The 72,089-nt window shown below is 41.3% G+C and overlaps 1 long non-coding RNA gene across 2 annotated transcripts; it reads right to left on the reverse strand.

Moving 5' to 3' along the window:
- Window positions 1–17,707: 17,707 nt before the first annotated feature.
- LOC134434054 (uncharacterized) lies at window positions 17,708–28,466 on the reverse strand. Of its 2 annotated transcripts, XR_010031796.1 has the most exons (6): window positions 28,417–28,466; window positions 20,878–21,043; window positions 20,517–20,693; window positions 19,993–20,077; window positions 18,682–18,733; window positions 17,708–18,385 (listed from the first exon to the last, which is right to left on the reverse strand). It is a non-coding gene; the product is annotated as an uncharacterized LOC134434054 (long non-coding RNA). The 2 variants fall into 2 exon arrangements; XR_010031795.1 differs by lacking the exon at window positions 28,417–28,466 and having other exon boundaries at window positions 20,878–21,784.
- Between the last annotated feature and the right edge of the window lie 43,623 nt (window positions 28,467–72,089).

A 72,089-nucleotide genomic window follows, 5' to 3' on the forward strand; every position in this document is an offset into this window, starting at 1 on the left:
AGAGGTCCCCAGCATCCTCCAGTTCCTGTTGATTTGTAAGCAACATGCAGCTTGAGATTTTGCTCATTCCTCAGCTGAAACTTTCAAAACTCGTGATTTCTCATGAGTCAGTGTTTTATGTAACCCCAGCTTGCATTTCTCCAAACCCCTCCCGAGCTGGGAGTGCTCCCACAGCCAATCTCAAATTCTTCATCTCTGCAGCTGACAACTTCAGCCCTCTGATAGTGGCACAACAGACCCCTCTGTGCTGCTCCTGGAGGGTTTTGAGGACTTAGTGGGGCTCTCCTGGTGCTGTGGGGACAGAGCCTGGGTTTGTTTAGCTGAATTTTTCTTTTCAATTGCCTTGAACAGCATCAGTTTCACAGAATCACAGAATCACAGAAATTCTAGGTTGGAAGAGACCTTTAAGATCATCATCTATGGCCGGCCAGAAGAAAAGTCAAAAGAAAAAATTTCTCATGTAAAAGTGGTAGGAAGAGAAGGCACTGATTTGGTGGACTCCACTTGCTGTTTGCTTTCTGCAGGCACCTTGGATGGTGACTTCAGTTCACTCCCTGGTACACTGCTTCACCCTGAAAGCAGCATGATGAAGTCAGGTGCCTAAACATGCTGGAGAGATGGCTTTTCACACCATAAGTATTTTTTTAATCATTATAAGTAGAGACACTGAAATATATAAAACCAAATTAAAAGAGTGGGAGATGGTGAAAAGCTAAATTACATTTTAATTCCTATTTTAAGCTGATTTTCCCTTAAGAGGTGGAAAATAGCAACATGTGATTCTTCTCCTGGCAGATTCCCATTTTTGGGGGGAATTCATTGCTGGTGGGATAAACCCTTCCCAACCTCAGTGTCAGCACAGCTGTCTCATCTCTCAGGGCAGACAGGAACCCTCCTGCTGCTCACAGGAAGAGGGATGCCTATTTTGGCTGGTCAGCCCACCCCACCAAGCCAGACAGGAGTCTGTGAAAAGCTTTTATGTTCCTCATTCACAAATTCTTCCTCCTCAGTCTTGGGGTGGGGGAGAGAGCACCAAATTCCATTTGGCCGACACCTACCTCCTCTACCCCTAAACGCAGCAGAAAGCACAAAATGGGGCTTTTTTCCTACAAAAACAAAGCCCCAGTTTATTGGAGTGCGGGCTTATGGACACTGTGCTGGAGCCACTGCTTTATTGGAAATGTTTGAGGATGTGGCAAAGTGTGAGGAAACCAGGCCACTCAATGCAGTACAGTGGGAAGCAGGTGGAAGGGCTGGAAAAGCCGTGGAGAGAGCTTGGGCTCCCCCCAGTATTTGAAGTGGAACCATTCATACCACAGCGTGTCTCTGCTTGCTGTTTGAAATGCACTCAGTGCATTCGAATCAATGAAACAAGGAAGAGAGAAGCACATTTTGGTGTACCTGCCCAGGTACTGCTGGCTTCTTTTTTGTGCAAATGATTGATTTGCATGTCATGTGGCAGGAGTACCTCAAATATAGGCCCTAGGAAAAAAAAATATATAAGAAAGGAAGAAGATTTTCTAAAAATCGAAGCAGAACAAAATAAACAGCAGCAAAAAAAATCCTGAAAATTTTCCTAAAATAAATGTTATTCTTTTGCCTTTCCATGTTTAAGCCTAGGACTATGTGTACAGATATTCACAGGCAAAAATACTACCTGGTGATAAAATAGTCCTACATAAGCAATTCTTTGCAATATTGAGAGAAACCATGGAGAAATGTGAAGATCAGGCGAGGGGGAACACGTGCCAGCTCGCTCCACTAACCTACTTAGATGCAACTTGGTAACAGCAGATTAGCCAGCCATCTGATGCTTTGGATGCTGTGACTGTGTGCTGGCACTGAGCAGACCTCAGGTATTGAAACCCTCTCTAGAAAAAAGAGGGGATATTTCTTATCCTTGTTATTGCAGAAATTTTAAATACATGTCTCTAGGGTCATGGCCAAGTTTTGCAGTTGCAGTGATTGTAGAGCATGAGGAACATGCGCCACGATATTGGGATTTGTCTCTTATTCGTTGTCAACCCCACAAACCAGCACCTTTCCAAAGATGAGAGCATTTTCACCTGCATTCCTCCAGGAAAGGGAAACATTTTAATGCAACTGTGTTAGTTTGCCTTATAAAGGTTGTATTGCCTCCATACATGTGTGTCTGGTCATACCAATAGGTTAACATTCCAGTGCTGGGGCCTACCTTGTGCTCAGGAAGGAGCTAACAGGATGGCCATAGGTTTTCCTGGAAAACTTTGATTAAATCCTTTTGCAGCTTTCCATGCCTATAGCCTGCTTTTTTTTTGCTTTTTTTTCCATTGCAGACCTTGAAAGCAATCCCCTTGGACATGGTTATATATATTTCACTGTAAGTGAATGAGAACAAAACAAATAAAAACACAATGAGGCTCTTTCTCCATGCTGGTACTTTCTTCAAACTTTCTGCTGAGGATTTCCAACAGCATTTGTCATCACATGGTAAGGGCTCTGAATGAAATTATTGATGGTAGCTGGGGGAAAAAAAAGGAAAAAAATGAATGAAATCCCTTGAGACAAAAGGTATGTCATGAACTTCCCCAAGTTATTTGTAAATATTTCTGCCAGTATCAATAAATCCCTCAAATTTCAAGATAGGCTACATTAATTACAGGATGGCATTATGCATTTAAAGGTTGCTGAAAGTTATATCTGTGATCAGTCATGCTTGAATTGCACGTTCACATGAAATATTTGTTTTTTAAATACATAGGCATGCAGGCTAGCAGCAATAGCCTCCACAATGTTTTAATAGGCTTTTATTAGTTTGTACTTTCCTTGTTATCTTGTTTTACAGTATGTGCATTCAATGTGTTTGTGTCTGTGCTCTTCATGCACACATCACAGGATGCCAAAACATCTTTCTGCTTCCTTGTTTCCAACCACTTAGTCAGGCACTTGAACGCCTTCCAAATCTTGTTAAAAACCAGCAATAGCACTATCACTTCTTCTTGTCAGAGTGCGCAGAAAGGGACTGATGGAGAAGGCAGTGGGAAGGTAAAGGAGGAAGCTGAAAGGTCGGGAACCCCAGTGGGGGGATCTTCATGTATAAGCCCAGTAAAGCCTCGGTGTCGTGATGCCCAGACCTGATTTAGGGCTTTCCAATGCCTCACTGTGGGGTTTTGGTTCACTTGCTGGATGCAAAAGCACTGCAAAAATGCTCCTTATTTCTAAATTTAAAAGTTTACAAAGTAAAAATTCCCTGACTGAAAATCACTGAGTATTTTTCTGTGCTGATAAAGATTAATTATATTTCTATATTAAACTGTCCCCTTTTTTCCCCAGGAAAAATTAATGTAATATTCAAATAGAAGTGGGCTTTCTTCTGGGTAAAACAGATTTAAAAGTCAACTTTATTTTATTCACCATTTTTTCTGAAACTAAACTAACTAGACAAGTCCAACCTAGATTCAATAAATGCTACAAATCTACACTTCTGGTGAGTTGAAAATTGCTCCTGAGAGTGTTCAAAATGTTTCAGTCAGGTGCAGCCTTGCTGGGTAACACTGGGATCATGCAATGCTGGTGGTCCTGGTATGACCATTAATGAACTCTAAACTCAGAAGTGGAGGGAGCAGGGAATGGTAGTTTCCCTTGGATCCCTCTTGCAGATGTGGATTCTCTGGTGTCTAAAGATAGTTGAGTTCATCCCATTGCCACTGGTTGCCTTGGTTGCCTGTCTCCATGAGGGGGGAATATCTGACCAGTCTGATTGCAGTCCCCCAATGAATTTAGGTGTGTGTTGATGCAGGTGTGTGCCCATGCACCCACACACTCACATGGATCGTGATGAGCGTCCAGCTCCAACAGCCTTCAGAAACCCAGATAAAAATGATGTCACCTTAGGAAACCTTGCTGTGCATGAGTGGGATAGCTGCAGGGCTCCCACTGCCTCCTGAGAGGGGCTGGGATTCCAGCTTCAACCAAGGAACTTGCCAAAAAGTTGTGACACAGCCATTGCAGGCCGTCTACACTGCAGCCCACAGTTGTTCATGGTCAGCAAAAAAGCTTGTCAAATAACATTTATCACAGTGCCTAATATTTATCACTTGGCCTATGCCCCACATTCTGAAAAACTTATTTTACAGGTTTGGGGTTTTTTTTTTCCCCCCAGACGACAGGCTAAATGCAGGGCTTACTGATATAATTCTCGAAAGCAGTCCTTTGTCAGGTTTTGGGAGAAAGTCTGAAGTCAAGTGCTAGGTTTCTCAGCAGAGTGTCTGTGGTCCCAACCAGCCATGTACTGCAGGAACACAAAACCATGTGCCAAAACACCTGCTCACACTATCACCTTGCAGACATGGGCTCCATCATGTCAGGGAAGAGATATCCAAAGGCTTGAGGTCATGTGTTGGATCTTCTTGCTCCTCCAAAAGGAAAGGACATGGGTGAGCTTCTCCTGTTAATCTACCTGTGCTTGGTGCAGCAAGGATGGAGGATTATTAATGTGGGCTTACATAAAAATGTATTTTTCAAATGAGTAATGGCTTCTTCAGAAGAATGGCAACCCTGATCACCTCAAGGCTGATGCACTCTTGGAAAGTGAAATATTTATGGTAATAGTGATGGCAGAGAGGAGGAAATATCTTTTGTAAGAAAACACAGTGCATAAACACACAACATAGGTCAGGCCACATCTTCATTTCACCCATAAGAAGTTTGTGCAAGTGCAGAAAAGTCCAGGTTTTTCTCCTGCCCTCCAAAGAAACATAATCCAGAGTTTATATCGGATGGTTTATGGGAGTTTATTGGAATATCCAACAGGGTTCATGTAATGTGTCATAAGGTAAAGCCTGTTCTTTGGTGATTTACAAGCAGTGTGTGCCGGTGTTACTGTAATTTATAGACCACAGATGGTCAGGGGTGCCCCTGCTGACTTGTAGCCAAATAAGAAGCTGAGCCCTGCATGTCATCTGCTGCAGGTACCTCCGGCTCACTTCCTCAGATTAGTGCTGATCAAGATCTGCCTTCAAACCCAGAGGGTCCCAAGACCTTTCCCTTGCAAGCTGGGGCTCTTTCAGGAGGGGAGAGGATACAAATAATTAAGGCTGGGGGGAAAAGCCCTAAGCCTATCAGAATGACACCAAAGCAAAATTGCTTTTTACAATAATAACTTCCCTTTTCAAGCTTGTTACTTCACTTGATGGCATATTGCCACCTGTTAAATGGAAAATGAAGAATGTCAGTCACCCCTTTCATGTACCAGTCTAAGACAAACATCTCCTCTGCAAAATTTTCTATATATTCATAAATCTCCCTTGTAATGAACCTTAGGATAGATCATATCTTCGTTCTCATCATTTTACCCTTTTAGGTAATTACTCTTCAACTATGTTTTCCTATGACTTTCTTTCAAGCTTACCTAAGTCTTTTTTTCTTTAAATCTTTTCAAATAACTATCTGTTTATTCTGGCACTTTTTTCTGATTCCCCAGGACTTTGCTCCCAGTGGGTGCATGAGGCAGAGAGAGGACAGGACTGGCTGCGCATTTCACCCAAGCCTTTGGGAAATTTACTTTTCTTGGCCAGGGGATTGGGCCCCTTTTCACTTTTAAATTCTCTGCTTGACAAAGTTCAGCACGTGACCTCATATTTCTCCCGGGTGTGTTTTTGTCCTTCTGCGTGTGGCCTGGTCCTGCCCGCAGGAACACCGTGGTGGTCTCTGTCGGGATGCAGCAGCCTTGGCAGGAACGTGCAGGATCCAGGGACGTGCAGGATGCAGGGACGTGCAGGATGCAGGGATGTGCAGGATGCAGGGACGTGCAGGATCCAGGGACGTGCAGGATCCAGGGACGTGCAGGATGCAGGGATGTGCAGGATCCAGGGACGCCTGGCGCTTGCCTTGCCCGCCGCAGCGAGGTCGCACATTTTAACAGCACCGCCGATCCCCTTTTTCAAGGGCATTGATTAGGTTTCGTTAAAATAGGCTTTGAACTCAGCTAACCCATTTGCCAGTAGGAGGTTTCACGGCTTTTTTTCTGCCTGGGCCACACTTGACACCTGTTGGCAAGCACAGCTGCTTAGAGAAACCTGCATCCAAGCCCAAAACTGAGTGGCTCAATTTTTTCCCGATAGTAAAGACAGAAGAGAATTTGGTGGCTTCTCTAGTTAATAAAGAGACAGGGAAAAAAAACCCCAAATTTATTTTTCTTTATCGAGATGAGGGGAAAACGCACCCTATAGACAAAAGAAGCAGAAGGAAAGCTGTAATGGAAAGAAAATTGACAGCCTCTCAAAACTCAGGTGGCACTTTCCTTTTCCAGTTAATTACAGTTTTAATTACATGGCTTCTTGTGACTCCTTGATACCTAATAAACTAGACTCTGTGGGGCGGCAAAGTTGAGTTTTGCTTGAACTGCAGGTGTAAGGCTCAGTATGAAACATAAATCAACTTCTTAAACATGTTCCCATGGTGTGTACAGGCTTTTTCTTCCTATTTGCATGTAAAAATCACATCTTTTCACCATTGTAGGGTAAAAAAAGAGAAAAATATTAAAGCTACAATGCAAAAAATATTACCTTTGTGTCTTTGGATATGAAATCCCCTTTTAGAAAGGATGAAAAAAAATCTTTTATTATTTTAACCCCAGATATAATAAATTTTAAAGGAGTTATGCATTACCTACATACTGCCTCTCTCATTAACCTTTTTTTTTCAGGGGATGTGGGTGCATAAGATAGAAAAGTTCTTTGGCAGAATAAAAGAAAGGGGAGATTGGTATGTGGAAGTAAAGAAATAATCAGCCCATAGGAGCTGCCTCTCCTGAAGGTTTGGAAAACAGAAAGTGCCTGTTTGTTCTTTGTGTATTATGCCATGGAAATGTGTTCTCCAGTCAGGTCCAAGTATGTGCCATATATTACCTCTGAGTGGGGTAACACACTGATGACCTGTAGCAGCAAAAAGCTGGAGACAAATATGGTCCAAAAGTTCACATTGGTTTCATTCCCATGGGATATGACAGGTCACGAGCCTGTTGCATGAAAATCTACTGTCAAGATGGTCAATGCAGATTTCAGTGGAAAATTGGCCATCTTTCCTCTGTCAAACCTTACAAAATTATTTTAAAGAAGCAGGGGAGGGGAAAAAGAGAGAGGAAAACAGACAGTAGAGCTTCACAAATAGCATTTAGATGGTGCAAAACATGAGCAGCAAGGTTCATGTGTGGCATGTGAGTGTATCAACAAGTCCTTCTTAATCTGTGAGACTGGGAGAGCTGTTTTTTTACTCTCATATTAGTTTTAACTTTAGCTTGTGATTTGACTTTTGCACTCATTGGTTTTAAATGAGTTATTTGTTATGAGTGAAGAAAGAGAGCTCTGGGAAATAAGTGCCTGGGTAGCACTTTTTCATACTCAGTAGTTGGAAGGAGGGGAAATCAAAATGCCCTGCTTGCCTTTCAACAAAAATATTTATTTCTGTCTTATTGTCCCATTACTGATTTTCTGAAGCAGCACTATCCATGGCTGGAGCAAGTGTGCTGAAGTCAGCAAAAGGTCTTGCTTGCTCCTCCAAGGCTTCATGCCCCTGATTCCCACCTGCCTTCCCCATGGCACATCCCAGCCTCAGACCCTGTTCCCTGAAAAGCACTGACACCCCACTGACACCCACAGTGTTCAGGGCCACCTGAGCCACAGTCAGAGGCAACTTCCTTTATAAAAATGGGATATGACTTGGACAAAGCAGGGAGATTTCAGCCTTAACTTCAATAGAAATCTTGCCTGAAAGACAGCCTTCCTGCAGACTAGACTTGTCTGGTGCCATTTCACCCTGATGTCCTGTTGATGAGTATTCTTGGTTGCTTCTTGTTGTTGTTGGTAAAGGTCATCATTATTTTTCCCCCCACAATCTGGCTATCTCCTCTTTTTTGCATATGGTGCTTACTTGAACAACTCCACCTGCAAATAACAGGTTTCTGTCAGATCAATATTGTGTTAAATCCCTTGGGCATAAATATCTTGTACTCCTGTGGTTTGTTTGTGGGCAGTGTTTGGGCAGTCCGAACCAAAAATGTGGGGAACTGGACCATGGTCTGCAATTTCTTTATGCTATGTAGTGTAAGTGAACTAAAAACCCAACCCAACAGCCAAGAGAGAACTTTCAAGAAGAATTCTTCCTACCCTTCTCCCAAATAAAGTGTTACATCATCTTTTTCAATTAGTCTTGGCTTTATTTTTGAAACCACACAAAGAGCCAAGTATACTGTTTCATATAGCTTCATATACAGTTTTTCAGAGTGGAAAAGGCAAGATAAAATTAAGGGAGATAGAGAAAAGGAAGGAGAGTGGGGAAGGAGAAGAACAGGAGTTTAAAAAATAAAGAAGTTTTAAAAAAACTAAACTCCAGAGGGCCTTTATTTAGAGCTGTGTCTCTCACTTCGTACTGGGATGGGTGAGTGAGGCATCAGAGCAGCAGCAGGGGATGCAGGATCATGTGGGGGAGAAAGCTCACATGCCTATGGCTCAGCAAGAGGATGGTGATGGAAGAAGCAGCAGCATCATGAGTATCTGTCATCCTAGCACTCCAAGTGGTGTGGAACATGAGAAGAAAGAGGAGAAAACATCAAATATGCTAAAAATCTTTTCAACAAATAAATAAAACTTTCCAGCTGAAGCAGAATAAGCAATTTATTTAGTTCTAAATGCTTCCACTGGAAGTTTTTGAGTGAGGAGGAAAAAACAAACATGCATGGGGTGGGGATGAGGCCATCTGCTTCTGTACATATTATGTTGGCTGTACCTGGCTGGTTGGGAGCATAAATTGTGTGAGTGACTGGAGAAAGTGCAGAAACATGTGAAGAACCATCCTAAAGTGAATTTATCCCTGCAGGAAGACTGGCCTCATCATGGAAGGGGCGGGTGGTGATGCAGGAACAGCAGTGTTGCGTGCATTAAACCATATGCCACCAATCCATATGGCAATGTGGTCTGAAGACTTTCAAGACAGTTCCAACTTGGAAAAGTCTTAAAAAGTTTTCAGATGGCATTTTTATGGTCTGCTGAAACACAAATGTCCATTTTTCTTTCCACAGAGAAAGTTTATCTGGAGGAAGACAGGTGGGAGGCAGCTACCCTCAGACCCAGCCACCCGGTCCCTGCTTCTGAGATGGGTGAAGGGAGCGTGGCAGAGTGGGGAGTGTATTTCTTCCCCAGTTTTTGGAAAGCTGTGCTTTAATAATTGCATAACACACAGTGTGTGAAAGGAATACTGGATGTAAAAACAGTCCCTTTGGGAAGGAAGCCTGGAAGAGGTTTTTCTGTCTAAACTTCGGAAAACAGTGCACATCTGTCCAAACCCACCTGAGGACAGAAGAGTCCAGGTGACAGAGATCTTAGCCTCGCTTGAGGCACCACCACTGAGGTGGGGTGGACATAGACAGGGAGGGCTTTTTTTTCAGAGCTGAGCACCCCACACCATACTGGGATGGGGTGCACGAGGCATCGGTGCAGTAGCAAGGGATGCAGGCTCATGCTGGGGAGAAATCCTGTACAGCCATGGCTTGGCATGGAGAGGGAAGTGATGGAGAAGCAGTGATGGAAGAAGCAGCAGCATCCTCATGGTGGCTGCAAGATCTGTTGATCATGCCTTAGCATGAACAGTGACCAGAACTCATTGTTCATGTCCTGGTGCTCCTACCCAGGATAAATATTCCAGATCCAGCACTTTAGGAGATCAATTATTTTCTGGTTAAACAAGTCTATCTATTGTTTTAACCATCTCAGCTTTTTTTTAGCTGGTCCCTCATAAATTCAGTCCAAGCTCAGCTGAAAAATCCTGGTTTTTAAGGAGGAACGTGACTTATGATTTACTAGATAGCTATGTTGAGCTTAACGTAGTAAAAGTCCAACCTATGTAATATGTATGGGCTACTGTATTATAAATATTTAATAACTTTTATGGAAAAAAAGAAAGTGTAGGGGTTACAGAAATCACATTAAAGCAACTAAGAAAATGTAAAGAAGGTTAAAGTGTCTAACTCTATACGGCATAAAGGCTAAAGCAAACCAGATCTGTTTTCTAGATACTTTTTCCACATACAGCTGTAACTGTAAATAAAGCAAGAAATAAAGCAAGTACTTAAAGACAGGCAAACTGAAAAAAAACATATCTAAAGCATTTGGTTGGCATTGATAGCAATCATTTCAAAAAGCCCTGGAACATTTAAAGAGAATTAGAAAGGATTTTGCTGGAATCAAAGGGAGAGCACTTTCCATGGCTGGATGTGTATTTGGGCATCTGCAAACTGATTAAATCAGAGTGAACAGAACAGCCTTGATCATCCAGGACTTTTAAAACAGAAGAAAGGGGTTTTCCTGTTTGGGCTCTTTTTTTCTCACTCACACATCTTAAGGTTTTCATTCTTCTGCCTACTTGATGGTAAAGTAACATTTATTTTGGCACAGAGACTCGCAGAGAGCTTTGAAAGGCCCTGCAGGTCAAGCAGCTACGGAGTGCACCAAACCCACGGGGTGAGCAAACCTGGAAATATTTAGGCTTAGGGGTTTTAGGTTTTTTTTTTTCCATCCTATCCTAAGTTTTGTTCTTAAAGACAAAGTGGATATCTTTACATTTCTCTGCAATGTCCATTAGGAAGCAGACAGGGCTCCTGCCTTGCCACCTCACCATGTACCATTCCTTTGGCAGTGCCAATTCCATAACCAGCTTTCCTGCTGCACGAGCCAGAAAACGCTTTCATGAGGACTTTGATGTTGCTGGTGATTCAACCTTTGTATCAGCCAAGTGTAGAGAGGGGGATCAAGCCTCCCTAAATCCCTGGCTTGCCTTTTCCTCCTTCACACCAGTGGTGTTGGAGGTCTTGGCTCTTTGTTCTGCCCCCTCCAGCCATCTGTGAGGGAGCTGGGATAGTGCCTTGCTTAATCAGCATGTGACAGGTAATTGTTTCTGTTTGTGGAAAGAGTAGTACATGGAGGAGTAAGGCAAAACATTAGAGTCAACCTTGACCCCTACTGATGCCAAAGAGTGCATCTTCTCCCCAACCTCCACCCTTTCCAGGTCCACCTTGGCTTGTGAAGTCTGCTGAAAAGAATTCTCTCTTTCTTTATTTTCCTTTGCTTTTTTTTTTTTAGCCTCCTCCTGGCCTAGGCAATGTACTTGGCCGGCAGGAGGAGGGAAGAGGGGACTGTGGCAAAGGGGATGGGAGGGAGATCCTCCCCTCGTCCAAGGGCTCACATTGGTGGGGCTGCTCCCATGTTCCCACCATCCCACTCCTCGCTCCTCCCACCCAGCCGTGCATAGAGGAGGGCAAGACAGGGATGGGGTGAAATCTGCAGAATGATGAGAACTGGGTGTGGGGAGAGTTGGGGGTGGCAAGGTTAGGTGTTTTCCCCTTTAAGTCCCAACATGTGTTTGATAGAAACTTTAAAGCTGCAAGTGTGGGATGGATGTAAATCCAATGCAAACAGACAAATGAAACAGGCAAAGTGAAAATGAAATTACATTCATGCCCTGCTTTCCTACCACCTCTGTGTAGTCAAATTCAGTACACAAGCATACAGGGTGACCCAGCTCCCAACATAGGTGGCAAGAGCCTTTCCATTTAATGGTTGTTTTTACATCAGGGAATGGATCTTCTTGTAATTTTCCCTAATGATGTTTAGAAGTCATGCACAGGATCTCCAACACCCAGGAACTGTTACATTTTTAAAGCCTTGCGTGGATTCCCACTGGAACCCATAGAAGAGGAAACAATCCTGCATGGATCCTGCATCACCTGGAGCAGCATTTCCCAGCCCCTGCCTGGGGTATCGAGGGCACTTGGCCACACAGCTTCTTCCATCAGTGTGACTCAACTCCAACCTGCCATCCAGCAGCCTGGTTTTATGGAAAATTAGGGGTAGGAAAACTCACTTCACATTGCTGGCAGAGAGCAAATAGCAGTGCAAAGAGGGCTGATTCATCTATTAAAATAGGCACCTTTTTCTTTGCAGATCACGCTTTTTTCTAATTTTTGCAGTATTTTCCCTGCTACAACTATAATCCTAACTAACACTAACCCACCTCCCTGCTACAAACTGAGAGCCTTTACAGTGCTATGGAGAACTATTTTGAAGGTTCAAATCATTTGACCTAAAGACTGTCCCTGGAATGTCAGTGCTGTGTGCTACATTTTAACTCTGCCAAACTCTTTATTTAGCGCATGCTAAAGAACATTTAACATTTAAAGATCCCCTCTGTACATCCTCTAAATGTCTCCATTCTTTGCTTGTAGATTAATATGTCTTCTGTGAAAATGAGATAATTGATTACAGACCTGTATTATTTACAAATGAAGTGTTGTTCATGTATTGACCTTTCATTTCTATAGCTCAATACTAGTCCTTGTATAGCATTTTTAATTAGTGAAGTGCTTACAAGAATTAGAAGAAAAGAGCTTCTGTAGATGCTTTTAATAAAAGGAAACTTTAAGATGGCCTGCACATTTGAAACTGCAAAACATAATATTTGATCAGGTTCAACATATCAAATCTCTGTTTGGAAAGAGAAAGAAACCTCCTGCTTCCAAAGGCACCACAAGTGTAATGCAGAGTGAGGGGGGTGATCAATAGAAACAAGTGAGTGTTTGCCCTTCACCCTGCTCTGGTAGTTCTTCTCCATCAGGGGATTCATTTCAGCCCTATCTTCTTGATGAGCAATGAGCAAAGCCCATCTGAGCACTTCAAGATTATAAAATCAGGGGATTTGGGCATATTCACAGAAGCAAAGCTTCCAAAATCAGTGGCTGTGGACCACCAGATGCTGTTGTCAAAGGTGTTAGAAATGCCAAAGAGGCAAGATGTAGTAAATTCACCCTCCTGAAGCAGGACAGGGCCTTCTGACCTGTAGAGTCAGGCTGGATTAAGTAATGGTGCACCTGGGGGATAGAGTAGGCAGCCCCATCCCTGGCCATGGTGTTGCACTCAATAGCTATGAGCTCAGGATATCTCAAACCCAGAAAGAGAGATAAAGGGAAGGAAGCAGCAAGAAATAATGTAATATGGCAAAAATACAGTCCACAGGAGTTTGAGGCTTAAAAAGAAATGTGTTCTGCTTGGGAAGGGGAGGACACCCTCTGAGGCACACCAACAGCCTTGGGGAAACTTTGATTTCAAGAATAACCAAGAGAAACCACTCCAGACGCGGGTTTGACTTATTCCTAGTATAAATGCTTTGGTCTGGTTTAGTTTGGTCTCTTAAATGAGTGCTGTTCCTAGTGAAAGCAGGGATTTGGATGGGGAAGAAGTGTGCTGCAGGCAGGCAGCTCCACAGTGTGCTAGCCAAGACACTCAAGGTGCTCATTTCAGGTGGCTCATCAAAGGAAGAGATGCATAAACCATTGCATAAACCATTACATATATTCCACAGGGAGCGTAAACCATTGCAATGCTTAATTTTCACTAATAGAGTCAGACAAACTACAACAAAAATTATCTAAATTTATCTGGAAAGTGTGCTTCTAATAAATCTCCAGACAGGCAGAGCTCAGGTTGATTCCTCCTTCCTTCTCCAGGAGGGTGAAGGAGGATTTTCCTCATGGAAAATATTCAATATATTCAGACTCATGAATAAAAATATATGAAACATAAAGCAAATCATTTAATTTCTCAGTAACAATGATGTTAGTTACAGCTATAAAACAAATCTTGTAACTACAGAAGAGGGATTTTTAAAATCTTTTTATTAATTCAACAGAAGCATATTAGAAATGTCTGTCATTACAAGTCTGGAGAAAAGTATTAGGTTCAGTAAGGTCATTGAGGACGGATAAAGGAAAGTAAAGGAGGGAAGGCTTAAGCACTTTTTCAGCATCCTGTGTATACAAACAGTACAAATCAGTCTTCAGAGTGTCTGTTTTGGGGAACCTTCACCCCAATACACATGGTCACATGTAACATCCACTGAATTGATGAGAAAAACCTCACATCGTCATCTTGCAGCGCTCTTTGGGAAATGTGAGCTGGCTGCTTTGACACCGGAATTGTTTGCAATATGTACTTCATCTAAGGCATCTCAGGTACCGATTTTTGTTGAGGGGCTGGTCATGTTCACCTCTAAGTATCATCATCTTCTGGCCTAGTGATGATTCCCTGTTCTTACTGAGCAGTCACTCCTATTCAAGAATATTACAAGAAACAAAATCAAGCGTACATTCAAAGCAGCTGAAACAATTCTGCTGTTTATGTTCGGGTCTACCACACAAGGTAAATCATACATCTATGACAAAAACCATGGTGTAATTTTGCAGAAGGTGGCAGCAGGTTTTGGGCAACCCCAGTTTGTGGCTGTCCCCACAACCCCAGTTTGTGGCTGTCTGTGCAGAAAAGTCCCTAAACAGGGCCCATCCACCTCACATGATCAAATTTTTAGCCTTCGTCACATCTGAAAATAGCAGGGTGGGGGTGTGCTGCTTCTTGAACACAATATATCCCATACATCCAGCTTTCTGGGCTAAGCAGGATGCAGGGACCTCTCAGATGTGGAGCCAGTAGGGAGCACTCTGGCTACCTGGGATTTTATAAATCTTTCAGCTATCAGTCTTTCAGAGCTCCAAATGCAAAATCCAGCAGCCTGGGATATCATGTGGATTTATGACTTGGGATTTATGAACTGGTCTGGATAAAATAAGAACTGCCTGACTTTTGCTTTTTCTTTTTTTTTAGTTTGAGGAAAAGAAATCATAAAAAATTAAGACCTGATTCTTTTTTCCCTTTTCAAAGCTTGTTGTTTATACAAATGTGGATGTCTTATATATATATTCAATTATTTTGATTTTTCTTCTTATCTGTGTGCTTTCTGGGGCTGGAAGAGAACAGAGAACAAGCAATGCTACTCTCACAAGGTTTCCTGCCTGACAGGAATATCCTGAAGAATCATGCTTTTGAGGCACTCCCAGCCCTTCTCCTAAAGTTAGGAAAGGTGCTGATAAATGTTTAAGAAGGTTTCTGGGTGTTTGCAAGCAGTGGGATAGCTCCTCACCATACTGCTGCCTCAGCACTCACCCACTTTCATCACTTTCTGCCCTAAATAATTTTGCAGCTCACTTTCAATTTCATTTTATGCATGCCGAGTTTTTGCTATAGATATATGTGCATGCCCACATATATGTGCACAATCACATGCCTTTTACAGCTGCATAAACATACACACATGTATGTTTATGAGAGAGTCTTATGGGTGATTTGTGTAAAGATTGGACTAGAAGGTCTTGGAGGTCTTTTCCAACCTTATGATTCTTTAATTCCATGATTCTATTAATTCTTTTTTTAAAAAACATTAAAGACTATCTGGTTTTTGTTACTAGTGAATTGTATATATTTTGCATGAGAACCCATCCCAAAGGAATTTCTAGTCTTTCCTCTAACTTGTGACCTTCCTTTAATATTTCTCATCTTACAAAAAAAAAAAAAAAAAAAAAAAAAAAAAAAAAAAAAGAGATGGTATTTACCTTGGTCAGGAAGAAAACATGTCAGATATATTTTGGTCCCCTTTTCTGATTGACCCTTTCATACCTCTGCTAGCAGTTTCTGAATAACTTTCTTCCTGCAATCCTTGAATTCTGCTCGTTTTTTTGAGGATCATGGTATCCCTTAGGAAAAAGCAACCTAATAAATAGCTCAGGTCTTTCAACCTCCCACCTTCCCCATCCCCACGGGCACGGTCTTCACATGCTAGCACTGCCAGACCATGCCAACACCTCCACCCCAGGCTGCTGAAACATTTGCACTCACTCTTCGTCTCCTCACACCTCACGCTGGCACCACAGAGATGCTGGTACTGCCGGGTTTAACCTCTGCATGAGACCTGTGCACACGGGTGTGTGAGCATCTCCTCAGCCTCTGACAGCCTCTCCAGAGGGAAGGGGCTGTGCAGGGAGGGCTCTCACCACTTCTGGTGGTGCCCCAGCCACAGAGGCAATGCCACACCAGTGATGGTGGACTGGGGATGATGCTTCTGGAGCAGCTTAGTTTAGCCCTACCTGTGAAGAACAAGCTTTTGCAGCAACTTTGGTGCCTGAATAGCCTAATGTGGGGGTATTTATCTCAGCAAGGAATTCAAGTCATCCAACCAAACCCTCCCCTGTCCCGGAAGCCACGGCATAGAAATGCAACAGACTCAGTCTAAGAAATGCCAGTAACTTACTCTTTGTGGATCTGAAGGAAAATGTGCTGGTTTGTTTCTGATTACTGTGAATTCAGAGTGGAGCTTTTTTCAGCATGACTTGCAGCCCAGGAATAATTTGATTTGGAGAATTTTTTTAATAAAATAAAGGAGCACAAATCATGTCTCAGAGGTAGATATAAATTGATGCTTAAAAAAAGAAATCCAAAATTTTATTGGTTTTTATTTATCCCATGTGAATTTTCCAATTGCCATCTCTTTTTAAGCTCAGAAGTTACATGGTGAGCAACAAGGTTTGGGATGGGGAGGCCAGGAGACTGCTCCCTGCCTTAGCATCTCCCTAACTTCAGCTTTAGTTAAGAAAGTTTGCTGAAAATTTCATGTGAATCAATGAAATTTTATGAGCAGTGGGGATGGTGGTGTTTGGAAATATGTCTTTCCAGTTTTCACCCCACTAAGCATCTGTATCCCTGGTGTCTTGGGTATCTGCTGCAGTTCCCATTCAGGCACTGGAGACATTTTGGGGGCAGAGTAGGGGGAACTTGGAAAATAATTTTTCTTCTCTGCTGGCTTTTTTTGTCTACTTTTCACATCACTGGAAGCTGGAGAAGAGGAGGTGGCTCTCATTGTGGCATCTGGGATGTGGTAGCCACACCAGAGCAGCTGCATGCAGGAGCTGGGGAGGACAGTGGAGCAGCAGTTGTCTCCTGGGAACATCCCAAGTCTCTCACCCCTCTCCCTACAGCACCCAACACCAAGAAAACCCACCAGACACTGACTGTGTGCCAAAAGCATCTTCATTTGGCTGCTTGGTCCTGGTACATGGCTCCTGCTCTCCCCCAGTCCCAGTACCATCTCTGGCATGGCCCATTAAAAATTATCTCTCCATCAGAGAGTGAGGGAGGGGGCTTGGGGCAGGCTCTGGTGCAAGGCACTAAGTGTCTGGACCCTGCTAAGTTCAAAGGCAGGCTCCTTCCCACCCCGAGGAGGGATGTAGCTGGCCGGAGGATGGCTGGAGGCCACACAGACGGGAAGGTATGTAACAATCCATTTATCACTTTGCAAATATTACTGCTGCTTGCATTTGCTGCAGCAATATTTCTTCTTGGAAATTGGTGAAGTGAGTAATAACAATGTTATTTATTCTAAGACCTTGGAACTGAGAAGCAATAACAGGGGGACTGTTCCCTTGAAAGCTTCAGAGGTGCAGGAAATAAAATGGGGGGGGCAGGCAGGGAGAGAAGGACAGGAAATAGACCAACAAAGATCTGGAGGAGAGAAAGCCATTGAAATCTTGTGTTTAATTTCTTTGCCCCAAACATAATAAAATTCTTTTTGTAATGATTTATATATAAACAGGCAGGGTGGGAAGAAGGGTGAATATTTCAGATTTGTCTCTGGCTGGAATGTCCTGCAAGGTAGCAGGGCATGCAGCTTGGATTCGGGGTCTGGCAAAGAACCTCGTTCACCACAGAATCTCCTCGTTCTTTTCTTTCTGCATTTTTTTTTGATTCCTGCATACCCCACCCCCCCAACCCACCCCTTCCCCTTACATCCCTTATCTGAATATATAAGGCTGCCCTTTGCTCAGATTTATGGGTTGGGGCAGCACTGTGTGTATTTACAGTCTCCTGACCTGCAGACCTACAGCTGAACAAGAGCAGGAGGAAACCAGGGCCTGTTCCATAAACAGAGACAGATACATGGGGGAGGCAGCAGGAATTGTGAGCAGCACTTAACATTTTTAACTATTTGGCCAAGCCAAGGAATTAGTGATTAGATTAGGGGCAAAGAAAAATGAGAAGCAGGGTTAAAGATTTAGGGAAGGTGGGGAAAAAGGACAGCAACAACCAACAGAGGCCCCAGGTTTGGCATGGGAAGAAAATAAAAGTTATTGGGATGTTATAAAATGTTTTCTGGAGCAAAAGGGAAGAAATGAAAGTGAACCTCCAAAGCATTTTAATCAAGTTGTGCTTTTCTTGGGTAGGACCAAACAGCGCTTTTCAAGTCTGATTATCTTTTGAGGTGGTAGATTACTTAGTCTGTGTTTATTCAGGAACTAATTGCCTCAGATTAAGTAAAAAAAAAAAAAAAAACCTTTATTCATTGATAATAAATATTTCTGAGGTCCGTATCTATCAGTTGCTTTGTCAGTAGAAATTCAGTGCAGATGAGAAAATATTTGAAAGGGGCCAGAGGATTTACTCAACTTCTCAGAGGCAAAGGCAGCAAAAGTGGCAACAACCTGGAAAATAAATATATGAAATGCAATGTATGTAAGGGTCACAATATAGCATAAGTATATCAACATGATGAACAGCTTTGATGAAAATGGTAAACAAAACCACCCTCTCTTCCTGTGGCTTGTTTTACATTGCAATAAACCACTGACTCTATAACCTATCAGAACATGCTGAGATTTTATGCATCATTTCCAACTACTATTTGAACATTTGGTTTAGAGTAGTCATGAACCATAATTAATGGGATTTTTTTGTGTGTGTGTCCTGATAAAAAGCAAGCTTTATTGTATTTTATTACCTGTTGGTCCAAAGCTCCATATAGATGATGTAAATTCATTGTAGGTTTTAGGCTGGGGAAATAGAGGAGATGGGGGTTTGCGCATGACTATGATGAATTAACATTTACAATTTCTAATCAAACCCAGAAATTTAGGTTGAGATGCCCTGTCTAAATTTTCTTTTCTCCTAAGAGTGAGTTGGTAGCAATGAGACACAGAGATTTTGGCCCAGCTCAGCCTACCAGGCGGAAAGGGGGAAAAAAAAAAGCCCCAACAACACAGGCACCACAAAGACCATGGAGATGAATGGCTCTATTTTATGAGCCATAAAAGTTTTATTCATCTTGACACCGAAACAGGTTTAGGCAGTGAGTTGACACGCCTTAAATAAATAAGTGGAATTAATTCCCCAGCCCTTGAAACAATAGCAGAGTGCCTGTAACGCTGAGAGCTGCTCCGTTGTTTCCCGTTGCTGCTTGATATTGATATTATTTGTGGGTTGTTTTTTTTTTCCTCTGGGGCCTGGTTGCTCCACTTCAGATTCTTCCCCTGTTTTATTAGAGGTTGAAAAAGGTTCAAGACCTGGTTGTACCACTGCTCCCACCGACAGCTAAAGAACCAGTTTGGCGTCTGGTTTGTCTGTTGTTTTACTGCTGACCTTCAAATCAACTTTCCCCCCTGACCCCAGGAGGCATCTATCATGACAAGAGGCTGTTTAACACAAATGGTGCCCATTTATAGGGGAAGAGAGTCAGAAGATTTCCTTGGTTGTTGGTTTTTTTGTTTTCCTTTTCTTTTTTTAAATGAAGAATTTGGTTTTTTCACCCCTCTTTTCTCAGTCACCACAGGTGAAATCCCTCCTAGCAGCTGGCTTATGAAATAATGTGAGGGGAGGCCTTAATGAGCTGAAAGCACCCTCAGCTGGAGATAAATATATGCAAATGAGATGCACAAACAAAGGAGCCCGGACAGAGAAATATCTGCAATTCCAGCAAAATGCTGCCTGCAGCTAGAAGATGAACAGCTTTGATAAAATGGTAACAAAAAGCACCTTTTTCTCCTCCAGCTTGTTTTACATTGCAATAGAGCATTGTTATTGTAACCCATTGGAGCATGCAGAGGTTTTCTGCTGCTTCAAAAAAAAAAAAGAAAACCTGTTTAAACATTTGTTTTTAAGGCATTCATGGGCTATGAGCAATGTGATAGCTCGGAGTTTTTTGGTGGCTTGGGGTGGGTTTTTTGGGGGTGTCAGTTTGGTCATGGTGGATGTTTTGGGTGTGTCTTTTTTTAAGCTATTTTTTTAATATATATATATTTAGTATATATATTACCTGTTGGTCTGTCTCTGACTTGGGTTGCTGGTGATTTTGGTCGTGGTATTTTGCAAGGGGGAAGGCAGGGTGGGGGTGGCTGTTGCTACTCAAAAAAGAAAAAAATAATAATCCAAGTTTTGCTTTCAAATTTGGAGGGAAAATCCAAGTTGACAAGTAGTAAGAAGCAGCCGGGGGGAATGTGGGAGAAGAGGGGAAAAAATCCAGGCTTGAACATTCACCAAGCAGCACCCAAACAGGCAGCTTTAATGAAAGCAATCAAGCCTCGGAGCTAATTCAAAGATAGACATCTAACACGCTGATTTTAATAAGCTTTTAAAAGGCAATCTCTAACTTTAAAAAGTTGCTCTTTTTAATTTAATTGGGGGGGGGGGTGGGTGTTGGTTTATATATTGCCAAAACAAACACAGTCACTAAAATATGTTTTCAATGTGTATAAGCAGCATATCTAGAAAATGCCTTAAACTAGCCCCGTATTTTGAGGGAAGGGGGAGAGGGTGGAGGAAGGAAAGAAAGACACTTACTTGGGATGAGTCAGACATTTTCCAGGGGCCATCATGTCAAAATAATACCTTTATGTTCCTGTCCTTGCCTTTATGAATCTTCCTGCGTGAGCATATGGATGCCTCTTTACCTATAGGCTTCTTCTTCAGAAAACAACCCTGACCGATCGTCCCTTGGAGATAGGCAAACCTGCCTTTCTAAAAGGCAGAGGAGAAAATAGAGAAAATACAGTGCTGTTTAACTTTTAACCTTATGATATCATTAAATAGGTAATTATGGAATTATAAATGGAGGGTAAACACTATAAAGTTTAGAGGGCCCTTTACTCCAGGCACTAACCACAATTTTTATATCGGGCAAGAAGAAGAAAAATAGACTTACCTTTAAGGAAAAAAAATCCCCCTCTTTCCTTGGCACTTAGAGATGTTAGAGCAGACAAGTGTCGGATTTCCCGATGTCAAGAAGATTTCCTAATTTTTCATAGCCTTCTCCTGTTGCATTTTTGGCCCGATATGGGAATCATCAATTTAATTTGTGGGGCTGCGCACTGGAAATCAAGATATACGTGTACGTGTGCTTTAATGAACCCTAAAACCTGACAGGCAGCTTGCAGTTGCCCCAAGCTCAGGATTTCAAGAGTTAATAAAAACTTGGTTCTATTAGGAAGGCTTTCTTTTTGCAGCCCAGGTTTGTAGCAGCATAATTATGTTCAACTGCTGCTGTTTGAAAAGGGCAAACAGCATCTTAGGCACAGAACAATGAAATTACAGCTGAGATTTAGGTTAGCAAAAGCCGTCTTCTGCAGGCTTTTATGATTCATTATTTCCCATTAAATACAGTATTAGAAGTGTACACCAGATAGCTCATGGTTGCTGCGCTCAGAGCACATTATCTATATTACACAGGTCTGGGGAGCAGAATTAGAAAACTTTGGGGGAATGAGCAATATGTGTTTGCTGATAGAAGTACCATATGGCTCATCTTCCTCAATTGCTTTCATTGCGACTCTGATGCTGGAGAAATTAAAGTTTTATTTGATGTGGCACAGCTTAATGAACTGTCTTCTGTTAGGAAAATTGAATATGTTTCCTGTTATTTGAGCACAGAGCCCTCATGGTTTTGGCTGATGAGGGATGCATTATGTATTGTTTATTTAGCATTTTGAAAACAAAAGCAGATATTGGAGGTAAAATTGATTACTGCAGGATGTGTTATATAATCACATTTTTCTCTCTTTAAATTATGGCCTTGCCTATTGTTTTTATGGAAGCATTTTTTGAGGAGGGGGGGAGGGTGTCCCCTAATAAAAAAAAGGAAAGGTTGTCAAGGCAAAGTATATAATCACTGCTTTGTTTAAAAGCAGCATTAGAGCTTTTTAAGTTTAGACAAGGACATGGAAAAAAAATAAATGCACTTACACATGCATTAACCTGCGGACCCAGTGGCTGCCATGCCATAGGTCTGGGGATGCTTGGGGACTGTGTGTGCACTGGGGCTGTGTCATTAGAAGAAGACTCATTTGTCCATCCTAAGTGGAGGACACAGAGAGGGGAACATCCAAAATTCAGGAACCAGATATCCTGGATTTCCCATTTCTTAGTATATCGGAAAGAGTTAATTGCAAACTGTTAATACCTGCCAGGATGGGGGTGAATATACTTGGGGAGGATACAGAAAATTGCAATGCCCGTGTTACCAGGCACTGCAATATCAGTCATATATTTGGGGCAAGAAATAAGATATTGATGGAAAGATGGCTCAGATTAAAGGCAATGTGTGGTTCTGGCTTTGTTTGTAGCGTAAACAGACATGCACACACCAAGGACTATATACACCCTACTATATACCCATGTAATTGGGGTAGCTGGCAGCAATAAGCCCAGTGACAGGCAAGGGCTGTGGGTGCTAACACTTCTTCTCTCCAAGGGAGCAGACAACTGTACTTCAGCTCTGAAACTTACAGGCAAAAAAATATTAATGCCTCTGGAGAATGTTATTCTTATTAATTCCACTTGTACTTGTTTGAAATCCTGCCCCATGACACCCTCTGACTTTTGCTGTTATTGATCTCCCAGGAAAAGAGAGGTGGGGATCAGGGAGCAGTGAGTGGAAGGCAAAAACTGCCTGTGATAGCTCAGTGCTTCTCTCCTGCCCTCATGCTGCTTTGACAAAAAGACAATTTGTCTTGTGTGCCCCACAATGTTTGAGGACTCTGGAAAACGTGCCTGTTAAACAAGCCCCACACAGAATCTAAATACCATCCATTAAAAGAGAGAGTCCCAATGTGTTTACAGCAGCGGGCCAAGGCGCTCAGCCCTCGCCCCGGAAAAACTCCCATTGACGTCAGCAGGGCTTGTGCTTATGCAAAGAGTGCAGGATGCTGCCCTGCACCTTTAGACAGAAAAAGGAAAAAAAAAAAAAAAAAAAAAAAAAAAAAAAAAAAAAAAAAAAAAAAAAAAAAGAGTGGTACTGAAATGAGGATGTTGCTCTTGAAAACGTCTTGGAGCAAAGTGGTTAAAGCAAAGCCTGTATAAACAGTGACTATAAATATTTTCCATTCTGTATCACTCTTCAAACAGCTCCCTGCCGTAATTTCAGGTGAGTACAAAAATAAATAAACTATAGCATGAGAGGAAGAAGAAGAAACAAGAAATGGAAAAAAAAAAAAGCTTAACTCCTTTTACACAAAAGCTTAACTCCTTTTATCCAGATCTATCTCCCAGAGAAGAAACTAGTGGGTTTTTATGAAAGGCTGCTCCATGACAGGAGCCTCCTTTGAGGAAGACCATTATGCATTGTTATCAGCATGGCGTAATTTGACTGTTGACAAAGTATCTGTGGCAGTGAGAATGAAAGCAGTTAGAAGTGTGTCGGGTTGTAATCAAGAAGATGCTTAGCTGTGCAACGCTGCATCTTGAGCAGATTTGAATCAACATTGCCTTGAGGGGACACACACAGACACAGGCACACACATACACACCCCCGAAGAAAAGTCCATTAATTTTTAGTGGGAAAATTAGAGTGGCACTTGATGAAGTGAAATTTGACATGCGTTAATTGCTCTGCAGCTCTCCTAATTAGAGATTTTCAAATTCTTTTACTGCTGTCAGCCTGATGCCACATTGTCTTGCTGGACAAATAGTAAAATTGCAAATTCGGTTGATAAAGAAGTTGGACTTGAAGATATTGGTATTTAGCTTGTTTGCTGCTGATCATCATTCTCGTAAGAGAGTTAGGGTGTTGTGGCCTATGAAGGGCATTTGGGGAGAGAAAAAGTGCAGTAAAATTCTTCTTCTTGATAAATAGAGAATCAATTATTTAACAGAGCTTGTTTAAAAAAGATTAAAGCATGCAAGAAGTGGACAATAAAGCAATGGCATTGTAAATAAACCTTTAATTTTTGTTAAATCTATGTCTTGCATGAGATTTCAAATATCATTCTCTTTTTAATAAAACCATTAAATTCAGTTTATTTTTTTGATGCACATCATTAAATTCAGTTTATTTTTTTGATGCACATCGTTCACAGTGTGGCAAATGGAGGCAAGGGGTGGGGTTCAGGTTCCTGCATGCCTTTTGCCCTAACCTGAAAAGCAGCATAGCAAGAACATGTTCTATATCAAAAACTAGTTATAAGGTTGTATGAACACATATTGGGGCTGGTTCTGAAAGCATGAGTTTGTATCCTTTGTTTTTGTTTTCTTCCTTCCCCTCATTCTGGATCATGCCTCCCCTCCCTTAGCCTTTGAACCCCTCTTAATTCATTAACATATTGAATTTTTTCAATTTTCCATTTTCTTGCAATAACAATATTAATGCCAGGGCCAAGGCCTGATTGGAGCTAAATTACTTGTTACCTGCTGGCATTTATTTATATGGCACTGAATTATAAAGCTTTGCTATTGTCATGCCTTGGGCGAATTGTTTATGACACCAGTAATAGGAGTAATTGTTATTGTTGAAATTACCTGTCAGCTACCCATAGCAGTGGCCCTTGTCCCACTGACAAATAGTGACAGGGGAGAGGGATCCTCCGCACGTCCTCCTGATGACTTCTCCTCTGATAATAAGGAGTGCAGGGCCTCTGATAATTTGCCTGTCACTGTTGAGTGCAGCTCAGAGAGAGTTGGCCAAATTGTTGTCATTCACTTTGACAAAGACAGCAAAACGCTGTGGAGCAGGAGGAGGATTATCAAAATAAATGAAAGCCCTCACACGTCCTTTGTTTTGGGTTTTTTTGGGGGTTGGGTTTTTTCCCTCCCCATTGCCACTCGCCTGCCTTTATGCCAGAGTTGTAAAAATGGGCATAGGTTCCTCAGCAGTGTAACTTAAGAGTCAGCACAGGGTAGCAGGGAAAGACACAAGGCCTTGTGCAATTTGTGTGGTGTTTGCCTGAAACATTTTGGTTTCTAAATATAAATTAAATTCTTTATGGATTTTGGAGGAGTTTGATTTTTTTTTTTTTTAGTCTAAGGCTGTCTGTGTTTTGGCAATTACCAACTGTCATTGCAAGAGAAAGGATGGTGTTTCTCTTGCATGGATTTGATTTTATTTGATTATTTATTCTCTTATTTTTCACAGTCAGCAGCATTTCTTTCAGCTCTCCTCTTGCTCTCGTGCCTGGCCCTCTGAAACATGCCCGATGCAGCAATCAATGTTGCCCTGTGCCCAGGGCTGCTGGAAACAGCTCTGCTCTGCAGCTTTTTGCCCCCCTGAGCTATTGCAATATCAGCTAAATTATCTTCACCAAAAATATTATTTCCTTTAGGAAAGGAGGTTCTGTCACTGATAAACCCAGCAGAGGTCTGTTAGCTGCTGCGAAGGAGCTTTGTGAAGAGGTGGTGTTATTTGTCACAGCCTATCTATTTATAAAAAAAAAAAATAAATTGCAAAAACTCCCCCTTCACGTCCTGTGACTGGTGCGCACGGGAGGACGCCCACGCTCGGTGCAGACTTGCTGCCAATCACACCCCGACACTGCTGGAAAAGGGAGATATTTTACACCATCACAGCAGCCAGGCTGCTTCAGGGATGCTCAAAGTGCAGGTTTGGGATGAGCACATTACACCTTCTCTGATCCAGAGTCGTCCACCCCGCATTCTTCACATCTCATCCTATAATAGCAATAATTTCCCCTCTACTGGTCTTTACACTCAGGTAATGACTACCTGGGGCACAAAGGACCTCAGGGGCTGCTTTAGGCCCTTTGCCCCCAGTAGCCAGTCCCTAATTGATCAGTAAAACCTCCCACCGAGTCACTGATGCATCACGTTATTTGCTGTAACAATGAGGCTTGGTCCACATAAATACCTGTGAGCACCACCTCACCCCTCGATTTGCTCCCTGAAGGAGGAGGTCTAAATTCCTGCTACCAAGGATTTTCATCAGCGGCAAATAAATCTGCTGAATTCAACTCTTTCATTTGTAACCATTGGGCTCAAACGCATAATTTAGCCAAATTATCAGCTGCCTCCATCTTCCCAGGGAACGAGTGCAAACAACGTTTTAGGAACAGACATCTAAATTTAGTAGGGTTTTGAATAATTGATAGGCTGGTGTGACAGAAGATAGAAACTTATGTTTCTAATCATCCCAAAGCATTTCTCCTTCCTCCCACCCCCCAAAAGGAAGTTGCTTTTTTTGCAGTTAAATATAGGGAAGATGTCCACTTAACAAGTATAAAATTGTGATAGCATTGAGAGGTTATCCGTGGTAATAAAAAGCATGGAACATGCCTGAGAATGTGATCTGTAAGGAAGATAATTTTTAAAGATGGAACTTGTCCTTGCTTTGTCTGGGGAGAGGCGTGTTAGTGATCCCAGAAGGGGAGGGTAAAAAATATAACACACATTTCTAACTGAAGATATTTAAAATGTATAATGTATTTCGGTATGTTACTGTAAGCTGCTGTTTGATGTTTTTTCCTATAAAGCTAAAATCAAGCATCCCAGATATGGTTGTGAATCTCCTGCTCCTAGCTGCATCAAAAAACAAAATACATTTTAAATGGCTGTATTACCAATATCCTGATAGTCTTTAACATACAAGCATAATCATCTTCCCTCTATTTTCTCTCTCCATTCCTAAATACAGCCCCAGCAACAAAAAGCCCACCTTTACATTTCAAGCTCATTTGAAATGTAAACTTTTAGCAAATAAGCGATGGCTTATGGAGCTGCATCGCCACTGTGGCTGGCAGCAAATTCCTTTTTCTCCCTCCCATCAGTGTAAGGGGTTTGAAATACCCATCAGTGTCAAAAGAAACTGCGCAGATCACTGCTGCTCTAAATAAGGCAGAGCAATGTTGAGAAAAAACTGCCCCCCCCCCAAAAAGAAAACAAAAAAAATCACTCAATGCATTAAAATGACATTTCTGTCCCATGTCAGTCCAAATGACAAAGTGTCATGTTTTGCATCATTTCAGAAAGATATTCTTCAAACAAACTCATCGTATAAACAGGCAACAGGCATTTGTTTGAAACATTTCAGATCAAAAGTTAAGGGAAGAACAATTAATATTGCCTATTAAATCCCTGTTATAGTTAGAGATACATTTTGTGGTTACTGACTATAAATAAAAGCAAAGGAACAGAGCCACGGTTTCTCACCACTACAGATAGATAAAGACAATTTCCAGCTTTTTCTGTTTTGTTTTTTTTTCCCTCAAAGTTGCTCTTAAATGTGTTTGCTGAATAAACAAGATTAACTGTATTTAAAACAAGAGATAAAGAACAGCTTTTTACTACACTGAACAGTCTGTAGGGTTTGCAGACTCCTCTGAATGCACTTCATGCCTGGAACATAATGTTCATATTTTACCTTTTTAATGACACCATATAGAAGAAGCAAAATATTTTTGTAATAATACAAATATGGGATCGATGGGGAATGGTAAAAAAAGAGCATTTTTACCATTTCTGCTTCTGGCCAAATGCCGGAGTGGTGGGTTTTGGTTTTTTTTACTTTCTTTCTTTTTGCTTTTGTCTTTGTTTTTGTTTTTGTTTGCAGTTTTGCAGCAGGATGAGAAAGCAGGGAGGAAAGAATTCCTGCTGCTGAAGGGGCTTTCCCTTTTCCTCTGGCTGCAAAAACTCACCGGGTGCTGTTAAAACAAAACTAATGGCGAGAGCGCGATCCGGAGAGCCAGCCTGCTATCAGCTGCATTTCAATGGAGGCTTTCTCAAAAAATAGGTACAAAGAAAAGAATTTAGACAAATTTGCCTCTTAACCTTTAAAGATTTCCTGCCTATTTCAGTATGTCCCTTATTACATTAATTTTTTATTTAAATTACACCATTAACTGGATATGAATTTATCAAGAATACATATATTGATTTATAAAACAGTATCATTAATTATTATAATAGCTAGATGTAGCTGATATTACAAAGCCATTTAAAGGTTTTTAATATAACTTGGACATACATAGATAGATAGACATTATGGACAAGACTACAATTTAAACTGGCTACCAGCAGTTAATGAAATCCTTGATTTATCTTCTCATTTAGAGATTGATTATGTTGTTGCTTTGTAAAACTATTTATTTTATGCCATTTTTCAAAGGATGTCTCAATAAAAGTAAAAGATAAATAAAACATCCAACCAAGTCTCAAAGCATGTTTGGTTTTATATTTTCTTTTTTAATGCTGCAGCTGTTAATGTATTACTAGTTTGGAGAGTTGTCACCTTTACAATGAATTGGCTTTCTTGATAATAGCTATCTTTGCACATGCACAATTTTCTATGTTTGGATTGAAAAAAAAAATAAGAAAAAGAAGTAAAAAAAAAAAAAAAAAAAAAAGAGGATGTCTTCCCCACAACATTATGCTTATTTCCTAAACCAAAACCCAGCTAAATGCCTTTCTGGCATAGATTTCTTAGGCATAGTTTTTGTTTAAGCTGTGGAAAAATGGGACTTACCCTAGTGCTGCAAAGCAGTCAGTCATGGAGAACATTTTGATTTAAAATGCAATCTGAAGAGAAGAAAAAAGAGAGGGGGGGAAAAAAAAAGAGAAGGAATGATATAAACAAACAGAACACCACTTTCAAGTTCCTCCTAAAATGTTCCTAGCTTAACTAATACATTGGAAGTTTAAATCTTTACACATTATTCTTGAGGGGCTATGTCTCTTGACTCTTTATTTATATCACTTATTCTTGTCTGGCAACATATGTTACCAATTTATTATAGAATTTTTTTACTGTTAGCCAGACAAATGTAAGGGCTAGCTGAGGAAGGGTAGTTGCATCTGATGAGTTTAACAATTGCAGGGCATCCTTTAGGGGTAGCCAATGGGCTCTTTTGAAGCTATAATACTCACCATTAACCATTTTCATGCTGACATATTTTTATTGTCAAAGTTAGGGCTTTCCCTCATATCAGCTTCTTTTGTATTCAGTGGCTTCACAGGCAAACCAAGCAGTGTGGCTGAGTTGATCTTCAAGCCAAGATGTCTCAAACGACCCTCTTACATCTTGGCATCTAAATCTGCATGGCATGTCCCCCACAACTGAACAAAGAAAAATACATGTAAAAAATAATACTTTAAAAAATCTTATTCTATCCATGACAAATAATAATATAATCCATGACAAATGCAAGCAAATCCTAAGCACAGGCAGTCAGAATTCTCAGGGCCATTACTGACACCAAAAGGTAGCAGAGAGGAAGACTTTTCCCACCAAAGCAATCTCCTCCAAATTTCCATTTTAAATGGATGCACCAACATCAGAGGGAGAAATTGCAAGGACAGGTGGTGAGGTGCATGTCAGTTTTGCACATGGTGTTTTTAGGTCACCTATTCTGGAGCAAGATCCTGAACTCTCCCCAGCTTTTCCTTCCTACGCATTCTCTGTCCTGTCTCCTTGTTCAGTGGCAACATCTTCCTCCAGCTCCTCTGAAAACCATACCCCTGTGTCTTGTTTCACTCTTAGAGCCCCATCTTGAGCTTCTGGCAGCCAAAAGGTTTGTACAAACTGTGGGGACATAATTCCTGATATCTCCACAATTTCCAGCCCTTTGGTACCAGATCAGACCATTACACCTGCCAGCAAATCCTACCGTGTATGAAACACCCAGCGTGGGATGCTCAAGAGCCCTCCTCCCCAAGGATCACTGAATAGATGGTAGGGCACACTCTGAAATTTCTGCTCCTTGGAATTCAGTCAGAATTTTAGAATTTTTTAGCTCCAAAAAGTCAAGTCCAATTTCTCTTGCATCTTCAGGGAATGTGGGAAGAGGCTGTAAGGTAATGTGAGACCACAGGAGTGATGATCCTGAGGACTGGTGATCTACGGGGAAAAAAGGTACAGCCAGCAACATTTTGGGTGGGAAATGAGGTGTTCCAGATAGAATAAATGCAGAAGTTGCAATTAAATTCGTTGGGCTCTCTTGACGGGAGAGATTGAAAGTGGATCAGCACGTCTCCTGATAGCACTAGGGGATCCTTGACAAATGCTACACAGAATAGTTTCAGCTGGGAGGAGAGCAAGTGCTCCTATGGGTTTTTTTATTTTGACTTATTGACAGTTCAGTTGTTGTGGGCTAATTTCTTTTACTTTTTAATTTTAATTTTTTAATAATCAAATTTCCCTCTACTTATTTTAGGGGATTTTGAGGACTTTCTAACTTGGATCTGAGTTCAGCAGTATGCACAAAACTTGCGTGGAAATAAAGACTTTCCTTTCTCATTTTTCTATCAAGAAGCTAGCATAACTTTTACTTCGGGTTGGGTTTTTTTTGAAATTGCAATTAAATTATACTTTTGATGCCCTCCTAAAACAATTTGCAACCCCCAAATGAACCTTTGGAGACAAGTCTCATCCTTCTTAATCCCAAGGACACAGTGAAAAAGGCTGCAGATTAAATGGTCACACCAGGACTCCAAGATTTAAGAATTTGAAGTCTTGGCTTTTCCTGTTTCTCCAGAAAGGTTTTACTTAGACAGATGTCATCATTGTCCTGGGCAAATATTTGGTGGCAATACCAAAGCTTGGAGCATACAGATTAATATTTATTTAATTTTGCATTTTAAGGACATTGACAGCAACTTCATAATTAGGCTAATAGCCTCCCTTAAATTTGTTTATTCCACTCAAACCCATATTTTGTTGGCTGGGGAGGGAGGAACTGGAAGCAGGACTTGGTCTCTCAATCACTCTTTCTGTTTTGTCCATCACCTTGGTTTCTTTCCCCTGTTTTTGACCTGCACTTTTTCTGGATCAGACACTGGCAGGTTGAGAGGTAATAAGAACCAGATGGACATAGTACAGAAATTGCCCAAATGGGTACGAGAATGTGGGGAGCTGTCAGGCATGGAGAGAAGCTGGAATTTTTCAGCAATAAAATGGGATTTATCGCCACTCTACCACAGTCATTGCCGACAACCGTTTACCTTGACAGAAACCCCATTCCAATAGGCCATACCGATGCAGATTTTTTTTTACTTTTTTTTTTTTTCCCCTAAGAGTGATGATTGGTATTTGTTCTAAGGCTCAAATGGCCTGCACTAAAGGTGAAGCATTAGGCCAAAGTCCTGTATTCCCTACTGAGGCAAATGAACCTGCTAAAATAAGTTCCTTCCACAATAGCTGTGTAATTGAAACCAGAAAGTGAGAGAATTTGATAAATTGCTTGACCCTGAAGGAATGTTAAGGTCATAAATTTTCATGGCATTTTTTTTACTTCTTTTTTAGGAAAAAAATCTCTTTTATATATTTACAGGTAGGTAGATATATTATGTTTAGTATTTGTCTCTGAATTCCAGCTAACTTCCAAATCATTAGTTGTTACTTTGCCATCCTCTCCCCATAGGAAACTACTAGAGGGTTCAGAGCATTCCTGCCTACAACTTCCTAGGAGGGCTGAAGGACACAAAACACTCACAAATGGCAGCGCTATTAAGGAGTCAGCCACATAAAGAATAAACAACCCAAAATTGTGAGGTTAGCAAGTGCAATCCCTTCAGAAAGACAAAATAAACAACATAAAAACACAAACATACTGTACTTGAAGAATGCTGGAGTAAAAAAATCTGTAAATATTTTACAGGCTATCAAACATTTATTGCTACTTTCAGCTTATTTTTTTTAACTTAAAAGTGGTATTACCATTTACTTGAAAAAGAATTATCAGAGTTTTCTTGAATAGTATGTACAGTATTGAATTATATGTCTACATTAAGATGTCCCTTCAAGCTCAGAAAGACACAAGCAAACCCCAGATCCCACGGTATCTTATTGTGGTAATACACATCTTGAGAATAAGTAAAAGAAAAGAAAATTTAAAAAAAAAATGAAAATTAAGGCAAATCAAAAGAAAGGATGAGAACAATTAGGAGAATAAACAGCAAGGTAAAACATCCAGACATGCTCCCTGTTCTGTGCTTGCACACGTCAATAAATACAGCCATATTAAAATAGCTTCTGAGAAGAAGCAGAGAGGAAATTCAGAAGTATTTTGGTTTTGTGTATGGTTGTTTGGGTTTTGTTTTTTTTCTTGCAGTAGCAAAATTTACTTCCATAACTGTAGTAGCTTCTGCTTCTCAGCTGCTTGAAATTTGCCATCATATAGTAACTGTTTTTTATAATCTGGCTGCTTTCCTCCCTGTGCTTTGAATATAACATTTCAGAGGCAAAATTGTCTCACTTCAATAAGGCACTGCACTTTACATAGCCATACACAATTAACCCTACATGAAGCAAGTTAAATAATCATTAGCACAGTAACCCATTGCTATCAAAAACTTATTGGTCCTCTAAATTTTAAATTAATGGCCTGTCTCCCTTGTTCTGTGTATCTGTATGTATCTGGTTTTCAGACACTACAGTGGAAAGTCATAGACATTTTATCAGCACATAGATGATTTGCATTATTGATATTTCAATTTAAAAGTAAAATAATTTAAAAAAAAGTGCAGGGAAAAATAGTTCTGCTGAGTTGATTCATCCCTAGACCTCTGCTTCTTCAGTAACCCTTCAGAGTGTAAATTAGCTGCCAACATTTCAGAAACCAGTAAAGAAATGCACTCTGTTCCTCTCTGGCCAGGTTGATTCTAGCTCAAATAAGTTTCCTTAAGAAAGCATGTAAAAGAGAAGCTAAAGGGAAAAAAAGAAAAAAATAATTGAAACAATGTCCCCATAAAATCATAGCAAAAAACCCTCAATAATTTATACTCACTTTTTCTTTTTGGAGACGTTAAATAAAACTATGGTGGAATGGGGTTTCCTTGCTTTGTGAGGGATGTTTTTTTCCCCCACACACTTTCTGGCCCAAATCCCTTCTTTCCTTTTTATTTCTTTGAGTCCCAAAGTAACTGCTAGTCATTTTGAGACAGTTACTTATCCGGAGAATGAAGGAGTATCATCTGTGTTTCAATTAGAGAAGGGAAAAAAAGATAAAGACTTGGAACGTAATCGAAAAATGCAAAGAGACATATTAGGCTGAGAATTTTCATCTGTTGCTGTATAAATATTTTAATAAAAGTTCTAAAATAATGTGTCTGCCTCCTGCTCTATAAAAAAGAGGAGATTATGAAGTGCAAATGATGCAGCTTAGATGTATAGATCCTACTGGGATTTTTCACCATTTAAGAGTCTCTTCGTGTTTCTCCTCCAGAAGTTTGTTTTAGAGCCATTTCAGACCCCGAGAAGTATAAATTTCACAAGTATAAATAAAAGATGACCAGCAAGTGGCTTCAATCACTAATATTTTTTGCAAACTAATGTTAGCTGATGCAACTCGATTTTGTTTTGCATCACATTAGTGTCACAGCGGCAATGACTGGCTTTTATTCACCAACCCTTTGAGTCAGCACTTCAAGACATCTTTCAAATTAGGTCATACTGCAAATTTGCCGCTGATACAAAGGTTGATTAAGAGAGCTTCACAATTTTAAAGGGATGTCTTGTGAGGAGAATTAAGGTCTGGTTGATAGTTCCAGGAAATGTGAGGCCCTGTAACTACATGAAAATAATGTATAGGCTCTACGGGGAAAGAACATATTTCCTTGGAGCGCTTGAAGAAATACTCATTTACAATTTAACCAAGTTCTCCTCCCCACACTCCCCCCCCATCCAGTTACAGGAGAAATTGTGTCTCTGAACAAGCCTTAAATTATAGCACAGAGGCAGCGAGATGAGCCCTGCTCTCCTTTTGCCGAAAATCAGTCCCCCCTTCTTGCCTCCTTTGATCTTCTTTGGAAAGACCAGTTTCTCCCCCCTCCCACTGAAGCATCTTGGTTTCTGCTTTCCCCCATAAAACAATCCAGCATCGCAACGGGACCCTTCACCCGTAATGTAGCAACTCCATGCTGAAGCTGAATTGCTTGTGTAAACCTCCCCTGAAGATCTGGAGGGAATGATGAGAAGTGACAACCAATCATGGTGGCCAGAACTAGGATTGTAAATTACTTCTAAGCCCAATTTAGGCATCTTAATGAAGTGGCCAAAAATTTTCCCCTCTGCAGTAGAGAAGGGACAGTAGCTCTTCTTGCTCCAGGGTCTGAGCATGCAGGAGAAAAATCTCAAAGGGAGCTGCTGACTGCTGAGCGGTTCTGGAAATTGGGCCACTTCATTTTTGATGGCTGAGTGGGAAGCGAGATGAATGATCTCTTTGAAGGGAATCGGACCCAAATCTAAGATTTCTGTGGCACTCGGGGATTTTAGACTTCCCAATCTCTCTCTCTTTGCAGAGAATAAAAACACATGAAGAGCCGAGAGTTCCCTTAATTTGGTGTAAGTGGATAAAAGTCAACTGCCAGCTTCATTTTGATTTAACACTTTGGCTCACCTGGCAAGGCAAGAAGTTGCTGTTAATGTTGTCTTTGCCTAATGAATCAATGCTCAGGATGCGAGGAAAAAAAGGCAGGATTTTGACTTCAGCTTTATTGAAAGCAGTGGTTAATTCTCCTGTTGCTGAAACTAGAGTCCCCCAAGTTATCTTTTCTATGCTCAGGAATATTACCATGATTTAAGGCTATAGCATCAATGAAAAAAACACAAACAATTTAAAACCAGAGCCCAAAGAGAGGTTTTTTGCCATACAAATATCCATGAAAACCAGAAAAAATGTTTCTATTCCCACTTGTATTTTCCCTAATTTCTTTGCAGCAGAGTCCCTGAACTTGCATTTCTACTATGGCAGCTGACTTCATTTCATGTTTTTGATGTTATGATCACCCACAGACCTTTCCATTCTCCATATGTTTCTGGATTCAGTCACTTCACCCACAGCCCTCCCCTACAGTATAACACCTCAAATCCCCCTGCATGGCAAAGTCTATTTTATTCCCAGTCACTTTCAATTTGCCTCCTGTGTTTCTCTGAAGGATTTAGTTGAATGTGATTTCTAGCACCAAAAGAAGAGGAGGGGGGAGAGTGGTAGGCTACAAATGAGAAGGTGGCCTGTGCCACAGCCAGGAGCTGCTGGAAGTGAGAGTTTTGAAAAGCACTGAAATAGGACCACCACAAGATTGATTTTAATATTTTGAGCTACACTTACACTTCCAGTTCCTTTAACTCTCTTCTACCAGGTTATTAGATAAAAATGGATATAAGCCCTAAAAATATAAGTAATAACAAGATTGAAAGACAAGAACAGCAGCAACAAAAGGTGTATATCTACCCTATTAGCTCCAAACTGCCCTGCAGACCTAATTTGGTTGTGTCACCCCACTTCCTGCCCTGTGGAGGTAGCTGCTGCTGCTTCTACTACTTCTGCCCTTCTCCAGTCTCCATGAATCAGGCTAGAAAGGATATGAACTCATGCCAGAATGACTTAAACCAATTGTGGGAAAACAAACTGGGGGTTCCTTAAAAAAAAAAAAAAAATTTCATACTGCCTTTTGAGTCTTTGTGAAGACACTGAGAACATGCTTCCAAACTCTTTTGTTCTGCCCTAAGGGATGGAAGGCTGCTCTTAATACAAGAAAACAAAGCCTTCCATTGCCACTACCAACAAAACAAAAAAAAAAAGAGAAAAAAGCAAACTGAAATGCTTATGAACACTTTGCTTCAGGCTCTGTGGCAGTAAGGAAAAATCATTGCAACCATCACAAGGCTTGGCAACACCACGGCCATGCCAGCAGAGTGCTCTTCCCCATTACTGTAAATCACAGGCTGAGCCCAGTTTATTGTGAAACATCCAATTGTGGCTCCTTGAATACGATAAATAAAATCACCATCCCTCAGTGCACTTGACTAGTATCTGTGGAAAATTCACACTTCTGTCTAGGGACAGGACAGAGGCAGCTGATGCTTCGGCGTAGCTTAGTGGAGACAAATCACAAAAGAGAAGCTGCAATTAAATATAGGATTTTCTGTGCCTCTATCCTTTTTTTCACCATTGCTACTGCTGGGAAAATCACTTTATTCACTTTAGGCATTGCAGTATCAAGTATTTTGAGAGACTAGACTTGGGCTCATTTTGGTTGGGTTTAGGTCCACACTTAGATCAAAACTGAACACACACAATGGAATAAAAGCTGAAATGGTCCCTGGGAAAAAGGCAAAATGCAGGGCGTAACATTCACCTTTAGCCAAGGAGCCACGAGCCCATATTACAGCTACCAGCCCTCAAACGCGTGCCATCAGTGCTGCAGGGCCCTGCTTCAGCCCAGCGAGGATGGTATTACTCAAGCCTTTCCTCTGGGAATATGTCAACAGGCACATTTAAAACTCAGCTTCTGCAAGCTATCAGCCACTGGCCCTTGTGCCAGGAAAACACAGAGGCACTAATGGAAACAGTACACAACCAGGGAGCAGAGCTGCACGGGGTTAGATCAAACTATGCCCATATTTCATAGGATTCCTCCTGCCCCGCCATTGCTTTAGTACAATTTTCCACCATGCACAGACCCAACAGAAGGATGTTGTGATGGAGCCAGAGACAGAACAGCCCTGTAAATAAGGCCAGCTCTGAAACCTGCCAAGCAATCCTAAGATATAACAGGCAGTACTACCGCAGGACTCATTCCCTACGGGACACGGACAGAAAATATCCAAAAATAATGGATTCAAAGCCCTCTTCTTTCTCAGAGCTTGCCTCCTTTTGTGCATCCTGGGTCAGCTGAATATTTATAGGAGAGACTGGAGGTCAGACTGCTCCCCTCACTGCCCCAGCCCCCGTGCCCAGCTCTCGCACAGCCAGGCCGCCAGCTGGCGGGTAGGGCCTGTCCCTGCTGCGCCGGGAGCGCGGCCTGCCCTGAGCACCAGCTGGCTCCCAGCGACTCTGGGGGACAGACCTGCTGCAAACCAAGTTGCTCCAACCTCCTGGGTAACTGACATTAGAATGGGCCCGCACACTGTGACGTTTAAGGCAGAACTTTATTTTGCACGGGGTAAAACTTGTAGTTTAGGTTCTTTTCTTCACCCCCCGTCTTTCTTCTCCTTCCCAAAAGCTTCACAGCTCAAAGTCCCCCTTGATGTGATTACCCACCAAGCCATACAGGACAGAATCCCACGTACAAGTCTGCTTAAACCCTGAAACTTCATCAATAGATGTCTGCTAGAAAAAAACTTCAAGATATGAAAGAGCCAAGTTCTTAGGGCCAGCCGGTTTGCTCCACCAGCTCCATTGAGCAGATGAGGAAAAGCACCTAATTAGCCAAATTTATTAATATGCTGCTTTTTTTTTTCTTCAAAGAGGATACAGCTACATTATAGAGGTGAAACATGACTTTTGATGATCAAGCAAGCAGTGATTAAATAAGGTTAATCCTCATTTTATATGCTAATAGGATATTTATAATCTCAACTGCATATCCAATTTAGCTATTTTATTTTCTGTTGTTGAGAAAGTATTTCTTATTAGTGAAAGAGAATACCCCTACGTTCACTTCAGATGCTATTTTAATTGGGCTCAAGTGCATTGTGTGTAATTAGTCCACTTCTCTAATATTTCATCTATAATTACACCCTGAACAATGTGCTTAAATTTCAGAAGGGCTGCCAGTTTAAATTTTTTTTTAAATAAAACTGCTAATTAATTGGTGACCCTTCCCACAGACAAACGATTCACATTGTAGCCTAGCTCCAGAGCTCTCAAAGGATTGTCTTTTCAGAAGTTTGAACACCTTGTTTTGACATGATGCCTCTGATCTGAGAATCACAAAGGCACCCATACCATCCACCTGGTTTTACCAGGACTGCCACTCCAGACTTCCTCCCAAGGCACAGCAGCATGGGCAAGGCTTTAGTAGCAATTTTAGACAATGCTGGCTATAGAGAATGACCAAAGAAAATAACTGGATGTCGTTAATCCCATTCACCTCATAAATTGTCGCAATAAGTTAAGAGGAGACAGTGATAGGGTGAATAGGGGAGGGTTCCCATTTATCCACTACCGTGGCCCAGACCTGTAGTGGAGCAAAACAGAAAGAAATAACCCCAAACATGGTGATGTGAATATGCTGCGATCTTATCAACAGGACTGAAAGGTCAGCTCTGAAATACGTCTTGAGCAAATGTCAGGACAAGGTACTGCTTGGAGCTGGTGATCAAACTGAGCTCTCTCAGAGGAAGGCCACAGTGTAAGATGCTGCATGGGGTAAATATTTCCCACTGTAAAATACCTGCATTAATTCCACTGGCTGCACACTGTGCTACAAAGCCTGGTGCATTTTATGGAAGATCAGAGGATACAGCACTAGGGCACAAAGGTGGTCCTCAAAGCAGAACCTCCTAAGCCCTTTTGCCCTTTTCATTCCTCTAAATGGCAGCAAACCACTGAGCAACAAACACACCTGTAGATATTTAGATACATAGATGATGATATAGATATAGATAGATATAGATATAGATATAGATATAGATATAGATATAGATATAGATATAGATATAGATATAGATGTAGATGTAGATATAGATATAGATATAGATATAGATATAGATATAGATATAGATAATCATACTGAGCATGGAGGATCTTCATCTCACACTTCTCATACAACCATCTTGTAAACACCACTTTGCAGCTTTGCTCAGGCTTCCCTCCTGGCTGGGCAGCTCCACCTCAAGACAGCCAGATCCAGCTCAGGACCAGTGCAACAACCTTGTTGCTTTCCTGTCCCACTGGTGTCCCTGCAAGCTGCCACCACTGGCCAAGTCCCCTCTTGGTTAGTCCACTGTGGGACTTGCAGTCAAAGGGGTCTTGTTATTCCCACTGTCCAAGGATTTGCGATAACAAAACAGAAACAGGGGACACACATGATGAATCTTCCTAGTTTTGCCTTCTTAAAAACACCCTCAGTTCAGGGAGAAAGTCAATCTTTTAATCACACGGGATACCCTTGCCCAAGAGGACATAAACCTTCCTCATGGTTCCCATCCCAGACTGAGCAGGGAAATAGGTAACTAAGTTGGCAGGTAAGTCAGTGTAAGGGCAGTGGTCTTTACCCTTCCAAAAGCCTTTCAGCATGAGGATGAAGGTTGTGTCCAGCAGAAGACAGAGATGAGGAAGAGACAAAGTCACACCCCTGGAGATGGAGAATGAGATGCCCTTTGGGGGCACATTGCAGGGCTACTACCATGCCCTCTTCCCAAAGCACCCCTTTAAAGAGCTACCACTTTGGTTTCAGGCTTTTCTTCTCCCTAGGGGATGTGAAATGCTAGGTGCTATTTAAGGAAGGGTGACGTCTTCCTCCCTACCCACCCCCCAAAAAACCAAAAGCCTGACCTATTCCCATCTGCTGGGGAGAGCCAAATCGCTACCAATCTGCCTCTGAAGTGAACTAGTTCTTTCTGCCCAGAAGTTTATTTTTCAAAACAAGTGGGCCTGCAAAACAGTGTTTATTTAAAACAAGTATGAATACCAGTAAACCAACATGCTCAGGGAACAGTACCCGGAGGTCTCCCACTTAGTGTTTGAGTGCTATTAAGTAAATCAGGGGAAAATTCCTCAGGAAATGATGGGGTTAGGCCTGATGGGCATCCCTGTGTGATTAAATGCAACTTAATGAGGTCACGGGTGACAGATTTGGGTGCAGAAGTGTTTAAACAACATCCAAAAAAAAAAAAAAAAAAAACAAGAAGCCTTCATAGCACACAGGGGATGGGAATTGAGGCTGGTTGTGTTATCCTGTGTAAAACCATATGGAAAAAAGGGTGGCCTTCTAGCACACACAAGCTTTTCACGGCCTTCCTTAACAACTTATGCCATTGAGCAAACATTGCAGAGCTCTCAGCTACGAATGGCCTGGCCAGTGTCATGAGTCAAGGATGGCCAGCATCACTTTGATTTCTTAGGGGTTAGGGAGGAGGATTTAGGTCACAACCCTTTATTTCCACCCCACCTCCCCAACATCTCTAGTAGAAAATGGTTGTCTTGATCGAAGGAGCTAAATTCTGCTGTCATTCTGCAGGACTGCAGGACAATTTCATTGACTTCATCTGAGCACTTTGGTTTTGCTGATACATCTGTCAAGGACAGGAGGAGATTCTCGGTGTCTCACAGTCCCTGGAGCATTTGTTCAAGTAACCCTTCAACATTCACACAAGAGGGTCTTCTTACAAAATCCATGGTGGAATCCCTAGGGAAAGAGGCCTCTGGCTGACATCCCACCAGCAATGGGGCATCTTCGTGGAGAGATAAAACAAAATTTTTGGTTTTTTCAGCCATAAGGCTAAAAAAAGATTTTTTGTCCATTGTTGGCCTGGAGCAAGTGACTCTTCCTTTCAAAATGATAAATGTGTACCTACAGGTTTTCATGTGTGGTAAACCATGATGCAATATATTCTCCCAGCTGGCCATACCTCCTCTTCTTTGTTTAGCATACCAGTTCACCTCATAGAGTGACTTGCATTCACATGTGAACAATGAAGATTTTACCAGTTAACTATTAAAAAACCCAAAAAAAACCCCAAAACCCAACAAAACCTAGAACCCATATTAGGTGGAAAGTGAAAGGCCAAAGGGAAATTATTGCTCATTTAGACAGCAGCATAAATTTTCTTCCTATTTTTAACCTAGCTTTTAATTTAATAAATTTTATGACTCTTATATTAAGTACATATGTTTTACAAGACATTGTGTCCCTTGAGTCACCCTGAATTTACTCTATTATAGCAGACTTAAATGAATGAATACTGTGTTTCTGATTTCAGCTTACCCCTTATTTGATCCTTATATAGTCAATAAACCTTCTTAGAAGCATGAAGCAACTGAATCAAGCAGGGTGCCAAAGCTGTGTTTGGGGACTCTGTTAGTCTTTAAAAGGGAATTAGAAAATTGCTATTCTCTTATTCAGATCCTGCTACACCACTGCCAGGTTTCCCATGCTGTTTACAAGGAATAAATGGTGATACTGATAAGACTCTTGAATTTATATATTACCAATTTAATTTTCATAAGATAATTTTAAAGGAAGGTCAAGTTCTCCTTTGCCTCCTAGCCACTTCCAAACCTCCTAGCCCCTTATACCTATTTTTTTTTCTACTTCTCTCTGGAAATTTGGAAGAGAAAAAAGAATTTAAATCAGCCCTGTACACATCATGGATTATTCACATACAAATGCAGTTTTGGGAGGAAGATGGGAGATCTTTCAGAAGCCTTTGAACAAAATCCAACTCTGCTTTCCTTCCACCAAAATTGTTGTGTATAGGCTATTAGGTGACGGCAGAATAATGCAAAAAAAAAAAAAAAAACTAATGCCAGCTGCAAATCAAGGATGGACAAATTGGAAGATGAATCTTATTACCTGGAGTAGATCCCTTTACAAAACTAAGATGTTTTGATACTCACTGCCTGCAGAAAAAATAAGCATGTACAGAGATTAATCTTGTTTGGGTGCATTTACAGTGTTTATTTAAGTAATACATGAGGGCAGCTTTTCACAACAGGTTTGCAATGGTGACAAAACACAAAGATTATAAAGGGATAGTTGATATTTGCTGAACAGTGGGAAGCATGAGTTATTGATTGGCTTTGTATCAACCTAGAGTTTTTTTTTAATACAATAAAATTATTTTAGAAGGGTGTTTTATAAATCAGGCAGTTCTTATTTGATTTGAGAACTGACTCTTAGTGACTTGCCAAAGTTCAGTAAATATGCAGAGTATAGTATATGCACTTTATCTTTGTGTATTAGCTATGACATAAACACAGAGGGGAAAAGTCAAATTTTATACATCAGAAAATGGGTTTGTTGCCAGACATTCTAATGTCGTGTATTTAATTTCACTGATGTATGTTAAAACGGGAAACGAAATTCAATGAGCTGTTTGTTTCTTTCTACAAACACGCTTACATCAATGACCTCTGAGGACATGACCCCAAAATGTAACTAGATGTTTAAAAGAATCTCCAAGATCTATATAAGACATTAACATTTGTGTCAGAGGGTAGTATACAAGCGTGTATATACTCAGCTGTCTATATGTCGACTGCTATATTTTTATTGCTACAGGAAACCAGCCAAAGTCCCAAACAGGAAAATTATCAGCTCCTTTTTATTCTTGGCATGGTCCTGTTTAAGACTAAAGACATGACCTTAAGTTAGAACATATTTTAGCCCTATTCAGTAACCATTTTGTCACCTTCTGTGAGGGGTTTTAAATGCTATCCTGTCTTGGGGAGCACAAGGCTCTGAAAATGGTTAAGCGCAGTACATGGATGTGTGCAGCCCTGAGTGTGAGGATTCAAGAAGACTCCTAAAAAAAGAAGAAATTACCATTTTAGCTGGGCATGAGGAACTCCTGGTCACCTCTCCAGGGACAAACTGATGTCAAGTTCTGCTGTCTGTCAGGATTAAGGGCCTATTTGCTTTCTCACTAACATGTGGTTTGAGAACAAAGCAGCTCAAATCTCCTTCGTTCTTAACAAAGCATCTCAAATTGCTGAGTAAAATTCCTTAATCCTCCCATCTTAATCTGAAAACATCAACGCCACATGGTAAAACTGAGGTCTCTTTTTGTCTGCTATGGAGCACCATTGACATCACTGTTTGATTTGGAGCTAACTTTTCCTGGAGCCACCCATTATCAGAGGGAAACCTCAGGTGCTTTGTTCTCAGAGAAGTTGTAGTTGCTCTTTCCTAAAGTTTCCACTATCAGTAAGAAACTAAATACAAAGCAAGAAGAGAATAAACTGGCATAGTTTCTCATCTCCATAAACATGTGTGGTAAAATGTAACATGAGCTTTTCCATCATGAGAACCATGAGGAAGGATGCAGCAGCTGCTTGCCTGAGTGGTACAGAGGTTGGGCTAGGAGAAACAATCTTCAACATTCCCATCAGTACAAGCAAGCAAACTCAGTCTAGAAAGCAAGAAAGCAAAACACCTGATATGAAGAAGCTTGAGAAGTTGTAACATGGCACAATAAAGTCTAAACACCAGATTTTATCTCAGTGCTTATGCATAGTCATCGTTCTGACATAAAATTCAGCTGTCATCCTAACCAGTATTTTCCTGATATCATTTATCCAATAACAACAAAAATCAATTCGTAATTTCTGATAGAAAAGTTATAGGAATCACTATGTTCTCACTCTGCATCCTTCCTACTATTACTACCGCTCTCCTACCACTTTTGTCCTGCGTTAGTTTTACTTTCCCTGCCCCAGCTTCAGACAGTGGTACAAACCTACTTTGATCTATATTTGCTAAAAATTATTTTGTATCTCATTCTCCTCCATTTCTGACTTCAGCTATGTGCGTGCCTTGGTTCAAGCTTTGCTTCCCCTTCTAATCAGGGCCAGGTCATTCCCAGAGTCAGGACTTTTATCCTAAAAGCCATAAGGGCTCCATAAGGAGCAGCAAGTAACTCCCTGTGAGAAAACTTCTAACATGTTTTGTTCCTCCCATCATCAGGTAAGACACCGAGAGCAGCTTCAGAAGGTCTGGCCATGAAAAATAACTCCAGGTTTATAACCAGCAATAGTCAGCTGGAACACATAACTCACTGCTGAGCTGTTTATGCACAGCTGGAGCAGACTGGTGTGGAACAGAGTGTGCAGGGCAGGTGGGCACAAGGATCCACAGCATTCACTTCTCTATACCCTGCTGGTTGGCTGCAGAAGGGATCATCAGGGTTAGACCCTTCAAGATGCCAAGGCCAAAGGCTGAAATATATCAAAACCAGCACTATCTGGGCTATAGTGTTTAGGAAAACAACAGGTAGAACTTCACAGCCCCATGTTGCAAAGCTTTGTCATGTAAAAGGTTTTCTAAGCATAAGAGATGGCTCTTGAGACTGGAAATCCTGAAGCTGCAGAATATTTTCTTCATCTATCACATCTGTAAAAAATATCTCTTAAACTATCTCAAGAAGCTTCCAGCTATTTGCTGGATACAGAAAGCTAAACAAATGGATACCTATATCCAGAAAGGATGCTAGAAAGTTCCCTGCAGTTCTCTTGGTAAGGATAAAGCTTTGAGAATCTGATTTATTGAATTAAATTATAACAGTGAGTTTGCAAACTGACAAATATTCTGGGACAGGCTTTTCCACAGAAAACTCACAAATGGGGAGTTACAGAGTAACAACATCTCTGAGACTACCCTGAACAAATAAAGCTTTTAAGGTTAAAAAGCAGGGAGCAAGGTGCATCTGCGCAGATAGAGCTCAGGGACTGGAACGGATGGGAGCCAGCAGAGCTTGGGGAGGACCAAAGATCCTTTAGTACAGACATGGATGACTGATCTCACACAGAGTGAGCACAGGTCAAAGCCTTGAAAAAAACCCCAGATTATTAGGAAACAGAATCCTTCAGAAATTTTTCCACATTATTCCTGCGGGCAGTGAGACCGCACATTTGAACAATGAGCTAAGGGCAGGACTTTAATCAAACCATTCCCACAGAAATGCTCAGACACTTGAAACACAACTCATTGGCCAAAATTCCTCCACACAAAGGTGACAAATGAGCCTTGAAAGACATGCCCACAAAGCAGACATTTCTCAGCTGATGACGAACAGGCAGCCGTCACTGCTGCATTCTGCTCTCATCCCCAGTGGTAATAGCTACTGGCCTCAAGAACTAGTTAGCTCTCATTTATATCACTGAAAAGCAGTGTCTCCACTGAAGTCAATATAGTTTCACTGGGCTAAGTGTGATCAAATTAGGCTTGATGTCCACAGACCTGAGTGTATTGCTAGCCTTAGGGCAGGGGAGCAAGAACAAAGGGCTCATATATTGGTATCTGTGTTTGGTCTGTAAAGGATTGCTCTCTCCTGCCCACCACATCTTTCAGCAATGGGCTATGTGGAGTCATACAATTAAAAAGTCGTTTGTGTTCAAGATTCCCACATCTCTGACATATGCCTTGTCACAGCACAGGAGTTTAGCTCTAGTTCAGAGAAATTCGAGCATCATGAAAAGCTGGCTGCAAGCAAAAATTGTTCCGAGAGGAAATAGAAGAGGAACACAGAAAAAGACATACACAGAGTAACCTGGAGATGCTACAGGACTCCACCAGAGCTGACTCTGGCTACAAGCAAAGCAGGCAGCTGCCCAAAACCTCAGGGAGACGAAGGCATAGGAGCATTTTCCTTGATGTCCTTCTTTCCGCATGGCAGCAGATCCTGACTGACGGCCCTATTGGTGGCAACTGGAATCAGGAGTATGAAGAGTCAACCTTCAAGGCCCCCTCCAGAACTCATGCTGGCAATTGCAAACATCAAAGGTTTGTCTGCACTGTTCCAACATGAAGTCTAAAACATCCCAGGTTGTGCTGGTGATGGAGGCAGAGCCTTGAAAAGCTGCTGGTGATCCTGAAAGGGCACAACCGCCTCTCACAGGGGCCTCGGCACACAGTCCTGGGGAAAGCTCACTTGCCACTGGAGCAGGATGGTTACCCATTTTTATTTTCCCACATTCTGCCTTGTGCATGGTAATCACCACACCATCCCCACCAGCTCTGGAACAAAGCACACAGGTGAACTTGCAGTTGGAAACACACACATGTACAAACAGGGTTCCCTTTTGTCAGCCATAGTATTTTACAGCCCTTGGGGGAGTAATAAGCCTGGGCTCGGTATCTGCTTCATGGTATGGCATAACTTTCAATCATGTTAATTAAATTAATATGGGCCATGCTAATGAAAACCACAAAATACTATTTTGGTGTCTATGAGCACATACATTTTGATAATATCAACTTGTCATTCTGATGTTCCTTTCTACACCAAATACCAACAATGTAAATATCTAACAACACTTTCATCATAACAAAGGAAATTCTTCATCAGCACCAGACTGAACGCAGACAGACTTGTGTAAGCAGCAAGCACCAGAAATATTCAGACATACTAGGGCTCACCAAGTGTTCAACAAACGCTCCTCCTATCTAATCTTTTAATCTACTTTTGAGGTATATTTTTGGCTTGTATTTTGTTTTAGGTTAGGGGGGTTTTTTATTATTATTATTCTTTCCCTGCATGATTAGCCATCCAGGAAATGTTTAAATTACAAAATCATAAGGTTTAAAAGATTTATAGATCAAATTATATTAACCTAATGCAATAGGCCAGCCATACGGAAATTAGAAGTCTTTATATTTTATTTTGGTTATTAAATTGCTCCCTTTATACTGTTTAGTTTGTTTGTAACAGCAAGGTTTTGCTGTCTGATGTTAAAACTCACAGTGTAAACCAAGCAAAAACAAATGACTTAGTCCTTGGTTCAAAGAAATAATAGGTTACTAGCATAATTAATTTTATGTTTAATTACTGCAGAATGAAACAATTCAACAATATCCAATCAATCCTCAGAATGACAGAACAGAAGGTCAGCAGTTGCTAAGTCAATTGTTTTGAAAGAGAAATTTATGTCAGGTTCTCTTTTATGTGCTAGAGAATGAAATTGGATAAAAGTGGTCAAGCAAATGTTAATTAATTGTATAAATGTAATCCTGTTGTCATGCAAAAATCACAGAGACTCCAGGCACAGCATACAAAGCACTGGATATGCATCAGTCAAGAACATCTAGAAATTACATCTTTGACTTAAAACAATAATGATGGAAGAAAGGAGAGCAAGCAGGAATGTTTGAAAGCCAAACTACTTTTCAAACTGGCATTCAGAAGCACATTTGTACAAGCTGACTAGTTCAGCCCAGTGGCTGCAGAGTCAGGTCCACACCATCATGAAATCTGACCCTGCTTCACTCCTTAGGGGCAAGTCTGACAGGTGGCTGCTTTTGCCCTCCCTGTCTTTCCTCGGATTAGGAAGTTAACTGGGTTCAAAATTTCCAACTCCTATGATTATTTTCTCACCCGAGCCTCCAGGTATTCAGTGAGGTGTTATTTTCCTCTTACACTAGCCTTTAGTTACATGACTACACATTCCCATCCTGTCTCAATATACCTGCTCCTGCTTCCTCACTCCCAGGAAAGTTTGGTGTTTTATGAGGCCTCACCTGCAGTTTCCAACAGTTTCCATCATTTCCCAAGGCTGTTGATCAGGTGTTTCCAAGACCATGATTATCTAGTAGGCTCAGCAATCCTCTGGCCTACAGTTTCATTGTTTTCTTCACTACTCTTCTGTTCAAGCCTTGCTCATGTGAAAACATCTTGTGAAAAATCTTTAACCAGTCTATTCTCTTATTTTATGCTCTCACAATCACCCTCAGCTGGAGGTTGATGAGGAAAGACCTGGTGGCCCAATGACCAGTGTCATAACTGGACCTGGCAATGAGGTCCATGAAAATTTACTGTGTTGGCTCTGAAGTCTTGTTGAGGCAAGGACAAGCACTGGGCACTCCTTGCCTCAGCCCTTGCTGCTCTAATGGTATGATCCCAGCCTTTTGAAAAGTGGGGCAACAGAAGCATTAGAAATCATTGATCTAATTATCACCATCCCAGCCTCTTTTAATCCATTTTTGTACAAAATCCAGCTGAATAATTGATTGCATGCAGAGCACAGACGCACCAGGATCTCTGACTGCAGAAGACTTCCTTCAGCCAAGGGTAAGTTACCTCTGCCAGCTCAGAAAGGACAGTGCTTTATCATTGAGTAGGAAAATTGAGATGCAATTTTGCATGTAAACCAAACCAAGCTGTGTTATGAACCAGTTTTGTCACCTGTAACAGGCTGTGACCCCAGGGAATGACCAGCCTTGAGCTCTCCAGAACACAAAACACATTCTAATGTCCAAGCTGTGCATCATGAAGATGAACCTTGCAGCAGCTCTGCCATGCTTTAAGACCTTGTCTCTGATCCACTAAGCTGGTACCAAAAAGGGGGCAGAGGAAATTAAAATGACCACTTTGTTCCACAGCTCAAGCCATTCCATGATGGGAAACCAGGCAGATAGGGAAGGAGGAGTAAATGACGAACTCCACAGCATCGTACTGGCATTCCCAAGACTCATGCAGGGTTTAGCTCTTATTTTTCCATGGCACATGCCAAAACATTTGCAGTTTAAGCAAATATACAGCTGTATACTTGTTTTAAATGTATATATTATAGGAGGATCTAAAAGATGGCAACAAGTAGGAAGAGTACACCATCCAAGCGCCCTGGCATGGACCCTTGTGATGTTACTATGGTTATGCGTGGTAAACAACACCACGGAAAAAGTTACTGAGCTTGAGCAGGGGCTGATTTTTAAGTCTTAGTTGGGCATCCAGTTTAAACTTGAGACTCAAATGTTTTAATGCGGCCATGAAAATATGAGGGCCAACACAGTTTCTTTCTTTTAACTATAACTTTTGAACAGAAACTGAATGCCACCGCTTTGGATGCAGAAGGATGCTTAACACAAAAAGCAAAGGCACTGAAAACAATTGTTTCAAAACATGATCCTAGAGAGGTTATTTCATGGTTTTGCTATTCTAAAGTCTGGGCTGATGATGCCAGCATTACTAATCCTTGAAATGAGGGGGTTTACATTGGGAGTGTTGACATAACCTTAGCTACAGCAAGAAGAAAGGATACAAGAAGATGGAAATGTATATTTTTGGAAATAGATTTCTTTCTGACAACCCTATAACAAACAAGTGAAATTTTAATACTGTGGTTCGATGAAAAATGAGCTGCTGAATAAACACTAGACTAATTCATAAAGAGCAAACTCAGCCTGTTTAATATTTCTTGAACTGTCCCAAAAATTCCATTGATCACTAGTGATGCTGTAAATAGAAAATTCCTACATTTTCAAAGGAGCCAGGAGAATCTCACTGGGGTTTGCCTATCAAACTTTTAGACACTTTTGAAGCTCCCAGGCTAAAACATAATAAATCAAATATGAAATTGTATAGGGTTGAGCTGAACTGGAATCTAGGATTTTGTGGTCTATTCCTGGGATTGTTTTAATTTTTCTTGTGAAGTATTTGGTTTCTGCTTGATTACTCTGTCCTCCACAAAAAATTAAAAGAACCCTCCCTTGATCAATCAGCTATTTAGTTAGTAATGCACAAATACTTCAAATATCACCTATTTGACCATTTTGCAGTTTAATATTGAGGTATGATAGTGCATTTTCTTCCTGTAAAACTAAATCTATGTCATGCCCAATATTAAAATAAAATCTCATGGTCTTGGGGTTGAATCCTCCATCCCTGTCCCCTGCTATTCTTTTCAGGGCAGAGTTACAAAAACATCAAGATATCAAATATACTGCATCAAATAAATTCTAAGGCTTAAGATCCAATGGATTCAACAAGAATTAATATAAGCCTGAAAGTTGAGAATCCTTCACTGTATTTTTCTAATTTGGGGGTTTCTTTTGTCACAGAAATCCTTTATCTTTGAATATTTTCAAGGTGGCAATTTCTGTCTGTTTTCCCTAGTGTTAACCCTATTCCCTTCCTAGACAAGGAGTGCTCAGACTATCCCCCCCACCAAAAAAAAAAAAAAAAAAAAAAAAAAAAACAAAAAACAGCATAAGATCAAGTGTTCCTTGGGCCAAGCACAAAAAATGAACACTAAGTTGCCTATTTTAAATGAAAGCACCCTAATTTCTTATGCCCAGCAACCCTGCCCCCACACCTGACATTGCTGCCACAGGCCACCAGGCGATTTTGGACCTGCAGTTTACTGGTCAGGGTACTGGCACCTCAAGTCCAAGCTGGTGGGGAAGTTTGGGATAATTTCATGTTAGGCAGAGTTAAAACTCAGGCTGTCCAGTTGCAGTGCTATTTTAACCCAAACTAGCATCTTTCCCACACTCCTCCCTTGTAGCACAGACTGACAAGTTCTCCCTTGTTACAACTTTTTATTCCTGTCCTTTCATTTGTCCTCCTTTTCCCAGAAAACACTCCAGGACATAACATCTGCCCTTTCTGCCCCCCCACCCTCTATTTTTTTAAAGGGAAAATATATCATTTTCAAGTGGCCCAGAAGCTGATGTTCTTTGCTTACCTCCATTCTTTCCCCTACTCTCATACTCAAATACTAAAAGAATCCTTTTACAGCTTTGTAAAATGAAGAAGGAAAGGAATGAATGATATAGATGTCTGAAGCAGATTGCACACAAAAACAATACACTTGCCATGCTACTTTAAGTCAACTTTTTGCACTGAGATAAACAAAGCTGTGACTTAGCCTGCTGCAGCACAGGTTTTCTCATTTTTAAATGTTGCCTCTTGGAAGCACTCAAAACTTTTGCTTCTTTCTCCACAGGCAAATAAGGATGAATCTCTTAAGATAAATATAAAAAAGATTTACATATTTACAGTTCAGAGCTGTCCTGTTGATTCCTTCCCAATGCATGCATAGAAGGGCCCCCTCACACCCCCACCAGCTGCCCCCAAAGCCAGCCAGGCTGTGCTGCCTGTCGCTTACCCAACAGCCTTGCCCTGTACCCCTGTAAGAGCTGATGTAAGTGTAATTTATACTGCTTCAGAGCTGGATCTGTCTGCTCAGGAGCATGTAGATCAAATTCTTTCACTTGCCTACTGCGCAATTCAAAGTTTTGCATAGGTCAGGGCATGAATCTTTTTGTTAACACTTTTTTTTCTATATACTCACATAGTAGAAAACTAAATAAGTGTTTGTACACACACACATGAATGTCAATTTTCTCAGATGCATAGTGCAGCTCATGCAAAAGTTTTTCCCTCCTTTTCCTTTAAAAGAATGAGGAAAGTTTGTTTTAACACAGGTCTCTCGTCTTCAGCACCACATGAGAGAGAGTGATCGGTTTGCATGCCTCAGTTTAAGTTTATGAACTGCCAGCCCACATTCAATGACAAAAGAAAATGTAACCTCTGCTGGTTTGCAACCACTGATTGTCAGATCCCATGTTCAATATGTCATATGAGGTACACTTCATTAAGGACTGAATTACTCTGCTTGTAACATGAGCTAAATGAAAGTCAACCTTGGGCTGCATAAATCACCAATTCAAATGTATCACTAAGTGAAACAGTCATCATCACCCTGTGCCCTAACACAACCCAAAAATCTGGGCTTCATGTCTATATATTGCAAGGAGGACTGATAGATTTTTTTTGTTCTTTGCTAGGACTCACAATTTTACTGTCAGAAACTACCGAACTTTTAAGGGATAGCAATGGCCCTGTGACACCTTTCATCAGACAACGTATTTCACAGTACCATGAATTCTCCACTCACAAGGAGCAGACCCAGACCATCCATCAGACTGCCACAGGAGCCCTTCATTATAGTGACAGAGTGGAAATTTGGTATCCATCCTGTTTAAGCGAGGGTATGGGAAGGGATAATCCTGCCAACACTTGAACAGTGACCAGGACAGTCCCCCTTGGGTGAGCCCCTGGATGACATGACTCAAGTCTATGGGGTATCATAGGATTCAGACAGACAGTTTCCCACAAATATATTTTTCTATTACAAGAGATGGGAAGAGTTATAGGAAAAGGAAATAGTTGGTAAAAAAAAAGCTAAAATACACCAGTGCCTCATCTGTGAAAACACAGGACATAACTACGTACTCTTGCAGCAGTTTCATTCCAGTGCAGCCCTATTCGGTAAGAAATCACTTTTTCTCTGCACAGAGCTGAGAACAGATTTAAGCCTCCTAGATCCACTGAAAATTTAGGGAAGGCACTGGCTGGCCAGAGCTATGAAAGATGTTTCAATATGACAATGGGTGGCAGAAATAATTAGCATGAAGGGCCAATTCCTTATGCCCATTGCCCAAGTCAGAAAAACGCCTCTGACGTCCGAGAAAATCAGTGTAAGACTAGTGAACAAAGTAAAGAATTAGAATCTAAATTGCTTCTTCATATTTATTCCAGCTGTTTGAACAGCATACTAACTTCTGTTAAATACGTAAACTAAATTTACTTATTAAAAAGTAAATAAGACTTGTCTCTTCTTTTCAATAGATCTTTCATGTGTTTTAACTTGAGAGGAAGATGAGAAGTGAAACAGTAAAGAGGCCCTTTTTTGCTGGTCTGCTTGCCATCTGGATCTCTCTAGGCCCTGGCATCTGCAGGAGAGGAAGGAAAAAAATCAAAGTATTCCTGGAAGGAAGAAGAGCTGCTACCTAGCAGACGAATGGGAGAGAGAAACCCGGAACTGAAGGGAAGGAAGAAGGGGAAATATGAAACTCATTTATTTAGCCTCCCAGTGCAGATTTCTTAGCATGCCCCTTAACTTTCTGATCTCTTTGTTTTCTTGAGTATGATGATTTTCATGCCTTCTATTCTTTTTTCCTCACATTTTAGTTTGATGTTCTTTCTCCACAAGCTTCCTGCATATGTCAGCATGAAACAATAGGCTCTCATTACACTTGGCTTCTTTCATCTCCTTCAGACACTGACCTACATTTGTTCTGTTTTTTTTCAGTGTGGAAACGTTTTCCTGTATCGGTTCCTTAAAAAAAAATAAATCACATGTTCCATATTACTAACCATGTTCTGTTGTCCAGAAGTATTTATTCTGGATGATCTTGCAAAATAATTTCAATTTAATTGAGAAGTCCTGTAGTATTCAGATACCTGCTTGAAGTGTTACCAGAGCACAGGAAACCACAGCATGGTGAACATCAATCCATGAGCTGACGTTGCAGCATTAGCCAAGGAAACCCATGCGTCAGTAGTGAAGTAGGAGCAAGGCATCATCATGAGCACGTCATAACCATGCCTGTGGCAAGCTACAGGGAAAACCTCTTCCATTCCTCTCCCTTATGCACTCCTTTCACACTGATGGATTTTTCATGTGTTGGTCTGGTAATAGCTTGGGTCATTCTTACTTTTCCTGCAGAAAACTAGGGCAACTTTCTTAAAGAGAGTGGTGATGGTTTGGCTCCAGTCTGCCAAGGCCAGAGTAGGAGGAAGGCAAGAAACATGGAATCAATGTTAAGAGGGTGGTAGATATTCTCTGCCTAGCAACTTGGGGAAGTCCAAACAACATTGGTGCATATTCTAAATTCAGCTCCATTTGTTCAGTCCGGTTAGGGATTACCACTTCCACAGTACATTGCAGAAGCTGCTGAATAAGTAGGGAGCATTTCTGTCTGTATTTAAAGAAGAGTTTTCTCAACACAACTACTCCCAACTTCTTGTGCCTATGGTCTAGCACGGGGATCTTAAGGATTCACAGCACCTGCGACTTAACTGTTGACTTTGGAGGAGTGATCCCACCCATGCACCATCAAAAACAGAGCCAGGATCAAGGTGTCTTTTCCACAAGCCCCTCATGGATGCCTACACAAATATTGCAACCCTCTTTTGCTGAGAAAAATGTATTAAACTCAACAAAATGAAAACAAAACATGAGAACAGCTGCACAAAAGCCAGCATCCAGTCGTACCAACTGCATATTTTATTACACTCAACACACAAAGCAGCAGAGGCAGCAGGTTTCATTCTGGCATTTTTAAACAACCTAAATAAACACAGTTCTGATGCACAAAGAACTAGAATTTTGGTAACATGGTTTGGCAAAGCAATCCTGACAATCCATCATCTGGGAACAAGTCACGTTTGACCTTTGTCTCATAAACCAAAGGCTAAGCCTTCTTCAGCCCATCTTAGTTTGTGGGAGTGCCTATGCCTAAATATATTGCAGTGCCGTTTTTTGGGGGTTTTTTTTGGTGTTTTTTTTTTTTGGTCATTGGTGCAAGGAAAGAAGCACCATGAATATTTGTAGACTGGCAAAACCAAAGTGGCAACAACTTGAACTTTCAGACTGCCTCAACTGGTGGGTAGGCATGTATACAACTTAAAAATGCCAAACCAGCATCATTTGCTCAAATAAATAGTTTCAGGACCACACACTTGGGAATGTGAGTCAAACTGCTGCATCTCCAAGATGTAGCAGAGCTGTGCTGTTGGCTGCAGCCAGTGTGAAAGCTGGTACCACATGGGTTCAGCCATTCTTGACATGTTCAACCTGACACATTGCCGGAACAGGGCTCCCAACACACAGCTCATGGTGTCTTTGCAAAGAGAGCCCTAGGCTGAATAAACCCTACCAGCCCATAGCTCCCAAGAACACACAGACAGGAGGAAAAACAAAAAAAGAAGCAGTGGAAAGGAGCTACAAGACATAGATGACCCTCTGGGTCTGAACCGCAGGATGGAACACCATGTTCCAAAGGTCGAGGCTGCTGCTGACCCCAAGGAGCACTGGCTCTGGAGGCACTAAGGCACTGGGCTCTGTCCCCTGCTGCCCAGCATGCTCTCTGTAACGAGGCATTTTCACTCCCACCATGTCACAGGGACTTTGGAGCTCCACCAGGACAGGAACAAACGTAATAACACTGGACATAAACATCTATCACTCTGAGATGGAAAGAGATTACTTGGTTAATAAATCATCACAGCAATTGGGCATTCAGAAAAAAGGTGTATGGCCCCCTTTGATTACAGAATGCACCTCATGAGCCCCATTCTGGCATTTCCTGATCTAATCTCATATTAAAAACTGCCTGAAAAGTGACCATGCAAGCTTTCCAGCCTCAATCAAAAGTATATTCTTTGGAGACACTTCAACTTCTTTCCCATTTAAGTGCACAGAGAGATGGCACACTTACTCATGAGTGATGATTGGCCAAAGGGGTCTTTAAAGACCTAAATACCCAGACATAACAAATTAAGTTTTAATACTAACTTAGCTGGAGCGTGGAAGATAGAGTGGCTTGTTCCTCACTGCAAAAGCTTTGCTCTACCAGCCAAGAGTCATGAAGCAACTTCAACAGGCAAGGTCAGGATTTACCTCACATGGGAAGACCTCAGCCACTGTGGGAAGACTGCCTTTGGAAAAATACATAATACCCTGAATATCCCTTCTGCAGCCTTATGAAAGCCAAATCACACATGCCATTGAACTCACATAAGAAGTGACATGCAGGGAGGCTTCTGGCATACTGAAGGAGCCAGGTATTTTGGAAAGCACTCACAAAACTGTCCCTACAAAACAGTAGACCTCTGACATACACTCTTCTCTTTGTAACAGCGATAAACCCAGAATACCAGCCATCTTTCAAATTCAAATCCCCATTCCCTCACCCCAAACATAGGAAAGACTGGGTCCCAGAGAGGACTTTCTTACTCTGGCTTGTCTCCATGTGCAACAGATTTAGTGCCTCAGCCAGAAACCACAACTCTCAATGCTATTGCCCCACACTGAACTCCTGACAAGTACTGTGGACTTTTTATAACTGATTAGGAGATTATTTTGGCTGGCCTTGCACTTGCATAGGTGATTTTTAATGAATGCACAGTACTTCGGTATATGATGCCAGCTACAAGCTCTTTATTAACATTTATTGGTATTAGGTAACATTTTGAATTGACGGAACAAATCATTCCTAACCCCAAAAGACCCTTGCAAGCTTTGTAAAATATTTATGTAGAGGAAGGACTGTTCTGAAGTTCAAAATAATGTCTTTCCATGTCCTAAGCAGGTGAAAGGCAGCACTGAACATACACATGTATGTTATGTAAAAATAATTTGCAAAAATAAACTGAAGTAAGTAATGACAACTTGATGGGTTTCATGGAGGAAACTACATCGTTGTTGAAAATGTGCAGTGAGGTCAGAGGATCCTCTTAGCCACATCAACGTGGTGGTCACAAGGAGGGGGTGGCCTGTATGTGAGCAAGGACCAGATGCAAATACAAATGGCAGTGATGAGAAGCATCATCACCACCAGAGAATTGCACAGTCTCCAAGGCCAAGGTGGCTCAAAGACAATCACAAGCTAGCCCACAGCTAGGATGAGCTGATATTTGCTTTATGACCAGCTCTGCTAGAACAATGCTTCCAAGCTTTTGGGAGATTGCATTACCAAGAGGTGCTTTACAACTCAAAAGCCTCAGTGGATGGCAAGCAATTTTGCAGAGCATCTTGCCATCTCTGCTGCTGGTACTCAGCCATATATCATTGCCTGCAGATATTAAAAGATGTGCCAACCCAGCCACCTGAGGGGAAGAAAACAAGAAGCATGCCTGTCAGTGCAGCTCTGCTCCAGGTAAGGATATACAGATTACCAGATTCTATTGAATCCCTCAGCAGCAAGTGAGATGTAAACCTCAATTCCTATTAATAGTCACTCTAGGTCTGTCTCTTCTCTCTTCCATTTTCTCTCCTCTTAACCTCTTGCCTAATAAAGGTCAAGCTTGTTCAGCCATGGAAAAATGCTCTCTTGCAAGACCTTGATGGGAGGTAAGCCAAGACAACGGCCCAGGCAGAGAGTGGTACAATGGAGCAGGGTATACATGTGCTGAGCATTTGGTCTGATTCCTTTAAAGCCCACCACAAGCAAAAATATCACCCACTGATTTTGCACCAACCAACCTGCAATCATCAGAAACTGACATTTCTTGTCTTTCATGATTTTTATTTTCCCTCTTCTCTTGCTTTCCTACTTGTGTATATTTATGGTTTTATTCCTCTGGCCTAAACAACAAACAGGATTTGACTTTAACAATAAAGCTTCAGTCCTGCTACCTAGAATCAACTCCTTCTTTCACAGAAAGGTCATTTAGTATCATCTGAGAAAGTGACAAGCAGCATATTTTATTTTTTCTTCCTCCTTTAAAGGATCCTGCAACTAAAGCAGAATAATGAAAAAAGGACCAAAGTAAAGATGCCGTTCAGTATTAACACCTCAACCACAATGTTCCTTCCTCTGGTTGTGTTAAAGATAAACTCCAATGTGCTGGGCATTCAGGTACACAAAAATTATGCATAGATTTCTACACTTTGTTCAGCTGGATCACAGAAATCTTAAGGCTTGGAAGCCCAGGACTTCACTGCACCCTGGAACAGAGAAGCCCAATTCCAAGAAGTTTCCAAGAGGGAATGAAACGTGTGCTGCACCAATACCATGCTGGGACATCAGAGGGGCATGGTTCTTCCCAAACTCAGCACCTCCAACTTGGGGATTCTATGCCCACCAAGCAGATTCTGTACAAATCAGTGAAGAGCACTCTGCCAGCCCAGTTCCCAGCCTGGAGTCTGAAAGCCACCACATGTGTTTGGCTTCCTGTTCATTCTGTAGCTACACACTTGGCCATCTCGGCACGGACCATCAGGCATGTGCTGCTAGAGCTTCAACCCGCCAGCTCATCATCCCTTTCCTGGATGGAAGTGGAACAGGGCAAATGATGCTCATTTCTCTAAGTGGAAACATCTACTTGGCCAGAGCCACCATGGAAATACACATTTTTCCCAGAAGGTGCTGCTCCATCTCAAACTGAATGCAAAGCAGCCAAGGACTTCCATTTCTACACTATTATCCAGAAAGTTAGTGAGTTTTAAAAATTACACAGAAAGAACAGACCAGCCCAGACCTCAGGGGCCAGTCCCCCAGCTGGTGTGAATTAGTCAAGCTCCTTCAATACAATTAGAGTCATTTACTCCCACTGAAAAACTACTTTAGAAAAATGGAAGACTAAAAAGCCAGTATCAGGGTCCAGATTTCAAATCCTCTGCCCAGCCAGGCTTCCAGATGGTATCAATTGCCTGGACAACCCAGAAAGTCTAAACAGATCTCTCGAGACTCCCATTTCAATGCTTTGGATGGTGGTGCAGCACAGGGAAGATCCTGACCTCTCTAGTTGTAATCAGGTGGAGAAGAAAATAAAAGAGGCCAAGGCATTTTGCTATTGCCATGGCTTCAAGACAGTGACCAAGATTAAAACAGTATCTAATTTTAATTAATGGGCTCCTGTCATCAGCCCTTTCTTCTCTCCTCCTCTAAGATAGCGGAGTCAGAAGAAAATTGCCAAATCTAGTGCAAAGGCTGACAACCTTCACAAAAAGGTCTTTGTATGCAAAGCTTAAGAGGAAGCACAACTCAGAACTCACCAAAAAAAAAAAAAAAGGGAAAAAAAAGACGTCTGCATGTTTTTCCAAGTGTTGTGCTTGGTCTGAATGGGTTTATTTTTCCTGCAGGGCTGTGAGTGCAGCGCTGACTGTCTCGCAGCGAGAGCCCAGCCAGGGCAACTGCCAGCATGTCAAAGACATCAGGTAACAGGGGGAATGGGTCCATGAAGCAGGAGAGCTCATCCATCTTCAGCTGAAAACTCCCTTCAAGACCAGTCCTTTCTGCGACTCCCAGCTACTTAACTTATCCAAATGCCCTTTTTTCTCAACAGACAAGACCACACAGGATCTAACCTGCAGATCGTGTTGTCTCAACAGAGGCCAACACCAGATGTTTTTGAAGATAATGCAGACAAACAAACAGGAAAAACCCTATGATGGCGAGATAGGGAATAATCTAATCTCTCCCAAACAGTTCCTCACCTTAGCCCCAAAATTCACCTTCAGTTTTAAAAGCGGGTTTACTCCAGGTCGGTGGTTCTTCTCAAGAAAAATGACTGTGTAGACATCATGCAAAAACAGCAGTAACAACCTTGAAGGGACAGAAACACCTAAAGATGTTTGATGCTTAACTTCACCAGCACTGCGCTAAAGTCATGTGCACCCGTTTTAAAAAATATGTTGAATTTCTACTATCTAGTGAAGCAGTTTATGCAGCCAAGTTTCTTTGGTCTCCTCCTTTAGTAAACCTGCTGCTTCCAGTCCTAAAAACTCTAGACAGTAGCCATCACATTCACTGTCAGACTCCCTGAAGCCAAGTGGATCAGAGTTACAGCCTTAATATTAAGTCATGCAAAATGTTAGTCACTACATCTCTTCCATACAAGTCTATTTAGATAAGCCACACAGCTTCATTATGGAGTACAAACCTATTTACATATTTTAAAGCACATTGGGAGGTCGTTTCCTGACAAAACAAAGACATTTTAAGGCATATTTACTGTCTGTGTTTCCGCATGTTTAGAAAAAATTTTGATTACAAGTGGTGATTAATTGATCACATACAGCGCGCGTGCTTTGGAATTGCTGTGAATGAAATTGCATTGAAAACATCCTAACAAGGACATACCCAAATATTTGAAAACAGACAGAGCTGCAAAATGAATGCTGAATGTCATTCAAAGCTGATAATAACCATCAGTCACTGCCAATAAACAAACAAACAAAACCTTTTGGGTTAACAATTATTGAAAGAGTTTTAAATTGCTGATTACTATTGTAATATCTGAGATGGAGAACAGCTGAATTTCTGCATGCTAAGAAGAGCTTGCTCAAGTAGCAAGGATCATTTTGTATATGAGCTGCTTTCGCTCCGTTGTGGTAGATTAGTACATATACCTAAGGAAGAAATCAAAAGTATATGCCCATATCTAATAGGAAAAACAAAAGTAAGGGACTACCAATGTTGCAAACTTTTTTTCCAGTAGACAAGGAAATAAGCCCATGTTTCTCTATGTCATTTTTCTAAAATGTTGATATTCTAGCTCATATTAACTTAACAGAAAATTCCCAAAGGTAAATGAAAATGAACTCTCTCTGAAACAAACTAAAAACCAAATAACCCCAAAACAAAGAAACTCACAGAGGTAACACGGGAACAATGAGGGATGCTGCTGGGCAGCTGGCAACTAAAACAACCCCTTTAAACATCAGTAACTCTCTCCCAAGAGGTGGAAGAGGATTTATGCTCACATTAGAGTGGAGAACCTCGTTCCCAGGCCTCCTTTGCCACCAACACACTTCCCACTGGGGAGAGCTGTGGGACATCAGGCATAGGCCACATGGGGTCTGTTCAGTGAAGATAAAATGGCAGGAAAACCCCACAAGTGGCAGGAAAACACTTGGATATTGGCCTTCCTGAGCATTTTAAGGCACCAAGACCCCAGATCCCTACCCCTGATGGAAGGAAAGACAAGGGCATAGAAAACTTCTACTAGATGTGAAGAGAAGAAACAAGGCACAGGGAATAGTAACTCCACAGCCTCTTAGTCCTGAGGGGCAGCTTTGTGCCGTCTCAGGGTGTCATTTGCAAGCTTAGTCCCTGTCAGGACTGCAAGGTAGGGTACATGTGGTAAAGGGTCAGGGCTGCAGGCAAAGGCACAATTTATTGACAGTGTCTGGGAGCAGTTGTCCCCCTTGGTCCTAGTGCCCAGCTATTTGAGGAGAAGGACTTAGACCTTCCCTGCAACAGGTACCAAGATCCATTTCATCCACACTGTTACCCAGCATGACATTTAGATGTCAAATGGCAGAAATTAAAGGATTAAATAAAGCCTCACTTGCAGCCCTCCTATCCAGCAAGATTTCTGCAAAGCCAGCAAAATAGTAGCATAGGAAGGAAAAATCGCTGATTAATTCTCTGTGTTTTCCAGTCTGCTTTGCATCACTTTATGTTGGGATCAACCATAATTCAGGGCTCCATACAAATAATTTTAGAAGCAAATAGGTAAACTCCAAATCTGAAGTCATAGTAGAATAAGCTCACAGAAATTTTGAATAAGTTAGAGGCTTCCAGCTCTTGTGGTCTTCATGAAAATCACCTCTAGTAACTAAGGAACTAGTTGTGCCCATCTCTCAAATGCTAATCTGAGGCCTTGTGGAAGGCAAGGGGAGGTCTTTTAGGTTTTGGTTTTTTTCCTCCATCCTTTATTTTTTAAATTATTTTATTTTGTTTTAATTTTTAAAGAGATGGTGTGCTCCAGACCAGTAACTTAGCCTGCTAGGAAAAAATCTGGAATAACTACACCATCTGAAAACAACTTAGATGAAAACAAGGGAATGACAACTTGCCAACACAGATTTCTTGCAAGAACAAATACTATCAGACCAGTAGAGGATACTCTTATGTACAGAAAGAGTGATAAAACTTCAGTAAACTGTTTGACATTCTCATAAGCAAGTCAAGAAAACACGGTCATGACAGAACTATTTTGGGTTCAGGTGTAAGACTATTTCTTAAAGCCATTTCCAGAAAGGTGTTGTCTTCAACATCTAGTTGCAATGGCAGAAGCATTCTCCAGGAGTAGTCCCAGCCCTGGAATTTATTTACATTAGTGCTCAAACTAATGGGATAGAACAAATTAAAATTGCAAAGAGACAAGGCTGAGAGGGACTTTATGGACAGGAATAGAACTCAAAACTGCAGAAGCAGATTGAAGGTGGTACAATGAAATTCAGAGAGGACAAATCACAGAATCACAGAATATTCTAAGTTGGAAGGGACCCACAAGATTCCTCAAGACAAGACTGAAGTGAATGGCCTGTACAGGGATCCAATCCATGACCAAAATGGATTTGGCTCTGCATTTGGTGGGATGACCAACTGCACTAAGGATGGAACAGTAAGACCTCAGAACCTCTCCAGGCAAATCCTCTGATTTTAACCCTGTTGTTTCACAAGAAATTACTTAGTTCAGGCCATTTTGAAGGAGGGATTCACATCCCACTCCCAGCAATTATTTAGGTCTCCCTGTGTCTGAAACTCTCCTGGCAGCAGTGCTTGTTGGTGTCTTCCTCCCTCCCTCTCCACTGAGGGAGCTTGCTGCTCACCAGCAATTACAGCTTATTGCTACACCCTGGGATTTAAGCATGTTTATTATGCATGTGGGCTCTGCTCAGTGCTTCCTGGTAGATGGAGACATACCGCAGTCCCTTTGGATAGGTTTCCCTTGCAGAGCAGGCAAGAGGTAGACTTGTGGCAAATAACATTACTTGTAAGTAATTTTCCCTTACTTTATATAAGCAAATGCCTTTGATATACAACAATCCCCGACATGTTCAGGTTACATGCTTATTTTAAGATCTTTTGTTTACTTTATGATCTTCATAGGTCATTGACATCCCATTTAGCTCTGGTGACCCTGTTTATACAATCGCAATATACATTAAAAAGCGTTCCTTTGGATAACATTAACATTCTTGATCTTAATCCATCACATGGGCTAACAATAGCTCCAGCTCAAATGTGTACGTAGCTGTTAAAAGCTTTAATGTAAAATCCAATACACATATCGAGTGGGAGAGGCCTGATCAAACAGATTGGCTTTCTTTTTTCCATTCTAAGTGGTAGAGGATCCAGAACTATGTAAACTCTCACAAAATGCACTGCAGGACCCCTCCAGCCACCACTCAGTGCAATTAGATTCACTGAAAAAAATGTGACTTTTCCTCCCCCTCTCATGCATCTCCAGCACATGACACTGTTGCTGGAGCAGTCAACCACCTCCAGGAGCTCTGATTCCCACAGTTCTCCCACTTCCCAAAAACATGAGTTGGTGCCAACCTGGTATTTAATAGTCTCTCCTGGCAGAGGAGCAAAATTTGCCTGCTATCACCCTGAGGGCTGCAGTTTCTCTCACATGGTGGGCCAGGAGTGTCTACTAGCAATTTCACTGGGACGTTATGCTGCCTGCCATGAATTTATTGACTTACCTGATACTTCTCTGCTACTGTCTGTCGTATTGCCTACCTGTTGTGGGACACACTCAGAAGGCCATTTTGGATCTGGGTTTCCATTAAGGCTGCCACATCACAAAGATTTAAAAAAAAAAAAAGCAACCAAAATGTACCCCATACCTCCTGCAAAACTGTGGCCTACTCCAGTGAATGGAGCTCTAGGGTGGGAAGGCATTGGTATGTGTCAAGTAACTCAGGCAGGAAACCAGCAGGTTCCACAAGAAAATCAGACAGGATGGCAAAGCAAACATGGAAACATGGTCTTCTTGAATGCTGAAGCAATGGTGGACCTTGAGCTCTGTCATGGCAGCTGTGTCGAGTGTGAAACTGAGATGGACCATGATAAGGACAGATATTTTTCCTTTACTGGGCCTGGTAATGATATACAAGAGATTATTATCCAGTTTGAAGACATAAAAATTCTGCTTTTTTTTCCCTGTGTTTGTGTCTGACTGAATTTATAGAGACGAGTCCAAAGAGCACCATGCAAAGCAGCCTTCAATCCTTTTGGGGTTTTTGGTCTATTCCAGGAATAGACCTTGTGAGGTCACCAGGCTCTGTTCCTTACCTACACAAGGTCTCCTCCAGCATCATGAGTCTTGACTGCTGCAATGCTGCTTCTGCAGCAGCTCTTATTTACTGGAGAAATATCCAAATTATAAACATGATGAAAGCCACAAAATGTGGTCGTATCTAGAACACAATGACCCTTCTTTTTGCCTTTTTTGTTTTCTCTTCCTCCACAGGTTCAAAAAATGACACTTTGGCAGGCACATGAATGTTTTTTGGGCTCAGCCCATATTTCCCAGGAGACTGGGTTCAGTTGCAGGGTAAAAGAAAAAAAAGTACTAATAAAACATCTTACACAGTTGCCATGACACACCAAAGGCAGGATGAATACGCTGAAGAGGACATGTCACATGAAGAGAAAGGAGAGCAGGAGGCTGGGAGAGCAGCTGAGAGAGCCAAGCGACACATCCTTGGGTCAGATGGTCACCACAACAGCGCTGGCACCTCTGAGCTGTGCCAGCTGTCCTGCTGCCAGACCCTCTGTCATGGCTCTGATTCCTGAGGAACGGGAAAAATATTTGGGAAATTCATCATGAGGGCCGCCTGCCAGAGCTGGGTTGCAGAGGGAGACTGCCAGCTGCACCAGCACCTTTGCATCTCCCACCTAGCAATGAATAGCACTCCTGAAACAAGACCCTGGGGCTGCAAAGCAGAAGGGCAGATGATATCACACAGAGGTCTCCCTACTTATAAGTGACCAATTGTTTTCCCTCTATCAGATTTGTTGGCTTTATATGCCTGTGTATTTTCTGAGTACAAACTAAAGCTTTGTTCAAGGCGCACAATATTAGAATTTTAATTAAAATCGGACCCCTAATTAAAAAATAAAATACAAAATTCTAAGTGGGTGAAAAGTGAATAAAGCAAATTCCTCTAATTCTGAATTAAAAAGTAAACTTGCATATTGTCAGAACTGTAGGCTTCAAATCATAAGTGAGCAAACGACTGCAAAAGGGTAAATGTATAAAATTAGGCAGGATGCAGTTTGCACAGTGATGCAGTGCTAAGGGACAGAAACATAGGTGTGGATGTGTGTGTACCTCATGCCTGAGGGTCAGCTCTGCATGGATGTATGTGCTGTGGGTGCAGGGACTCGCAGCTTCTCCCTGGAATGGTGCTGGTGCCTGGGAGGTGCTGCAGCAATACTGCCTTATTCCAGCTGCCAGCACCCCTGAACTTACCAAGGGATGTGCTGCAGCAATACTGCCTCGTTCCCAGCTGCCAGCACCCCTGAACTTACCAAGCCTTTTGGAACAGATGCTTTATTCATTTGCCATTCCTTCCGGGGGACAGCTTGCAGGATGCACATCATCTGTCCCAGAGCAAACTGAGACCCACATTTTACAGAGGGCAAACTCCACTGAGTACAGGCACAGCATTTTTAATTTTTTTTTGCACTTGGTGGTGCATCGAGGAGCAACAGAGCTCTACTGTAGCTCCTCAGTGGAACCAGGCCCAGTCTGCCAAGAGGGTGAAGCATGGCAGGGACACCCCTTGGAGCAAACTTGCAGAGGCAGGCTCCAGCACACATTCCAGGAGCTACACCGGTGTGCCTGTGGAAGTTCAGATGGGGGCAAAGTGAGAGGACAGGAGAATTCCCCAGTTTCACTCCAGAAATAAGATTTGTCTGATGTCCACAGAGAGGTTCAAGTTTTGGACAAATACAGAGCTCAAACACAACTTTTATGGGATGGGAAATGAACCTGCCAGTTTTGCTTTGCCAAAACCACATCTTAAAATGCTGCAAACTGATTTCACACAGTTCTCTTCAACACCTTCAAGCTGCCTGAACCACCACATTATTTAAGATCTCACTCACCCTGTCCTTTGTGGTTCAAATGCCACCAGACAAAATAAACAACCCAATACTGAAAGATTTCCCCTGCTTTACATGAGAAAGGAAGAGCAGCAAATCCCTGCAGCATGTGGCTCCTACTCTTCTGGTAAGCTCTGGGGCAGTTTTACTCATGGCATTTCCCCTAAAGAAGGTGTGAACCATGGTGGAAGAGCTCTTTATAAATCTGGGTTTGATCCCCTCAGCAAGCTGAGCTCTCTGAAGCACCAATTTCTATTTCCAGCCACGTAGCTCAGCAGCTATGCAAAAACTCAGCTGCACCTTAAGGAAGGAGAGCAGTCTTGAAGTGAGCAAATGCTCTCCAAGATGTTTTCAGCTGGTGAAACAAAGCTACAGGAAAAGCCTGGATGTGGTACAGCAATTTTTGTCTGTCGTTTCAGATATTTATACTGGAATACGATCGTTATGTCTCCCATCCTTGCTTCTCCTTCTGCTCACTACTACAGGGAACATCATTAGGATGGCATTGCACTCTACTACCATAATAATGAAGATGTCACTAATTCACCATTTAGACTTCACTGCCCATAAAACAGGAGGAGGAAATAGGATGTGAGCATGATAAGGAGCAAACCCTGGTTTGAACACAAATGTACTTGAGAGCTGGGAGGAGAAAGAGGAAATTAAAGACAATCATCTAAAAGAAATTTTTCAGTCATCAGGCATTGCAGTGAATGTGCAGGATGGAGCTATGACCACCAGCTACAGGAGCAGATCCCCCCAAAACTGGCCAGACTGGACATGTCTCTGATATTTCAGGCCTTCTAATGTTTCTTGGACCCCAATTAAAGAAATTATTGTAGGAAGTATTTATAGCATCATGATATTCTGAATATTCTGAATTGGAAGGGACCCACAAGAATCATCCAGGTCCAATTCCTGGCCCTGCACAGGATGGTCCCAAGATTCCCACCATTTATCTGAGAGTGTTGTCCAAATGTTCCTTGGACTCTGTCAGGTTTGCTGCTGTGACCACTTCCCTGGGGACCTGTTCCAGTGGCCAACACCGCCTGGGGGAAGATTCTCTTCCAAACATCCAACCTAAACCTCATTCATGTCATTCCCTTGGGTTCTGTCACTGGGCACCACAAAAAAGAGATCAGTGTCTTCCCCAGCTCTTCCCCTTGTGAGGAAGGTGGAGATTGTTACTAGGCCTCCCCTCAGTCCTCTCTTTTCCAGGTTGAACGAGCCAAATTACCTCAGCTGCTCCTTGTGTGACTTCCCCTCCAGAGTCATCATCTTTGAAGCCTTTTTTTGGATGCTTTCCAGTAGCTTTATATCTTTTGTTATATTGTGGTGCCCAAAACTGCATACATCTTAGGAATAATATTTAAATCTTAACCTTTCCTTAAAGCCCTGGTTGAGCAAAGATATCTTCCCTAAAACTTCCTAGATTTTTCAGAGGATGTGAGTACTCCTATTTGGGGAAAAGACGTGAGTACTCCTGCTTGGGGAGGGAGGGAAAATTCAGTCCTCAAGACTGGCTCCTCAAGCCCCAAGTTCAAATCTAGGACAGAGCAAAGAATTTGTTTTGAGTCTCTGTAAATGATATTAAACTGCTTGTATGGAGACAAACAATTGCATTAGAAAAGACTGAGAGCCACATCTCTCTATATTCAATATCCTCCAAGTTAGAATATTCACCTGGAAAGTAGGAAATATGGATTAAGGCTGTTGGACTCAATTAAACAGGCCTCTGAGAAGAGCTATGACAGCGGGACTGCTGAAGCCAGACCCAAAACCCCACCATCCACCTTCCTTGGATCCCACAACCAGAAAGGCCTTTTGAGAGCTGGCTAGGGTGCATGGAGTGGGAGGCCCTACTCTCTACCTCACTTTGGAGGTCTGCTCTAAGAACAAAACACATTTGCAAGCGCCTCCAGCATTTCCTGAAGCTCCCTAGAACTTGCCAAATTTCCTCAAGGTTTATCTGGGGAATCCCAAATTCACCAAGGCTGTTCAAGCCTAGGAGTGTGAAATCTTATTTTCCAGTTCTTTGCTCAAATTTAATGAACCATCCCCTGTGTAACCTCCCTTGGAGAACATTTTGAAGCCCCATGTACTTCCCTCCCCCTCCACAGTCAGCACAGCCAGCATCTGGCAGGAACCCCAGCGTTTATCTTTCCAAACTGGGTTGTGAGCTCTTGGTTACACGAGTCGCGCACAAGTCGCGCTGGACCCTGGCGATAGAGGAAAGCCACTGAGTAAAAGGGAGAGGTACAATAAGGGCATCTGTCCTGCTGCTTCTTCAGCAAGAAACTGCTAGAGAGCAATTGGAGACAAACCTGAGCCGCTGCTCACCCTGAAGAGGCTCTGGGAACCTCCATGAATCTGCCCCTAAAATAATGCTCTTTTCCCTCTAACTATTACTGGCTAATTAAGTGAACTTCAGCATATAGCAGGTCTTTGCTGCTGTTGTTATTTTCTGCATTACTGTTTTTTGGATAAGATATACTTAGGGAAAACACTAGAGATCTCAATTAAGCAGCTGGGTGACTTATAAATATATATTTATGTTTGAAGCCTAAGTGGCCATTGGCTTCCCTACTGTTTTACTTAGCTAACAAAACAACTCTATCAAAGTAAGTATTATTCCAAAACCCAACTTCCTGCACAGAATGCTCCCATGTGCTCCATCAGTCTGCTTCTCTGATGAACTACATCGTTTCTTATAAACTGTCCATGGCCCATAAATTTCCAAGCATAAAGGCTATTACTGTGCTGTGCAAATCTGCTGAGAATTTTATCCCTATAACTTCATTTCATTTGGGTGCAAATGAGTTTGGTAAGAAAGTTGATCTACAAACTTTTTTCCTCCGTCTTCTGCTTTTGAGCTTATTTTGGTAAGTAATACTTGATTTAGACTTGAGGTGGGCTTTGTTTTGATTGATTTCAGTTGGACTACCTCTGCCTCAAATTTGCTTTCTTTAATAAATGAAAAAAAAGCAACCTCTCAAACATTCCTTTCCCCAAAAGCTTAAAGACAAAATTCACAATAAACAAAGGATGAAAATAGAGCAAACTGGGGTTTGGGCCACCTACTAGATAAATATTGCAAATCCACTCTCTTTTGTAATCCAAAGAGAATAATCCTGCATGTATTCCGGTATTTGGAGCAATAACTGCTTCATAAAAATCCCTTCTCCTTTTTCTGGACCAAGCCACAGGGTGGTGGAAAATAGAGGATTTTTTTTTTTTTTTTTTGGTGTGTGCATGTGGATGAAAACCTCTTATGAATGTTTTGCTCATTTTTAGCTCTCACAATTGCCTGTTTATGTTAGGACTCCCGTTGTCACATGTAGCAGATAGATCTTCAAACTAATTGTAGTCTCTCTGTCCACCAAGCAGAAAAATTGCTAGATTTTGTCATCAGGTGCAGCACGAGGCTTGTGTTTTCCCTGGCCTAATTCCAATTTCCATAACAATACAAATTAGACTTGCTCAAGGCCATTGAAGAAGTGGGGGCATAGGGGAGAAGATGAAATAAGCCATAACTCTCATGGCTTTCTTCCTCCAAGCTCCAAAAGCAGTCAATCACAAGCAAAATGGAAAAAAAATAATGTGCAGAGGGATGTTTTGATATCTTGATTCTGGAGACTTCTTGACTACCTTGTACTAATTTCATTATGCTCAGTTTAAGGGCCTTTTTATTGATAGATACCCCAGGAAATATGACTTGGAAACAGCGTGCTACCTTGGGATATCACCAACCATTTTACACTGGGGAACTAAAACAAAAACAGATGTTTTAGGAAATAAGCAGCTTGAATATATCACTCATAAACCAATTAAAACTTTCTGTAGCAAGTTGACATTTCCCATGAAGCAAGCAATGGGAGTAAACTCAAATCAGTTGGCTGCGAGAGCTACAGAGCAATTCCCAGACACAGTTTTTTTTCTTTTCTTTTCTTTCCTTTTTTTTTCTGCATTGAAAATGATGTTTTGATTTAAAAAAAAGAAAGGTGCGATAAAGAAGCAGTCTCACCTTGTCACTCTCAAACGCAGAATCTGTCTTTTCACCCTCGCACTTCCCATTCATTGCTCATTAAGCAAACAGTGAGATATTCCTGCTATTGTTTGTGTCTTGGCAGAGGATCTCCATGACTTCAGGTCCAAATGCATTCCAAAATAAGGCATGAAAATTGTTTCTGTTTCTTTCAGGTATTTAGTTAAAAATAGTTTGAGTGTCCTTGGGAGCACAGGGGAAAATGAACAGTTTGAGGAGTTGTTTGCTTATTTTAAGCTTTTGAAAATTTCATCCTTCAGTCTTTTTTTTCCCCCAGGATACTTTGCTTTAAAATTTTATTTTGCAAAGGCAAGCAAAAACATCTAAGCACATGCTTAACTTTAAGCATTAAAAAGTCAATGGGATTTAAGCATGTGTTTTAAGGCAAACATATGCTTTAGAGCTCTACTGAATAGGAATGGTTTATTGAATCAAGGCTATAGACAGGTTAATAAAAAGGGTTAATATATGCAATCTGGAAGCAAAAATTAAACAATATGTTTCTAGAATATTAGTCTTACAAGCACTGTCTCATTCTAGCTCAATTCCCTAAATTACTATTGGATTTGTAATGTCCTTGACACTGTCTCTCTCTCTCATTTCTTGAAGAAACACAGATTATTGTACTAGATTATAATCAGCCGGCTAAAGTACAGCTCAAAGCTTATGATTCTATCCAGAGCAATTCAGAACAAAACAATCTTACTTCAAAAAGAGTTTATTCACTAAAATTCACTTTCAAAGAAAATCTGCCAAACCTTTTCCACTGACACATACCTGTAATTCCCTCTGCATAAATATTCATGTGCTGTGAATAAGTGGAAAACATTGTGTTATTTTTCAATATTTACTCTAGAACTAGTTCCACGAAGGAAGGTGCTTATTGTACAACAAAAGATAGGATTTTACACTCCCATCAAAGGTTGCTTCTAAATAGATCATAAAATCCATTGTGAATATTTAAGCCAAGAGTAATAACACAGTGTCATATACTCACACAGTATAATGCAGTAACACTCTGCATTTTGACATCTGCCCAGACAGATGTTTAGAACAAAGTTCCTCAGATTCTTCCTTCTTTTTTTCCTTTTTTTTTTTTTAAGTTGGATGGAAAAGAATCTGGGAATCATCTTTTATATCGAAGCTACTTAGTACAATTTAACTGTCAACATATTAATTAATTTAAATGTAGTCTTACTGTGGAAGCCAAAATGTCACATGAGGCCTGAACAAAAAAACAAAGAAAAAAAAGAATAGTCTCCCAGCAACATCTTGATTTTAGGACACATATACATTTATACATGAGTAGGATGTAGGATTCCCATTTACCCAATCTATAGGATGCACACAGAGTAAATATCTAAAATCCCACAATTTACCTTTCTGCTTTTATCTCATCATCTTTAGCACAGGCAAGAGCAGCACTGAGAGTCAACAGATATTTCCCCATTACATTCCTTCAGAAAGATTACATTAATTTGTAGTTTCTAATTATTTTGCCCATAGCAACACTGCTGGTAAATATCAAGGCATATATTTATTTAAAGTAGTTGCAGAGGGGTATCTTTTTATAACTCTACATCTTGTGATTTCGGGGGTTTAGATCCATGTTGAAACATGCACATGACCACATGCTGACTGCCAAATTCATGGTAATGTAGAGCATGTTTCAGGGATAGTCCTTTAAACATAGCTAGCAAGATGTTTTTGAGGGCTTGCTGGTTGGCTTATTTATTATGAAGATTTGTCAGGCAGCATAGTTAAGTTAATCAGTAACCAATAAAAGATTTAAGTTCAGAGATTGATTTATTGCCCACGAAGGTTTTTGGCTTCTCAACGGGAACTCATGAAAACATGTTGCTATGGTTACTTTGGAAACTGATACCTTTTTATACCCTACTAATACATAGGAATTTGAGAGAGGTGCATATTGCTGCCAGGTACCTATACGTAATTTTATTTTTTATTACTATTAACATTTTACTTTTTTTTTTCTTTTTGCTATGAAAATATGTAAATATCCTGAAACTTTCTTTGTTTTGAAATCTCTGTGCTGACTCCAAGTTTTCCTAACACTTTGGAGAGGCATATCTCATTTTGTGTCCCTGCCTTTTTTATCATTTTTGCGATCTCCACCAAAAATCAATCAAACCACATCATCTTAAAAACAAAAGTGCCAGCCAAAGGATACTCACATGTTGTTGCTTTGACATTTTCTGCAGCATGTAAATCCAAAAGAAGAAAATCATAATGTTAAATACACCTAAAATTGAATGCAAACTGTCCTGCTGGATTTTTTGCGGGGTCTTTTTGCTTTTTGTTTTTTGCATTTTTTTTTTTTTTATCTTACTGAATGTTACTCGACCTCACTGGGGAATATTATGCAAGTTTTTTTCCCCTAACTGCTGTCATGATCATCTCTATGCTGAGCATGCAGTTTAGCTTTGGCTTGGGCTGGCTGGATTATGCATTGCACACGATTTTCCAAAAGGCGGATGCGATTGGTCTCCCAGGGTCCAAAAGAGACACAGAAAATATTTCAAAAGACACTGTGGGCTCCATAGCCTTGCTGCTGTATTTTGGGAGGCAGTTTTTAGGCACCTGAATTTCCACTTGGGGTTTAAGACCTTGCTGGCCTTTAGGGTCAGGACAGAAACTGGACCATGATGACACCTGTCCTCAAGCCACCAATATTTGATTATTGTCGAAAATCACTCTATTTTCCTCCAAAAAGCAGCTCCTGAGCCAACTGGACATTTGGCCCAAACTAATAATCAAGCTCCCACTCAGGTTTGTACTATTCCAGCCCCTGCCAAGGCTCCAGTGGAGATGGAGGTGGGGCAGGACCGTTCACACTGCTCTGGATTCAGCTACAAAACCATTAGCAGTGTCACCCAGCACATTGATTATCAAATAAATGATGGCCACAAGTGTGACTTGTGAGGCTAAAGGTACTCTCTATCAAGGTGTTCTGATGACATCATCATAAACCTGGAGGGCAAAGCTCAGCTGGTTTATGATGTCACCAGAAGGCTTCTCTGGGTTGCTGCCATAGTTCATGGTCATTATTTTCTGTAACAGAGGAGCATATTCACCTACATCTCAGCAGGGTTCTGATCCCCACTGGCCTTCTTTTCATGCCTACATTTAAGTAAACATATATTTTCATATATATATATTTAAATAACTACAAATAAATAGATTTTTTTAATTTTGTGCATATACTTTTAACATGTATATCAAATCTGCACTTATAGTTTTTATATAATTTTTGTGTGTGTGTGTATACATATGTATCATATATACGATTTTTATATATGGATGTATGTATATATATTTATATATATGTATATAGTATATAACCTATTCTCAGCCAGTGTTTACTGGCAAGACATGAGCCAGAGTTGTTGGGCCAGTACCCCAAGTTGGAAGAAGACCAGAGGGAACGCAGTGGATCTGGCCAACCCCTGTGGAGCTGGAGCCCATACAGGATGGATGCTCATATT

Source organism: Melospiza melodia, unplaced genomic scaffold (genome assembly GCF_035770615.1).
Source record: "Melospiza melodia melodia isolate bMelMel2 unplaced genomic scaffold, bMelMel2.pri scaffold_312, whole genome shotgun sequence".
Lineage (NCBI taxonomy): Eukaryota > Metazoa > Chordata > Aves > Passeriformes > Passerellidae > Melospiza > Melospiza melodia.